Source organism: Arachis hypogaea, chromosome 8 (genome assembly GCF_003086295.3).
Source record: "Arachis hypogaea cultivar Tifrunner chromosome 8, arahy.Tifrunner.gnm2.J5K5, whole genome shotgun sequence".
NCBI lineage: Eukaryota > Viridiplantae > Streptophyta > Magnoliopsida > Fabales > Fabaceae > Arachis > Arachis hypogaea.
In genome coordinates, this window is record NC_092043.1 from 8,655,664 (window position 1) to 8,718,781 (window position 63,118).

General features: G+C 31.3%; 8 protein-coding genes and 2 non-coding genes across 13 annotated transcripts; 5 read left to right on the plus strand and 5 right to left on the minus strand.

Annotated features, from left to right (window-relative positions):
• Positions 1 to 19,114: 19,114 nt before the first annotated feature.
• LOC112705955 (ubiquitin-conjugating enzyme E2 10) lies at positions 19,115 to 22,260 on the minus strand. Its single transcript, XM_025756999.3, has 5 exons — positions 21,730 to 22,260; positions 21,531 to 21,609; positions 20,447 to 20,574; positions 19,945 to 20,049; positions 19,115 to 19,529 (listed from the first exon to the last, which is right to left on the minus strand). Exons 2-5 carry the CDS (start codon positions 21,598 to 21,600, stop codon positions 19,386 to 19,388), a joined length of 447 nt encoding a protein of 148 aa, XP_025612784.1. The 5' UTR covers positions 21,601 to 21,609; positions 21,730 to 22,260; the 3' UTR covers positions 19,115 to 19,385.
• A 1,007-nt stretch (positions 22,261 to 23,267) lies between these two features.
• Positions 23,268 to 25,757, plus strand: LOC112705956 (uncharacterized). 2 transcript variants are annotated; one of them, XR_011864518.1, is made up of 5 exons: positions 23,268 to 23,644; positions 23,725 to 24,043; positions 24,932 to 24,990; positions 25,143 to 25,230; positions 25,373 to 25,757. XR_011864518.1 is itself a non-coding variant. In XM_025757000.3 (4 exons), exons 1-4 carry the CDS (start codon positions 23,485 to 23,487, stop codon positions 25,172 to 25,174), a joined length of 570 nt encoding a protein of 189 aa, XP_025612785.1. In that variant the 5' UTR covers positions 23,268 to 23,484; the 3' UTR covers positions 25,175 to 25,371. The 2 variants fall into 2 exon arrangements, 1 of the variants encoding a protein (XP_025612785.1); XM_025757000.3 differs by lacking the exon at positions 25,373 to 25,757 and having other exon boundaries at positions 25,143 to 25,371.
• A 200-nt stretch (positions 25,758 to 25,957) lies between these two features.
• Positions 25,958 to 29,540, minus strand: LOC112705957 (probable inactive receptor kinase At4g23740). 2 transcript variants are annotated; one of them, XM_025757002.3, is made up of 3 exons: positions 29,182 to 29,540; positions 27,442 to 28,731; positions 25,958 to 27,018 (listed from the first exon to the last, which is right to left on the minus strand). In XM_025757002.3, the coding sequence occupies exons 2-3, from the start codon at positions 28,673 to 28,675 to the stop codon at positions 26,351 to 26,353; spliced, it is 1,902 nt and encodes a 633-aa protein (XP_025612787.1). In that variant the 5' UTR covers positions 28,676 to 28,731; positions 29,182 to 29,540; the 3' UTR covers positions 25,958 to 26,350. The 2 variants fall into 2 exon arrangements, with proteins under 2 accessions (XP_025612787.1, XP_025612788.1); XM_025757003.3 differs by having other exon boundaries at positions 29,297 to 29,531.
• A 2,359-nt stretch (positions 29,541 to 31,899) lies between these two features.
• Positions 31,900 to 36,042, plus strand: LOC112705958 (uncharacterized). Of its 2 annotated transcripts, XM_025757005.3 has the most exons (4): positions 31,900 to 32,287; positions 32,765 to 32,800; positions 33,233 to 34,876; positions 35,470 to 36,042. In XM_025757005.3, coding segments are annotated over exons 2-4 (2,052 nt in total). In that variant the 5' UTR covers positions 31,900 to 32,287; positions 32,765 to 32,799; the 3' UTR covers positions 35,877 to 36,042. The 2 variants fall into 2 exon arrangements, with proteins under 2 accessions (XP_025612790.1, XP_025612789.1); XM_025757004.3 differs by lacking the exon at positions 31,900 to 32,287 and having other exon boundaries at positions 32,295 to 32,800.
• Positions 36,043 to 36,890: 848 nt separating this feature from the next.
• LOC112705959 (uncharacterized) lies at positions 36,891 to 39,641 on the plus strand. The gene is made up of 5 exons (XM_025757006.2): positions 36,891 to 37,294; positions 37,522 to 37,571; positions 37,983 to 38,156; positions 38,284 to 38,385; positions 38,917 to 39,641. Exons 1-5 carry the CDS (start codon positions 37,147 to 37,149, stop codon positions 39,049 to 39,051), a joined length of 609 nt encoding a protein of 202 aa, XP_025612791.1. The 5' UTR covers positions 36,891 to 37,146; the 3' UTR covers positions 39,052 to 39,641.
• A 461-nt stretch (positions 39,642 to 40,102) lies between these two features.
• On the minus strand, positions 40,103 to 43,457 carry LOC112705960 (hydroxyproline O-galactosyltransferase HPGT1). The gene is made up of 12 exons (XM_025757007.2): positions 43,025 to 43,457; positions 42,895 to 42,958; positions 42,761 to 42,810; positions 42,463 to 42,656; positions 42,257 to 42,320; positions 42,097 to 42,169; positions 41,823 to 41,946; positions 41,435 to 41,522; positions 41,287 to 41,337; positions 40,953 to 41,024; positions 40,755 to 40,867; positions 40,103 to 40,529 (listed from the first exon to the last, which is right to left on the minus strand). Exons 1-12 carry the CDS (start codon positions 43,129 to 43,131, stop codon positions 40,507 to 40,509), a joined length of 1,023 nt encoding a protein of 340 aa, XP_025612792.1. The 5' UTR covers positions 43,132 to 43,457; the 3' UTR covers positions 40,103 to 40,506.
• On the plus strand, positions 43,366 to 43,438 carry TRNAF-GAA (transfer RNA phenylalanine (anticodon GAA)). Its single transcript has one exon. It is a non-coding gene; the product is annotated as a tRNA-Phe (tRNA).
• A 2,627-nt stretch (positions 43,458 to 46,084) lies between the features above and the next one.
• TRNAF-GAA (transfer RNA phenylalanine (anticodon GAA)) lies at positions 46,085 to 46,157 on the plus strand. Its single transcript has one exon. It is a non-coding gene; the product is annotated as a tRNA-Phe (tRNA).
• A 7,676-nt stretch (positions 46,158 to 53,833) lies between these two features.
• Positions 53,834 to 54,990, minus strand: LOC112705961 (protein MKS1). The gene has a single exon (XM_025757008.2). It carries the CDS (start codon positions 54,766 to 54,768, stop codon positions 53,944 to 53,946), a length of 825 nt encoding a protein of 274 aa, XP_025612793.1. The 5' UTR covers positions 54,769 to 54,990; the 3' UTR covers positions 53,834 to 53,943.
• A 6,312-nt stretch (positions 54,991 to 61,302) lies between these two features.
• LOC114924340 (uncharacterized) lies at positions 61,303 to 61,794 on the minus strand. The gene has a single exon (XM_029288700.1). The coding sequence runs from the start codon at positions 61,792 to 61,794 to the stop codon at positions 61,303 to 61,305; it is 492 nt and encodes a 163-aa protein (XP_029144533.1).
• Between the last annotated feature and the right edge of the window lie 1,324 nt (positions 61,795 to 63,118).

The following is a 63,118-nucleotide window of genomic DNA, read 5'->3' on the forward strand; positions in this document are numbered from 1 at the left end:
ATTTATTTAAAATAATAAAATATAAAAATATTATAAATATTTTATATATAGATATATTATTTTAATATATTTAGTTTAACTCCAATTAAATATTTAATCTTAAAACTTTTAATTTCATAATGACTAATTGGACTTCCAAAACTTTGGTTGAGAGAGTATGTAAGTTGTAGAAATATTTTATTGGATATACATGGAGAAGCAATTACAAATTAAAATTTGTAAGAAATAATATTTAACATGAAAAATTAAGGAAGAAAAGAGGGAAACAAGAGATATTTGTTGTAGTCCTGTGATTTAATAATAAGAATCTCTCTTATTAGCGTAATAAATCCCAAAACATAAACTAATGAAACCGTAAGATCTATTCTTAAAAGAAGGGCCAATTGCCACAGAATTTGAAGCTTTAATTAGTGTCATGTCGGTCTTAATATTTGTGTCTATGTTTGATATTTAAACAAAACAAACAACGTATAGAGCTCGAAATTCCATGGAAGAAAACGTTTAATATGGGTGGCAAGCTTGCAGAGAGTAATGAGGTTTAAATTAATTTAATAAATAAAATATCAACACAAAACGGTGACTACTAGTCACACCAAATTTTTATTCTTCTTCTCTAGGAAACGCTTCCATAATAATAAGCTTCTCTTTGAAGCAAGAAATGTTGGTTTTGTGTGTGTCATAATTTTGAACCATATATAAAAGACATTTTCAGAAAAAGATAGAAAAGAAAAAAAAAATTAAAAAGGAAGAAAGAAAGAGCAAAGTGATTGCTTTCACTATCTTTTAATTTCTTTATTTTTATTTGAATTTATCTATCTTATATTTTAGCCACATGTTAAAATTACAATTTGAATTTCTTTAATTAAAAATACAAAGAATTTAAAATTTTAATATATTTATTTTATATTTATTAAATAAAAAAATTAAAACCTTTTACTAATAGTAATTTTTTATTTTTTTATTTTTTTATTTTTTTCTCCTCAGTATATTTTTTCACCTTCTTTCCTTAGTAAGTCAGCAAGTTAAGCTTCTATCACGTGACTCTTCATGCTTCTTAAATAGTTAATTAGGAAGGTCACAAAATTAAATAATTTTTTCTTTCCTTTTTCTAAATAAAATATTACTTAGAAAATTCAGAAACTTTTTTACTTTCCTTTAAATGAGAGAATTTTTCTTTTATCTACTTAAAAAAGATGCTGCCTGTATGACATAGTGCAAATATTTCCCAAAATTGAAACCAATAAGGAAAAGCATTAAAGGGAAAGAGGTGAATTAAGATAGTTTTTGTTTTAAAGATGAAGAATCAGAATTTGCCTTTCAAAACCTTTTCTTTTTTAATTTATTTTTTAGGGTTAGGTTAAATTCTCTTTTTCTTTTCTATCTAAAGTGTGTGTATATATACAAGCCTTTTTAGCCATGAACATGCATGGGTCAATTTTATTTGCTTAAAGTCTTCTTTTGTTCTTTTTTTCTTCTGAGTGAAATGCTTATATTCTTGAGAAAGTTCATGAATTATTCGTACAAAAAAAAAAAAAAAAAACATAGATCTTGCTAGAATGCTAGGCATGGCCTTTTGATTCTTCCTCTTTTTCTTTTCTGTTTTTTTTTTCCCCACTCAAAAAGACCTAAAATTATCAGCATTTATTTGTATAATATCTTCGATTTCAACTTATGGTTGAAGTAGCATAAATAAAATCCAATCAAGTAGTACATGGAACAATGAAAAGTAAAATAAGTAATGAGATTTATTACTTTTGGAAAGGTTTCTCATAGTGGTCACTTTAATCTTTTTGCACACACATGCAGATTGTGTATCAAATTAAATCCCACACATGTACTACATACACATGTAACAAGATAATAATCTTAGAATTGATTTTCTACTTAATAGAAAAAAGGTTTGCAGAAGATACTAATATTTATCATGAGATAGGATGTGGAATTGCTTGGTAGAAAAGCTAGAGTATATTTGCATACCCATTTATATTTATACGATCAACGAATACTATTATTTTAAACCAGTATTTAGTCGATAATAATTATATATATATTTACAAGATATTCACACATAAAATACATAATTTACTTATTTATATTTATTAAAATTTAGACTCATAAATTAATACAATTTATACTCATATTTATCAAAATTTATCACATAAATTAATAAAATTTATTTATTAAAAAAAATTAATATCTGTGTTAGTCAGTTTTTTATCAAAATTATAAAAATTTACTGACCTCAAAGACTTTCTGCATTTATATTATAGAAGAATTAATAAATTAAAAAAAATAAATATACTTTCTCAGGTGCAGATAAAAATTAGCTTTCAAATTACTTGTTATATATTTATACATGTTAATTCATATACTTTTTAATTAATAATTAAATTATTGTAATGAATAATCAAATTTGTATTAGAAAAATAATAAAATTTATTTATAGTAATATAATAAATTTTTTCTATAAGATGCTGAATATATATTTTAATACAGTGACTAATTGGTCATATCATATAATTAAATATCAATCATATGTTATGCATATATAAAAAATAGGCATTAAATTAGATATTTATATAAAATATTAAAATTTATATATATATATATATATAATTAATTAGATATTAAAATTTTAATATTAAAATATTGAAATTTATATAGATATTAATTAGATTTTTTTTTCCGATAAAAATATATAGCTAGCTAGTCTGGTTCCTTATACTGTTTGAATTCTTTAATTAATTGAATAGAGACAGTGAGGATGAAGATTCACTTGAATTATATTGAAGCAAGATCACGTGCCCCTCTGTGTGGAATTTGATTTCTTTAAATAACGATATCTTGTTAGCATGACTCTAAATTTACAAATTTAAAGAAAGAGAAGTGTGGGGGACGTGCATGAATGTGTCAATAAGAGAAAATATATATCAATCTTTCATCGGTTTCACTTAATCCCACACCAAAACTTCTATCATCTTCTATAAACTAAGAAATTAATTGATATTCTCAGTACCAAAAACTCAATCCATTTTTATTGTTTTCGGCATAGTTAGACTTATCTCTTAGCTAATGTTTGCTTCACGGGTGAAATTACACCAAAATTCTCCCGAGATTATTATACTATGCAATATATATTTTAATTTTCTACTATTAGCCCAACATCTTAATTAAGTAGTTTTATTAGTTTTTCAACTAAGACAGCGACGGTTCAGCCAGCTTGATTATTTTCGATTTAGAAAATTGGTGAATATCAAAATGAGTTCATATTTATTATTTCGAAAGCTAATAATAATACGGGTTTCTAACCAAAAAAAAACAACACAATAAAGAAAGATTAATGTGATTCACCAAAATATATCTTATTGTGAAGTGGTAAAGGACGAAAAAATTGAGTGTGGAAAAGAGGACTGAGAAAGGTGAATGGGTGAGGCGGTTGCATTGGAGGTAGATGTTTTAAATTTTTGTATTAATATGTTTTATATTTATTATTAAAGTATATCATACTGAAAGTTTTTAGTACGGGTTGTGATATGGATCGGAGACTTGCGAGTTGAGGCGATGGTATTTGCAAAACACTTCATATTTAAGTTAGAATGAATATGAGAAGTATAAAGTGTGTAGAATGAATAACGTATTTGATGGGCTTCTGACTCGGTTCTCTTTGTATAACTGGTGATAGTTATCTTAACTTATGTGACTAAAATAAAAAAAGTATTTGAATTCAAATGTTTGTTAGAAATTGTAGGGCCGATTTGGACTGTTATCATCTTATCTTATTTAGCTAAGATAAGGGAGGTATTTGAATTCAAATGTTGGGTGGCCCAATCTTAAAATTACTGAATTCAGTGACCGTTTTGAGGAAGGATCCAACCATCGAATCCATAAAACACACACATATATATTACATTTTTTTTTATAGAAAAAATACCACTACCCTCTCTTGTGAGATACTAAAATGACACTCCACTCTCTTCTATTTATAAAATGTATATTCTCATTTCTTATAATTTTTAAAAATCTCCTCTTTAATCCATTTTAAATATTTTGTGTTAATTAATATTAACTTTATCCATTTTTCAAGAAAAAATAAATTATTTTTTATAAAAATATCCTTTAGCAAAAATTTTATTTTTTATCATTAAATTTTACTTACCAAAATACTCTTTAATAAATTATTTTTTTATTAATTAAATTGTATTTTTAAAAAAATTTAATAATTAAATTTATTTTTTCTAACATACCCTTCAATAATTTTTTAATTATTAAATTATAATTTTACCAAAATTTTTGTCAATAATTTTTTTATATTTTACTATTAATTTTTTGATATCAATATATATTATTTTAACATTAAATAAAAAATATTAGTAAGATTATTTTTTAATATAAATATATATTAATTATTATACATATTAACAATAGTAAGATTTTTTTATTTAATATTAAAATAATATGTATTGATATCAAAAATTAATAATAAAATATAAAAATAATTATTAACAAAAATTTTAGTAAAATCACAATTTAATAATTAAAAAATTATTGAAGGATATCTTAAAAAAATAATTTAATTATTAATTTTAAAAAAAATAATTTATTAAAGAATATTTTGTTAAGCAAAATGTGATGATAAAAAATAAAATTTTTGTTAAAGGATAATTTTTGTAAAAAATAATTTATTTTTTCTTAAAAAATGGATAAAGTTAACATTAGTTAACACAAAAAAATTTAAAATAAATTAAAAATAAGATTTTTTAAAAATTATGAGAAAGAGAAATATATATTTTATAAATAAAAGAGAATGGAGTATTATTATTTTAACATTTTACAAGGATGGAGAGTGATATTTTCTCTTTTTTATATGTAGTAAAATTTAATGAGAGAATTCATTTATAATCCCTATTACTTTCAAGGTGTATTAGCTTATAGTATATGTGTATTGAAAAGTCGTAATACTTTAATAAATGGTACGGTGAATTATCACTAACACACTTTGATTCTTTGAATATTTTTATTCTGTCAATTAGCACTTCGTTGCTAATTGGTTAAGAATTGGAATCCCAATCTACTCTCTGAAAAATAGGCAGAGTGCGAGGATTTGGTAGCAACCCAAAAATTTCTGCCTCAAAATGTGGGAGGAAGGAACATGCTTTTGCAATTCACACCACAAAATTATATTAGGCCAATCACTCAATAATGGAGATGCTACTTATTGGGTTTGGTTATTGACACGGATTACTATTTGATAAACTTGTTATATATATATATATATATATATATATATATATATATATATATATATATATATATATATATATATATATATATATATATATATATATATAAGACAAATATTTATATATGTGTCATTTTCCTAATATATTTATTAGGAATTTATTAAGGTGATATCTTATTTTTCATTTTTTACAAGATTTATATATGTTTTATTTTATAATGATAAAATTGTTACAACAACAAAATATTTTTTCACTAGATAATATAAAATTGGATACAAAAATCAAATGACATAATTTCATTAATTTCAAATAAATAGAAGTTTATAAATAAACAATTATATTATGAATACACCAAAAATTAACTATCAAATTAATTATTTATATAGAATACATATTAAAATATAAAATATATATTGAAAATAAATTACAAATGCATATATTTATATACCATTATATAATGAATGATTTTTTGTGCGCGGATAATATTTTTTATAAACAAATATGTTCTAATGTGTTATTTAAACTGTACACAATTAGTGAAGGTTAGGCCCTGACCGAAGGTGATGGCACCAAATTAAACTCCTGATGGGCCAATTGGAGATATATACAAGAGATTTTGATGCCAAAATTAACAGAAATTATAGGTGGATGAAGTTAACTTGGAATATTTATATATGTTTTCTCGTGGATAACTGTTTAAGAGTAGGTAGTTTTGTTGTTAGTCATGTAGCGATTATCACCCTTTATTTCATAGGGTTGTTACTTCTTAGTAAGAGGTTAAGATCCATAAGACTTGCGAGATACTTGAGAATGAAAAATTTTGTGTGACCCCCAAACTAAATAACAGCCGTTGGGTTGGGGAATTGAGCCGGTGCCTATCAAGATAAATATGATCCTAGTTTATTCTTGGGTTAGATCAGATTGATGTAACATTGTGCCTAAATTGAACCTCTTTTTGTTATTAAAAGTATAAATATAAAAAGACATTTTCATAGACACAAAATAATTTTTCTAAAAAAAATAAATAAAATTGTATAAAAGTGCGAATAGAAGCACTGTGAGAAGTTCTCCATAGAAAGCTTTATTGTTTAAGGTATGCGAGGAGGGTTCGTGAGGGGGTGCTTCTCACCCACATGGTTCGAGAGAAGAGGAGTAGAGTAAATTACTGACGAAAGAAAGGAGAACTATCGGAGGAGAAGTGTTTTTGGGAAGCAGAGTTCAATGTCCAAGAATAAAAAGATTGGATGATTGAGCAACAAGCAGAGGGTGAAGTACAGGGAGAACTCGTCGTGAAAGGTTGCTTAGTGACAGCTTCCGCAGCCCCAACTAGCGGCACCTGTTCTTTTGCGGATATAGTGAAGAAGGGAAGAGGATAGAGAAGGGAACTGAGCCCACTATGGAGGGAGAGCCCAACCTTAACGAAATAGAACAGGATAGTGAAAAAGAAGATGATGAGGTGATAATAAAAAAAATGCCTAATGGCCTGTATAATTTTGTGATAGGGGAGCGCATCAAGAGAGAGACTAGAGAAGAATGGTGGAATTCATTAATTGTAAAACTCCTGGGGCGTAGAATCTCTCTAAATGTTATTAGAAGGAGACTGGAGGTTATTTTGGGTAAGCGTGGCAGTTTGAAAGTCATTGACTTAGGTAACGAATTTTTCTTCGTTCGTTTCTTTAACTCTGAAGACTTGGATCATGCGCTAATGGAGAGTCCTTGAAAATGTTTTATATCATTATTTGGCTATTCCGTTATGGAGACCAGATTTTGACCCAACATCAGTCATAATCGATAACATTGCTGCTTGGATTTGTCTCTTGGGATTAGCTATTGTATACTTTCAGTATTTAATTTTGAAAAAAAATTAAAAATATAATTGACAGAATTATTAAGGTGGATAACAACATTGTTGATGTGGTGAGAGGAAAGTTTGCGCGAATTTGCATTGAAGTAGATTTAAACAAGCCTTTGGTGTCGCATTACATGATCAATAGGAAAAAGCATGCAATTGAATATATGGATCTGCACCAAGTTTGTTTTTTAATTTTATGCAGAAAAGTGGGCTATGAAAAGGCCAACTGTACAAAAAAAAAAAATCTAAAGCAGCAGTTACCAAGGAGGCAGCTATTACTGAAGTAGGCAAATCCTTGGAGTCAAAGAAAGGGGATGAGAGAAATTGTAAAAATTCAGAAAAGAATAAGGACAAAAAGACAACAGAAAAAAATGCAGAATCATATGGGTCATAGATGATCATACAAAAGACTACACGTGGTAGAAAAAACGTAATATATCAGGAGATAATGGAAATGTTGGTAGAAAAGGTACTGGAAAGGATACTATAGGCACAATTACAGGTAATTCTTCCAGATTCTCAATTTTGCAAAATGAGGAAGCAAATGCAATGAAGGTATAACATCATGATATGCCTGAAACAAATTACATTAATGAGAATCAAAAGAGAAAACACAGCTGCGAAAAAAGAAAAATCTGTCCTTACTAAAGAAAAAAACAACCACACAGCAAAAGATCCAAATTATTGAAAAGCTCCTAGCCAAAGCCATCCCAAAAAGATATCACAATTATGGAACTTGACCCACATCCAGCCAAATAGGGCACTACAAAAAAAGTTCAATTTTTTTCACCCTGTTTTCTTAATATAACCAAGACCACCACTGACCCACACGTTCCCCCATATAAAGCTATCACTAAGCCACCACACTTTTAGAAAAATTGGATAGAACCTAATTCACCAAGTTTAGAGGCCAAAACCCAGAAGACCATATCCTCATCTGGACCGACAGAAAAAGTGATCCAAATTCAGTAGATAGAGAGGTAAAGGAGAATGATATGAATGTTATGCAGGGTGTGGTTCATGAAGTGGACCAAGATGTTTTCTAAATTTCATATACTGTGGAGAAAATGGTTTACCAAGTGTTAGGCTTCTTCGGCCTGTTTTTTTTTTTTTATTTGTCTTTTGGACCATGAATATCTTTGTTTGGAATATAAGAAAAATTGGAAATATGAAAACGGTTTACACCCTAAAGGAGTTTAAGAGAAAACACAAACCTAACATTATTGTTCTTCTAGAACCCAAATGCGGTGGGTAGCGAGTGATGGAGATACTATTGTCTCGTGGAAGCAATTGGCTTTAGTGGTGGTATATGGGTCTTATGGGACGATGCATCTTTGGTGGTAAATACTCTTATTAAACAACACCAATTCATTCATCTTGAAACAAAGTTTGGTGGCCATGATGCCTAGTTCTTTATTGCAATTTATGCGTCTCTTCAGGAAAGCACTTGAAGGAAGCTTTGGAGATATTAGTAACATTGCCAATACTATAAATGGACTCTAAATGCTAGCGGGTAACTTCAATAAAATAGCTAATCTTTTAAAAACAAGAGGCGGGAATAGTAAAAACCAACAAGCTTGCAGAAAGTTCCAGAATTGGATAAATGAATGCAACCTTCTTGATTTGGGGTATATGGGTGCAAAATACACTTGGATAGATCTGGTATGGAGAGGGTGCTGAAGGTACTAGATAGAGCTATTGCTAATATAGATTGACGAATGAAATATCATAATGCTAGAGTTGAGGTCCTGACTCGATGTAGCTCCGACCATCACCCTATTTTCATTAATATGGAGCCAGACAAAGTTGATATTGGAGAAAAACCTGTTAGTTATGAAGTGATGTAAAAAACTCATCCTGATTTTTGCAACATTGTTAAGGAGACTTGGATGCAGAATTCTTTCTCTTTTTTGCCTAATAATCTAATAATTTAGTTGGGTATCTGAAAAATTAGAATAAACATGTATTTAGAGATGTGTTCAAAAGGAAAGACTGTGTCATCAGAGACTGAATAGATACAAAAATTTTTAAACTACGGTCAAAACTTTTTTTTTTTACGCTTGAAAATGAATTATCTGAGAAACTAGAATCAATCTTAGAGTAAAAAGAATTGTTGTGGCTCCAAAAACCAAGGGAGTTGTGGATTACAGATGGTGACAGGAACACTTGTTTCTAACATGCAAAATCATTGTAAGAAGAAAAAAATTACATTATCAAGTTGAGAAATAGTGATGGAGAATGGTGTAGTGATATAGAGATCTTGAAAATTTTTACCAGCGATTTTCTTATAAATATTTACAAAGAAGAGCTTAATAAAAGGGCCACTCTCAACACCATGCTAACTTACCCCCCTCTGGCAGAGACACACAGAAAAGGAATGGAAGCAAACATTACTCATCAAGAAAGTTTTTTTTTTATATTGGCTTATTCAAAGCACCGGGAAAAGATGGCTTCTCTGCACATTTCTTCAAGGAACACTGGCATGTGTTGCAAGACTCTTTCTGTGCCTATATTAATCACTTATGGTAGCATCTAAAAGCTATATGTGAAGTGAACTAAATGTTGCTTGTCCTGATCCTTAAAGTCCCCCAACCGGAGTTCATCTCACAATTTCGTTCGATAGATCTATGAAATATAGCCTATAAGTGTGTATCTAAAATCATTGTATCTAGAATTAAACCTTCCCTAACAGGCAGATTAGCTCTAAACCAATTAATTTTTATACCAGGACGCACGATACAGTATAATATCATTATAGCAAAGGAGATGACTCATAACATGCAGAAGATAAAAGGCGTGAGGTCATTCATGGAAATAAAAATCGACTTTGCTGAAACTTATGATTGTATAAACTAGAATTTTATCCATATCTGTCTTATAGAGTTTGGTATACCTCAACACTTGATAAGTATCATTATGGCAGGAGTAAAGTCGGTTTTATATAAGGTGCTTTGAGATGGATGTAAGCTTGAACATTTTATGCTTTAGCATGGCATTAGACAAGGAAGCCCGATTTACCCTATTTTTTTGTCATTGCCATGGATAAGTTATCCCAAATTATAGAGAAAAAAGTGCAAAAAAATTTTTGGAATCCTATGAAAGCAAGGAGACTAATCTCACAACTTTTTTTTCCGACAATCTTCTACTTTTTGTAGAGGCGACCAGGGAACAAATGGAGATGATTAAGAATGTCTTAGAAGTTTTCAGAATGGCGTTAGAATTTAGGGTGAATGAGATAAAGACTTTCATCCTTTTCTCTAGAAATGTAGACTAGCGTACCAGAGAGGCACTCAAGGCCATGAGTGGTTTTATTGAAATGGAAAGCTTGGGGAGATATCTGGATGCTATGCTTACAAATGCCCGAAAAGGTAAGGATAAATCAAGAACATTATTGATCGAGTTGCTGAAAAACTTACAGGGTGGAAGGGAAGCTGCCTATCTTTTGCAGGGAGGGTTACTCTTGCTCAATTAGTCATTAGCCCATCTCTAAATTTTGATATGATGGATATGAGGTTACCTAGGGAAGTATGTGGCGAAATAGAAAAACTCCAAAAAAAATTTATATGAAGTGGGGACATTGAGAAGAGAAGCATGCATGTTGTAAGCTGGGACATCCTTTGTAAACCGAAGTGTATGAGGAGCTTAGGCTTTAAAAGATTGGATATCATGAATGATGCTTTCCTCTTGAAAATTTTGTGGAGACTAAACGCTGAATAAGAGGCGTTATGGTTAAGGACTCTCATTGGCTTATATGGGAGAAATAAAAATATTCTACATGAGTTGAAGGTTTGTTATGCAGACTTTTCCTTATGAAAAGATTTGGCAAAGACTAAAGACATCTTTAGACAACATGTATCCTTTTCAGTAGGGAATAGAGAATCAATTCTTCTTTGGAAAAATAACTGAATTCAAAATGAGAAATCATTGCTAACGAACACAGAAATATCAATTTCTGACAATATGTTAGATATGCGGGTTAGAAAAGTTACGGCTAATAGTCAGTGAAACCTTAATTTACTGCAACAATTCTGTAATGAAGAAATCCTCTATATAATCAGGACAATACCACCAGCGGATGTAGAGTTGGGGGTGATTTCTTGAGTTGGAATCATTCTACAAATGACAATTTCTCGAAGTCAAGCACGTACAGGATGCTCACAAACTATGGAGAGAAAACTGATGAGGTTTGAAAAATCATTTGGGGATGAAAAGGACCGCAGAGAATCAAATGTTTTACCTGGATGGTCCTCCATCAACGAATCATGACAACAAAAAGAAAAGCATGTCTTTTTAGCGTAAATGCTACTTGCCATAGATGTCCAACCATGGAAGAGAACGTGATACACCTGCTATGAGACTATACCCTGGTTTCACAGTTATGAACAACTATGATTTATCCCCAAAATATAAATAATTTTTTAGAGCTCCATTTAATGCTTAGATTAGGTGGAATCTCACTATGGATTTGAGCGCTGCCAAAGATGGTAATTGGAAATCATACTTTTTAGTAACTTAATGGTGGTTGTGGAAATGGATAAATGGAGAAATTTTCACATCACTTCAGCGAAAGTCTTTTAGGCTAGTGGCCTTTATTGCAACACAGGTTCAAAATATCCTTATAGCTTTTGTTACTGAGAAGTAAGGTAGCCATAAAAAAACTGGAAGGCCGCGTCACTTGGCACCCACCCACGGAAAGGTGGACGAAGGTGAATACTGATGGCGCTGTGAAAGGGAATCCTGGAACTGCTGGATGTGGTGGGCTACTTTGGAATCCACAAGAAAGATGAATTGCTAGCTTCACAGTCAATATTGGCTACTGTAGTGTATTCCGAGCAGAATTATGAGGTGTATATTATGGACTAAGAACACAACTTGGGATATGGGGTTGAGAAGAGTTATTCTCATAACAGATTTAAAGGCTGTGGTTGAAGTGTTTAAGATGAAGACTTCCAATGCAAAGCATCTGGATATTATGGTGAGAAAAATTGTAGAACTACTGTAAAAAGATTGAAAAATTACTATACGACATATATACAAAGAAGGGAATAGAACTGCATATCTTTTGGCAAATGAAATCTTCAGGATTGAGTTGAAATACTACTTCGTTGATCAACTAAGTAGTAATTTTAAGATAATTTTTTTTATGACTATAGAAGGACTACCTTATTCCATTTAGTTTCTTCTTTATATTTGTCCGTTTTTATACTTTATGATCCGTTCAAATATCAATTTTTTTTCTAAATCTTTAGGTTTTATAACGCAATATTATTTTAGACTAACAAAAAAAAATGTAAATTTAAAAAGTTTAAAATCATCTATTACTTTTAATTTAAGTTCTCTAAAAACGTAATCTTAACTCCTTTTTATTATTCATAAATCAAACTCAACTCGTTTCTGAAATTATAATGTGCCTTTAACATAATACCAACAAGATTATTGTGTTATTGACCTATTGTTATATTAGTTATTAGATTAGATACATTGCTACTTGATTAATTCAAAAGGGAAACAAAAAGAAAAAGAAGGCAGCAAAGAACCAAACAAAGAAAGAAATAAAAGACAAAGTGAAGTGAAAACAAAAAAAAAAAAAACAGAATAATAAGGGGATTTGGTAGAGGAAAAAGCTGAAATCCAAAAATATGTCCTGCAAAAGCATAACCCACTCGTGCTTTCCTTCGCGGTTTATGGTTATCTGTTTAGGTAATTTATTAATTAATTAATTTCCATATATTCAGTTGCTGCTAATTACCTTTATTCCAGAAATTAATATAATGTAAGACACAAAAATATCCCCCGTTTTCTGTACGTATATACAGCAGCACATGTGATTTTTCCTTTACATGTCTCAACATCATAGTTGGTTCCCACTTCAAAACTTGCTCTTAATTTTAATTTTTCATTTTAGTTTTGATCACTATTAATTCGTTTGAAACTCTTTAGTGCGCTGCATGAGAACCCAATTTCATTCATTCCTGATTTTCATTGTTTTGATCAATGATTTCAAATGATTAACTTATATAAAATCTACATTGTCTCATTTTTAATGTTAACTGTAACGGCGTCCTGATATTAATAATTTGGGATATACCAATGAAGGTACACTGTATTATCCTGCTATATGAATTCAATGTACAAAAGGAAAAACAAGAAGTACATTCATGTATTTATAATTTTGAGTTTTTCTTTTTATAAAAAGTATAGTGGTAGATCAACAATTAGTAGTAGAAGTCCCCACTACTTTATATAAGTTCACCTAGAATAGTTATTAAAGAATAAAAAGAATTGAACCAAAGTTTAATAATATATTAAAACTTTATTTGATTTATAATCTTATTTATTATATCAAAATGATTAAAATGATAGTCAAATTAAACAAATAATTCATTCAAATTAAGAACTTATATATTATACTTTTGTATTAATTATTCTTGATACTATATATTAACTAATAACTTAGGAATAGTAGTTTAAATTAAATGCAAGTTAAATAATAGAATGGCATAACCATGAAGGACATGTCCAGCTAAGGCATAATAGTGTATTTGACTAATTAGTGTGTCATATAATTATTTCTCCAAAAAATATAAATAGATAAAAAGAGATATATAAATAATTATATTTAAATTTTTTAAATAATTTTTTTTAGATTTATTTGATTTTTGTATAATTTTTTATTTGTTTTATGTTATTTTTTTTGTTTAATAAAAATTAAATTTTAAATTTTTTGAATATAAAATTTTAATATCATGTCATGATATATTTTATAAAAAAATTAAATTAATAAAAAATAATATAAATAATTATATTTTTAATAAAGTGGTGATTAATGAGTTCAAAATGACATGTAAAATTCCACTAGTTGGAGATAAATTAAACGGTGCCGTTGTAGTTTTGTCTTCAGAAGAGACAAGGGCACCACAAGTACATAGAACTGAGATTAGGTACTTGTGTTCTATAATTCAACCGCATTTTAAGGGTCCATGCTATATATTGCTCTACTCCTATATATATAAAGCCACTCGTGGGCACGAACCATATGCAAAGTTCATTTATAATTATCAGTGCTGTTTAAGAAGAAATTCATTTTATTACCTTTTCTTTGTTTTAAAAAAGGTATATTATTATACAAGTGGAGGTTTGACAGGGCCGCTTGTGAGTATTAAAATGGAAGATTAAGTACTACGACAGAACTCATTAAATAAAACAGTAAGTATATATATATATATATATATACACAAATTATTGATTTGGTCAGCACAAATTATGTTATGTTATGCACTTAGGAGTGGTTATGGAGCGAATTTTTGTCCTATTCAATTTTGTTTTATTTTATAATAATTTGTATAAAATTTATTCTATTTTGATTTATGTGTAATAAAAAATTAAATTATAATTCGTTTCTATAGATATCTGTTTTGTTCTTGATCAATTTTTATAATTATTAAAATCTAACAAATAAAATTAAATTTTAAAATTTATATAACTATTATCACATATATAATAAAAATAAAAATAAAAATAAAAATTTAATATAATATTATTAATTATTTTACTAATTATTTTATATGTAATACATATATTAATTATTTTTAATATATACATAGTATGGTTGAATAAAAAATTATGACATTGTCATCATATACATAGAGATAAAATTCTTTCTTCAAGAATTAGAAAAAATATCTAGTATCAAAATTAATTAAGTATTTGTTGGAAAATATTTTGGATTTAATTAATATATATTTAAAAATACATGTTAAAATTATTATGAGAAAAATATTTGAAATAGTTTATTTTAAAGGTAAATAACCTCTCTAAACCAAAGCAACTTTAAAATTATTTGAATTTTCCAAACCTAAAAACGTTATGTAGTTGTTTCTATTTATATTTCTATGTAAATCAATTTCAATGAATTTGAATTAGGGGTTTTAGTAGTAAATTAAATCTATAATATTCGAATTACTTGATGATCATATCTATTACTAAATTGAATGAAAACGATTTAATAATCAATTCGATTTACAATGGGTTGACATATATTTGAATTTTTTCCATAATAAATCGAATTAAACGGTATCGAGTTAGAACCAATAATAAATCGAATTCAATAGTTTCGATTTACTAGCATCTATTGTCTTTAGTAAATCGAATCAAATAAGGTCGATTTATCTATGTGTGCCTATAAATATAATTTGAATTTATTTCATTCGAATTCGAAACCAACATTCCCACCCTACCAAACTCCACCACCCCTTCCCAAATCTTGGAGAAAAACTCGCAAAAAATTTAAATTTGTACATATGGAAGACAATCCGAATCGTTTGTATCGATTAGATGGAGTTGCGCATATTACACGTGCCGTTCATGAAGAGGTTAGTAAATAAAAATTTTTATTTTGAACATAATTTAATCATGCTAGTAATGTTAGCATGCTTCTTGTAGTAGTTGTTTAAAGTCGTTAGTTAGAAATTAAAAAATTAATTTTTACAATATAATCGCTCGGTAGAAATAGTAATCTGTTAGTTAGTTAGATTTGAAAACTTGAAATGATACCTAAAAAGGTTAGTTAGGATTATATCCTAAGGAGGATAAAACGAAACATTTTTTATTCGATTTAGTAGTGTGCATATAAATCGATACTCATTTATTCGATTTAGTACTCTTTGGCCTAATTCAAATTCATTAAATTCGATTTACGTTTGAATCCAAAATAATGTAATTTGAATGCTTTAGATTCGATTTACTACTAATAAACCTAATTCAAATTCAATGAATTCAATTTACATAAAATTATTGAACGAAACATCTAGGTAACGTTTTTGTATTTAGGAGATTCAGATAATTTTAAAGTTATTTTAGTTTATAGAGATGAATTACCTTTATTTAACAAGTAATAATACATATATTAAAGAGTTAAAATTTATTTTAATAAAAATTAATTAATAGTTTTTACATATATTTTTAGAACAATTATAACCAAACCTAATATTATTTGGTAGAAAAATATTTGTTGGAGAATTGGAGTTATGGAAGATGAGTTTAATGCAGCATACAACCCATATGGGTTTGATGGCAATTGCTGCTGATATGGCAGGAGTCATTTATTGTCGCCGATTAAGTTGACTTTGACCAGATTCTTGCCATTCTATTTTATAGTAAATTGCACTACACTATACTATAGATCACTTTAGGGTAGTCGTAGCCTTTGAAAGTAGCAGCATAACAGTTCCGTGATTTCATAAAAAATAGAATTTCATTCTAATTCATTGAGAATATTGCATATATATTTTATATTTTTTTATCAAAGTTTTATTCAATTTTTAACATTTATTATATTTGAACCAATTGATTAATCAAGGAAAATCCGATGTCTTTGAAAAAAAGACTACAAATTTTTGGCATGAAGAAACTACTCCATATCTTTCTTGACTATTTAATTTCTGATACACTCGGCATGAAGTAACATATATAATATTTTTTTATGATATAATTAATACCCCTGTGAGGGAATTTGATGCATGATACTCTTAAGAACTGATCTCAACATTAATTAAAAGAACTAAAAACGAAGAAGCATTTAAGATTACACCAAACGTTCTTGGCAGAAGATGGTGCAGAATCCTTACGATAAAATTTGGCTGCTGCAATTATATTGCAGTTGCAGGGAACTCTCAGTTATCATCTTACTCATCTAAATTCTCACCTGCCACTTCCTATTCATAAATCATAAATAAAAGCATCTAATCTTCTGTTGTGTCCTTTTTTATACCCAAAATTTCTGACAAATGGATGGAGATTCTCGTTATCAATGCAATTCTAGCAAACATTTGAAGTTAGTTGGGCATTCATGATGGGCTTAAGATTGCTTCGATTTTCTTGGGTCCGAATTGGGCCGTTGGTATTGTTGGGTTATTGTCTTTATCGGCCTTAGTCGGTTTAGTATACATTATATTAAATGGGCTGCGAAGCCCTATAATTCGTTATTGTTGGAGTCAGATACTTTCAGACCATCAAAGATGTCGTTGTTAAAAAATAAAATTTAATTAGAGAAATTAAAGAATTGATAGAAAGACCATGGGAAATAAAAATTCAGCATGCTTATAGAGAATCGAATCGATGTGCTGATATCTTAGCTAAGCAAAGTCTTGATGAACGGCAAGATTTTCAATTCCAAGATCTCCCGCCTGAATGCATACGGTCCACCTTAGCTGAGGATGTGAAAGGATTTAGTATAACCCGATAAGTAGAGATAGTACAAGAAAGTACTTAGACTTTCTTTGCTGATTTGATTTTTTGGTTTTTGTTATTTTTATCTTGGTTTTGGTTTTTTTTGGGCTTAAGCCCCTTTAGTTTACCAAAAAAAAATTTTAATTTTAATGTACTGACAGTATAAAGTAATTTGATATGTGCATCTAATTACTTATATTTAAAGGATCCAAATCCTAATTATCTAACGTCACATCAATAAAATAATTATATTTTATATGTGCATTTAATTACCTCTAATTACCTGTATTTAGAGAATCCAAATTCTAATTATCTAACGTCACATCAATAAAATAATTATATTTTGGCATTCAGCGTGAATGATCATCTAAAAAAAGGATGTGAACTGTGTAAAACATTTTACAATCCATCAAAACTACATTTTCCAATGATGGTTATGCAGGAGATATTCCGGTGCTCTAGGACTCAGCTCTTTGGTTGTTGTCATTACTCATTAGTCATTAGAGATTTGTTTTTTTTTTTTTTGGGCGGGAGGGGGGGGGGGTTAAGATTGGTTTTGTCGCTATTTTGGGTTGTTGTTCAGTGGTGGATCTTGAACTCTAGTGATATTGGTACACTCTAAAAGGGTTCAAATTCACGTATATGAAACTCTTATTCTGAAAATTAATGTTCTTAATCGTCATTGCCAGGTTCGGATGTTACAGATATATCGAGAGGCTAACAGAATGGCAGATGGTCTTGGGATATTCTCATGCTTTGGAACTTAATGTTTTTCTTAGTGCTCCTTGTGGGATTAATTCTTTGATTAGTGGCGATTCAAGAGAAATGTCTTTTCCCTGTCTTATAATGTTCTCTTGTTTGTGCGGACTGTAGTATCTTTTACTCCCAAGAAAGAAGTTAGTCATTCTGTGATATTTTCGAGAATTTTTAATAACGCCAACGATTCAATGAGAATGTCAATTGCATACATGTTACAGTTATTGAAAGAAATCAATAAATAATATTGCTTTCAGATATTTGATAAATGTTAGTTACAGAAGGCAGTGAAATGAAATAGAAATAAACGAACTATTATTAAATTCGGGTCCGTTCAAAATAAGAACAGTAAATCTGGATGGAAACCATCTGAGTGTTATACCGGAAGTAAAACCTATTTCTGTTTAATGGTGTGAACTAAAATGTTTGCTAAAGACGAGTTTCTAACCGAAAATATCAAAGGCTTAAGTAATAAAACTGAACCATAAAGCATATATTTAACATAAACCAACCAAAAAATAAAAAATGTCGAAATAAATAATTTACTACCCGAATCTCTGAAGTCTGAACAGCCCAATAAACGTTCAAGCAGTTGAACCACCTATACCTTGAATGACGAATTATTGGTGGTAAAAAGGGGAAAATAAAGTAAAACAACAGAAATTCCAACAAGCAGTAAGTAGCCGAGCCAGGCTTGAGATTCAAGGACTATGCGGGGGACATGTAGCAGCATTTTGAACTAAGTAAAGACCATGAGACCTGAAGAGTCGAGATGAGGACATAATGGACACTTGACAGTATGCCACTGTTGCCCTGTTAATGTGTGTACTACGTTGGCATACAAAGAAAGAACAAGATCTTTCCTTAAATACACAACAGCAGACAACGTTAGGATAACTTTAATTCTTCGAAAGGTATTTCATAATGATTTTTTAATTTTAAATTTATGTTGTAACAAAAACTTTGAAATTTTAGTTATGAAATTATTGTAATTGTATTTTGAACTTGATGAATAATAATCTTTCAATTCACAAGTTGATTGATGAGCCGTAGAGAGAATAATTAAATATATGGGATGCCAGTGTCAACAAATATGAAGATGAGAGCACACATTGAATTGGGCCACGTTTCACTGTTCTAAAATTAACATTTACGATACAAACAGCAGAATAAACGTTTTCCCCTCGTTCTTAAGTAGAGAGACCTTAATTTGGTTACGATTAAAGACAACAAATATTCATACAAAGGCCGTTTAGGCCTTTAAACACTGCAAGTAAAAAGGCTCTCCCTCACAACATACCATGGGGAACTTAGCCCATGGCATATTTCTGGGTCCAGCTTCTGGCAGTTGACTCGTACTTGTTCCTGTCTGTCTTGTACATGTGGGCGATTTCAGGGACCAAAGGATCATCAGGGTTTGGGTCAGTCAACAGGGAGCAAATTGAAAGCAACACCTAAGGGCATAGGTATAGAAAGTAAACAATCTTTAGTAGCAGTTTAACATCTTCAATAAAGGAGCTATAGAATGGCTATACTTAAATAGAATATACATGACGCAATTGTATCAGCCATACTGTTATCTACTTCATAATCTCAAACATCATGCAAATCGGCAATTATATTCATAGGAGAAAGACAATTAAGATTTCAGTATTAATTCACCAGTTAAAGAGTTTACATCATCTTGTCATGTTCTTGTTAGGACATTAAAAAGAAAAAAACTATGATAAGTGATAGCATCTAGTAAAACACCAATTTTTTTAACAACGAAGTAACACATCATTAGATAGTAGTCCCAAAAGGCCTTGGTTCTTCTGAAATAGAATTTAGAGGGCTGCTTTCATCATGTAAAATTATTAAGAAACATACCTTGGAAATGGTCAGAGCAGGGCTCCACTGCTCCTTCAATATATCAAGACAAATGCTTCCGTTGCTATTAATATTTGGGTGAAATACCTTTGTCCTGAATGCAACCTGTACAATATACACAATCCATGAGCATGGATATCATGATTGAAATATATATAATATATACTAGATAAGAGTATTGATCTAAAGAACCTAAATAACCTACAGAACAAACTATAAGATTTAATCATTAATGGTTTTTAAATGCCAAATTGATTTATGATATTGAACTTATCCAACTGACTCCGCCTAAAAACGAAGAGGATCATGTGCTGTTCTATACCACATAGAAAATGTAAAGACAAGTATATTTCCCCCTTACGGCCAAAGTTATTCCTCGAGAAACTTGAGATCAACAATTAACATTTTGATTGTCAGTAAATAAGTGTTTAAGAATAAACATAGAATTGAAAACATTGAAGAAATTTTACATAATTAATTAGAACTTGATTTAATTACAAACCTTTGGTGGCTTAAAGGGATAATCCGGAGGGAAATGAATAGTGACTAGGAAAACACCTCCAGCATATGGACTGTCTGGAGGACCCATGATTGTTGCTTGCCAGTGAAACATATCCTCAGCAACAGGACCTGACACATGAGGAAATCGTGGATAAGTACACATTAATTACAAATGCCAGAAACACAAGAACTAGATTTCCTAATCCTAACATTAAGAGTACAAGATTGTATCTACCGCGCTATCAACTAGTAAACTCATCTATGATAACCAACAACAAACTTTCAACAATTCAAACCAGCTACATCATAATAATTCAAAGATTATAATAGTGCAAATAAGTTTATCTATTGGGCAACATTATTCATAGTCACCCTTCTACCAAAAAATAAAAGACATGGACATTAGGACACAGAAAAGGCTTGATTTCAAGACACTTGAATAAAAAAAATAGCTTCAAAGATTCAGATAAGAGAAAGAAAAAAAAGAAGCAAATACTCAAAAATACCAGCAATCATATAGTTTGTTAAATTTGATAAGTGATGAACCACACGCAGAAAAACAAGGCTGCAGAAATTGCAACATTAATCAGTCCCCAAGCGAACCAATTCCAAATTTCTTCATACATAGGGTAGTCACTAAAGCAAACACGTGAGCCAATACCGTTTCCATTTCTACTACTTATCAAACGGTATATTAGACAAAAAAATACACGTCAACACATGATTATATCCTATTTCGCTAAAACATAAAAGTGCTTTGACCGCAACTATGCTTTCCTCAACAATCCACGCCCACGTAGAATCCTCAATGACGAAATTACAAACACGCCCGTCGTAATAACACCTAGAGACTTTAAATATATGGAAAAAATAGCATAATCCATTCATTCACCTTTAGCATCACAGAGTCAATCGTTTTAAAGACATCAACGGCTATAGTTTCCATAACGAATATATAAACATCATCGCACACAAACACGAATATAAAATTCAAACATAAACAAATCAAAACAAAACAAAAACGAGGTATGAAAATTTAAAAAAACAAAAGAATAATTAAAAATGAAGATAAAGAGCTAGAGTACCGGCGCTGCAAGAGGTAGGAGGATCCTTCTGCAGATCCTTGAGCTCCTTCAAGATCCGCTTGGAAGCCATGGCCAAAACCTAACAAAAAACACAGAATCAGCTCAGATCTGAACAGATCACACCAGATCGGGTCAGATTGAAAGCGCAGAACGCAGAAAAAACACAGATCGAAAGCAACAGTTGGTGATATCCTCTTACCGATAAAGCAAGCACAGATCCTCCTTGCGCCTTGTTTGGATTTTTGAGGAACGAACACCAACAACAACGAGAGAGGGAAAGAAGGAGAGAGAAAGTGAAATAGGAGAAAAAAAAATTGAAAGGGAAGAAAACAAAGAGGAGAAAGAAGCGTATGTGTATTTTGGAAGAAGGAAATGACTTTTTATAAATGTCTGGTGCGGCTTGGGAATCGATCCGCAACCTTTAACCCCGTCTCCGCTTTTTCTTTTTTTGATAATTATTGTTATTATTATATTATTTATTATTCGTTATCATAAACAATATTGTTATTTTTTAATTAATTTTAAAAAAATCTACTGCTAAATGCTGTAATGTATAATTATTTATTTTATTGAAATTGGGAGAGGGGTGTGTGGGACCTGGTTGGCGTTTTATGTACGAAATCCAATCCTTTTTTTCGCTGAGAGGTCAAAAAGTGGCACCCAAAATGAGCGGTCTTGAGCTTCGCCTCAGCTTCCCCTAACGCGGATTGGTTCATTGATTGGATCCCTCTGCCTCGCACGACGTCGTTTGGGTTTTATACTACATTGTGCGTTGCGTGCGACCATTACTTGTTAAAATTCCAAATGGTTCCTGAACCAATTTCGTTAATGAAATTTATATGTTTTAGGTCGAGGATTCACTAATTGGTACAATTGGAATTTCAAAAAAAAAATTTAGTGCTCCAAATTAATTTAGTGTACTTATTTTTATCTTTTTTATTTCCTACGTTCGGGTGCCTTTTTAATTTACCAGTTCCCGCCCTTGGTTTCTTCGCCTTATGACGTTGCAGCTGGTCTTTTCACCGCTTTGATTGTTCATTTGTTCCCGCTCTACGCTACTAAGGAGAACATAACGCAACCTTCTCTCTTTACTTGGCCATCTTTCATATCATGCATGTCTGTATCAACTATCAACTATCAAGTTGCTTTCCTTTTTCACTAGTTGAACCACTTGAATGTTTTGCTTTTGTTTAAGGTGTATGCTATGGTGTCTATATACATTTGTCTAATTTATTAAAAAGAGATAAAAATTAATATTTAAATTAAAAAATATAAAAATAAACAATTTTTTAATATTTAAAATTTACTATAAAAAACAATTTCGGCAATTTCGACACCAAAATTCAAGACATGGGAGAATTGGCTTTTGTTAATTGTTACTTGTTAGATTTTTTTTAAAGAGTTTAATTTTTTATGAATGCATATTAGTTGTTTTGCATTGTAATTAAATTAAGCTAAATATTTGTTTTTGTAAAATTCTTGAGTTAATGGTAATTGAGTAAAAAAATTATTCTTATGTGATAATATAATTAAATGTTGAAGTAAAGTTTACCGTGCAAAGAAAATAAATTAGCCACTGGATCACAAAATATTTTGCGTTAAATTGCATTTAAGTACACTAAATTTTAAAAGCATTGGAATGTTTATATGAATCAAATGAAGTAACTTCAAATATATTAAAGATATGATTTTTAATATATTAGCAAAATTCTAGAAGCAGTAATGATTTTAGTTTTTGGGACGTGAAAGTGAGAAAATGAGATGAAATTCAAAGCATGCAATGATCAGCCGCCCAAAAGCGCGGGGTGGCTACGTAGGAGCCAGCTGGACAACTCAGCCAGCCAGGGCACAGTTTCTTCCACGTGGGGTCCACCTCCACCCGCATCGCATTCATCTCTGATCACTCTCCACTTTCGACGCCACCACTCCCCCGACCCTCACACGCAACTTCACGATGCAGGACCTTCCCGAAAACGACGACATTCAAGATCAAGTTTCCGATCCGCTTCAACTTCAACCCGAACCGGACCCTCCAAAACCCACCAAGCTCTCAGAAGGAGACCACATCCACGTCGGTGCTCACCCTTTCATGATGGACGTCTTGCGCAAACAAGGTTCCTCTTCGTAATTTCCAATCTCACGGATTCGTTTCCCTAATCTACAAATCCTCAATGTAATTTCATATTTTTGGCAGGGGATCAAGCGGTTCTGTTTGCCGATAAGGTTTTGAAGGTCACAGGATCGGGGAAGATGAAGAGCCGCATTCTTATAGCAACCGATTTCGCGATCTACATTTTCGATCTGGAGACCAATTCGCTGAAGCGGAGGATAGCGCTTGCGGCGGTTGATAAGATATGTATGAGTGAACTGATCGACCACTTCTTCGTCGTTGTAATCCCGACGGAGTATGATTTGCTGCTTGTTAGCACTCGCAAGAGCGAAATAATCACTGCCTTTGTTGAAGCCACCATAAAAGCTTCTGATTATGAACTCGAAGTTGTTTCTTCCAATAAGTAAATTTCGAATTCGCTTTTTTGTTTTTATTATTGCTTTGCGTATGGTGAATTTTATGTAACGTGTTTCTAACCGTGATACTGGAAAATGTTTCCAATGTTGTGTAACGTATTGATGCCTTTCTTGTTTGGATTGCAACTTTGGGAGTGATTCTATTTTAGTCTCTAAGGACATTTAGAAGTTCAAGCAATTCTACATTTGGGAATTTTATGATCTGATAAAGATGAAATGATCTTTTGTTTTCGCAATTTTTTATATTTGTTTGTCATGGGTTACTTTGTTGAGCTGCATTGGCTTTTGATATGCTACTGATTGAAGTTTTACTTTACCTTGCACCACGTATAAGTATAACAAAGAGAAGGCCAGCAGGGCAATGTACTATTCCAACTGTTTCGTTGTTCTTCATCTTGGAATTATAAGATTTGGATGGTTGTCTTGATGCTTACTGAAAAAGGAAAACTCTTTCTGGTTGTAAATGAGAATGAGTTCTACTATTCTAGTAGTTTAGTTTTGTATTTAACAGTCATCCCCGATTCATATATCCTAACTCCTCTGGCATTTCATTTTGTTTTTCATTTGGTTCATGCATTTCGCACAAATATATATCCAGAATGTCCATCCCATTATCCAAATTATGTTGCCCTAAACTCGTCCAGTTTTGCCTTCACGTGCATTCTCAGTACCTGGACTTAAGAAGTTGTTAGGGACGTATTAACTGAAACCATCTTACGAAATTTTACTAACAGCAAGTTCAAAATGGGTCTACTAATTTTCATTGAGTGTTCTGTGCTGTCTGAATTTCTGTTTTATTGTTGTAAAATCTGGTGACCATTATTATATTTAGCTTTTGTGAAACTTTCTGGTTTTAAATTGTAATTTCTTTGTAGGTTTGAGTATAATGCAGCAGCTGACTTGGTGAAGGAACTCGAATTTGAAGAAGTTGAAGGTATGTAGCAAAAGAAAATCTAATTCATTTTTTCGTTTTTTGTTTGGGGAGGGGAAGGGGGTGAACAATGATGTTGATTGCGGAGTTCTTCTATGTCTCTCCTTTTTATTTATTTATTTATTTTTTCCTTCTTTTTTTCTTTGAAATTTCAGGGGGTGTGAAAACAAGAATTATGAGGAAGTGAATTGTGGTTTGCATTTTCCTTAGGATGTCTGTAAACTTAGTAGGGCATACTTACAGGTAATTAGCTTTTCCTTTCAAATGTTAATTCAACCACTCTTCTGATAGAAAAAGAATCTATATTCTGTAAGTTTTTACCTTGAAACCAGATTCAGCTGGATGTATGAAATATTGAAATGTGATTATATCAATTTTTTTACAGCTAAAAATGCAAGCATTAGCTGCTCGCCCCGCTATATCTGTTCTGCTTTTTTCTTTTACATAGACGTTGGCATTTTGGTAGTCTAGTACTACCCACTATGTTGATGTTAAATTCACCTCAGTTTTTCATATCCCCACCCCATAGCAGAGTTTTAGTTTTCATTGGCCTGATATCATCTGTGAAGTTGCAATTTGAAAACGCGGTTGATATATGCTGAAGTGAAATCTGAAGTGACTGGAAACAAAGCCTTTACAAATAGTATACACGGGGATAAAAGTAAAACTAATATTATTCGTTGTAGGATCCACTATTGAGAGATGTACCTATTCATGTTACTTTGAAAAATTCAGAATATATAACTAATAGCATAATTTTTGATACAGAATGAGCAGGCGCCTGAGTACCTTACTATTTAGTCAAAATAATAATAATAATAATAATAATAATAATAATAATAATAATAATAATAATAATAATAATAATAATAATAATAATAATAATAATAAAACAAATAAAATAAAATAAAATTGTCAAGACTTATAATCAGTCCTTATGGGTGATGGTCCAAATCAGAGAACAAGGTGATTCCTCAGCCCCAAGTAAAATGGGATAAATGATAAATATTCTTTCACGTTCTCTTATTTGCATGATTTAGAGTTTTTATCACCATATCTTCGCCACTGTAAAGCTTCCATTACGTTATTACTATTAACAATTTAACACACGAAAAGAAAAATTCCCTGGCTACACGATACAATATAGAATATAATAGCCACTACCAGCTAAATCCGATAGCTTAAATCAGCACTAAATAATTATCTTACTAAATTCATAGACCCGCTTGATCAAATTCCACTTCCCCGAGTTAAGAATCAAGTTGAAACTGAAACGTTGATTGAATTACATTGTAGAAGTAAACAATTAACTATTGACCAATACCTAAAAAAGAGAGAGGAGAGGGGGGGTGGATGGAGAATCTCACTGTGGGACCGATGTAGAAGCCACCATCATGTCAACTGCATAAGTTGTTGGAGTAGAAACTTCTGATCTAGATCCAGTGGAAGGTGGATTTCCAGTGTTTACACGACGAATTTCCTCCATCATTCTCACCACCTCTGTCATTTTCGGTCTCTGATCCGGTATTCTTGAGGCACAAGCCATCCCTATTTGCAGCATCTCCACCATTTCTTCCTCTATATTTGGATACCTCAGAAGCTCCACATCAAACACCTCTGCAGTCCATTCTTCTCTGACCACAGAATTCACCCATCTAACCAAATGCATAACTTCCTCGCCTCCGGCAGCAGGTACTGGTGACTTCCCTGTCAGAAGCTCGAGTACTAGGACCCCGAAAGCATAGACATCAGATGCATGTGTTGATTTTCGGGTGTCAGTTACTTCTGGGGCACGGTATCCAGCAGCACGTGTTGCAGGTGCAGGCAATGGACTCATCAGGGTTGCCAAACCAGTGTCCGATACACAACCGTATCCTTGTGAGTTGAGGAAGATGTTTGAGGCTTTTATGTTTCCATGAACTAGTTTCCCTCCGTGTTGAGCATGGATGTGAGCAATGGCTCTTGCTGCGCCTATTGCGATTCTTAGACGGCTCTCCCAGTCTAAAGGGATTCTTCCTTCCCCTCTTTTTCCTGCATAATGTAGATGGAATATCATACTTGAGATTAGCCACTTCTCTAGGATCCAACTTTGCTATAGTGATAAAAAATATCATACTTGCCATTGAGTTACAGCAGTAATAAAATTACAATTAATTTGAGGATAAAATGTTCAGTTTTTCTTAATTACCTCAGACTTAGCTTAACAGAACAAGGCTCATGAAGTTGCACTAAACACCTAGTTTGTTAAGACAAAGGCATGGTTAAAAAGAAGAGAATTCCTGTTAAAAGACACTCCCTCCATCTCCTATTATCTGTCACTGAAGAAGACAGATAAAAAAGAATAGAGGGAATAGCTGAAAAGCAACAAACATAACCTGTTGGGAAGAATTATAGAAACTCATATCATTTAACTACAAGTTTTCAGATAAAGAGAGGATGAAAGGTTCAGCATACCATGCAACAATGCAGAAACGCTGCCTTGTTGATAGAAATCATATACTATGAGTTTCTCCTCCTTTGAGTAGTAATATGCCCTTAATGCATCCACATTGTCATGCTTAATTCTCCCCACAATTTCCATTTGCTGTTCAAATTCTCTTTTTCCAGCTGTAACCTCTTTCAACCTCTTCACCACCACTGTGGTATTCTCATCTAGAGAAGCCTTATATGTCATGCCGAATGTCCCCTTTCCTAGAATCTCAGCAGAAGCTCTCAGTAGATCCTCTAAGTCAAATGCAAGACTGCAACCTTCAAAGAACACAATCTTGTTCTTGTCCTGAGACTCTTGGCTATCAGAAGATTGCTTCTTCAGAGGAACTTCTTTTTTCTTGGACTCAACGGGTAGCTCATTTTCGTTGTTTTTCCCATACATGCACGCAATCATGAAGGCTGCAACCACAGCAAATCCAAGCACACAAGCACCAATTATGATAGCCAACAGCGTTTGCTCGCTGATCCTGATGTGTTTCTTCTTAGCTGGTTGATCATTGGGCGGTTGCAGGGGAATTGCAGGGGAAAGGGCATTTCCATAGGTAAGATTATTGTTACCAGCAAAGTCTCTAATTGGAAATCTAAGAAGGGATTTAGGAACAACACCACTAAGATTATTGTTTGCCAAATCAAGCTCTTTGAGACTAGGAATGTTGAGATCTGGTATTTCACCAGAAAGTGAATTGTTGGCAAGGATTAATGATTCAAGATGAGTCATATTCGAAATTGAAAAAGGTATGGTACCATTGAAAAAGTTGTTAGATAAATTCAATATTGTAAGACTATTCCAAACTGAGAAATTCAATGGCAGAGGGCCAGAAATCTTGTTGGATTGGAGATAGAGGCTTGTTAAGTTCTTCAGCTCAGAGAAATCATTAGGGAAAGGACCAGTTATACCATTTGAATGAAGACTCAGAATCTGAAGCGCTGAAAGTTGACCAAGAGTGTTGTTTGGGATTTGACCACTTAATCCGGCCGCTGGCAACCGGAGCGCGATAACTCTGGACCGGCCGGCGTTGCATGTTACTCCTCTCCAGCTTGTGCATACAGAAGAGTTCTCATTCCAGTTGAGATTATAAGGGTGGTTCATGTTGTGAAGGAAATCAAGCAAGGCTTGTTTATCTTCCACTGGCTCAGCTCCAACAATGAACAAAATTGATGCTGAGAAAATGAACAAGAGGCATAACTTCTTGTCCATTTTCTTGGTTTGAAGATCAACAGTTCTTTACAAGTTCCTCAAAATGTTGGCAAAATCTACATGAAAAATGAAATGATAACAATAGAGTATTAGAGAATTCAAGAGCTGCAATTGATATCTATCCAAATGTGAATCACAGACAAAGAAGTATGATGCTTATTTGAGTGTAAGCTACGCATTTCAAATATATGATCTTTTTCCTTTTTTTTTTTGCTATTTTATAAGTGTGTGACTTAAGAGGCTAATTAACACTATATATTATTATTAAGTTTCTTGTTAGTCAAATTAAGCTGCTCATGTTTGACATGGAATTAACATCACTAAAAGTTTTCTCTTTTCTTTCTGTTCCCCTACCCTTTGGGACTCCCTAATGACTGCAGCAAAATAGATGAAAAAAAAAAACAACTTTGGAACAAAATAAATGTTTGATTAAACCGTTGACCAAGATTGTGACATAAATATGTAAGATAAAAAAATTAAAAAAAAAGGGAAAAAAGAATACTTACAACTCATCTCTAGATCCCAAAATTCATCAATAACAAGAAAAAGTGATGAATAAGATTTGTGGGGGTGGGGGGTTATCAAGAAAACCATACTACATGATTATATACTGGTCCATACGGTTTCAGAAGCAGTTAAAGATTTGTGGAAATCCAAGGCAATTGTATCATAGCAATGATGGTTGGTGTATTGGTAGTGATGGAAGATGAGCTGTATAAGCCTTGGAAGAACAGCAGCAGATCACATGCACAATCGAAGTAAGAGAAACTCAATTCAGTAATCATTAAGAAACCAGCACACAAATGATTATTATTTTATGCCGCATAAATAGGAGGGTGCATATGGAGGACCCATTACTCTAATTAAACAAATATAGAACCTTATATATAGCTATATATGTGTTTTTTTTTCTATAATAGAGAGAAAATAGATTTTTTTTGTCTCTCGCTATTTGTGTGAAAGACAAAGTAATTCTTTATAATTTAAAAATATCTAATCCATTTATAATTATTTAAATAATTGGTCTAAATAATTTTTGTAAACAGTAACTTATTAATATGTCGGGGATTACTTAGACTAATTGATTGGAAATCGAATATGAATTTTCAAATTGTGAATAATTACTTTATTTTCAAATAAATGATCAGTATCAAAAAGAGTATTTTTTCTATAATAAATATTCTATAAGTAATGTTTCTTTTTTGTTTTCTAATTTCTTAAGCCTAATTTACACGTTATGTGACCATTGAGATGTTTAATTTATTAAATTCTAGGGAAAAAAATTTCAGTCAAAGAATCATCGTTCAATGGGAGGAAACATTTTTAATTAGTAATACTAATCAAAATGGTAGGTCAGACTGGTTAGTTTGCTATAGTATTCTTCTTCGGTTTGTTTTACCAAACTACCAGTAATTAGTGTGCTTATAGTATATAAATTGAAAATATAATTGCGTTGACACTGGATGATATTGTTAATCCACCAAAAGAGAGGGATTATTTTAAATTTGTTGATGTTACGCACAGCAAGTTGCTGCCGCCTACAAAGCTCAAGTAAAGCCACTAAATCACGAAAACTGGATCATACAACATGAAATAATAATAATAATAATAATAATAATAATAATAGTAATAATAATATTATTATTATTATTATTATTATTTCTATCACATAAATTGATCCTTTCATCGCACTCAATTAAAATTTTAATATGTATTGAATAAATAAGTTGCTAACAAATATTATTATAAGATAATTAAATTAAAAAATATTTCGATAAAATAAATTAGTCTCCTTTTAAAATAACAGCAAAACGATCAATCTACCTACCTAACGAAATTAATTCTCAATAACTTCTAAAAGAAAAGTTCGTTAAAGAACAAAGTGTTAATCTAAAATTTTTTAGGACTAATTTAAATATTTTAATTAATAAAAAATTGTTTGTGAATAATTTTGGAACTCTCGTAATAATGCAGACAAATTCTTCAACCTTAATAATTGGTTGGGAGAGTTAGGAGAAAAATCGAGACATATATTCAGCTATTAATTCCCAACCATTAAGGGTTATTAAACAATAAACATCTTCAAAATAATTAAATACAAATAGATGATACTCTAAAGCAATTTAATACAAAAGGATATCGAGTGTATGTTAAAGTCAATTTATCATGCCTAAATTGGTCAATGAGAGCTTCATTAGTTCATGAGAATGTGATTTGAGAGCAGTTAAAAGTTAAAATGAAAAATTTACTTTACTACTAGCACGAATATATTATTATTGTTATTTTTATGACAATAATTTATATTCGACTATGCTTTTGTCCCACCAAATTGCATAAGCTCAAGTAATAAAATACAACTAATTAAAATATATTATCACTGTAACCACAAGAATGAATAGTGCTCTGATCTTTTCTATTCTTAAATAAAGGGTGTGGGCAGGGGTGGATGTTAGTTCTTGGTGATAGAAAAGTGTGCTCCTTAAAAGTCAAATAACTTTGCATGAATTGTTCCCTTGTTATCATATACTTACGAATATTAATATGTTTTAAATAATATATAATATCTAAATATAAAAAATAATAGTAATCGATAAAGGATTATTCTGGTGGAACTTTAGGCCTTGACAAATGCACGGGACTCAAAACAAGCCAAAAGAATAATGTGTAAAAATTTAAATATATATTCAATTTTTAAAAACATAAAAAATTAAAAAAATTAAAACCTTTTTTTTATTTAGTATTAAAAGAACAATTAAAAAGATCTAAAATTTTCAATTGTTTTTCTAACTACTTCTTATGAGAAGCTATCTAAAAATAATGTGATGTAAGATGCAACATATACCTTAATGACAACATTGAGTTGCATGTCTCATGCTCCCATTTGACTAAGACACCGGGAATGAGTTGGGTTTAGATTTGTCATAAGGGTTTTAATTTTTGCAACCTGTAAGAAGCATTTTCTTTTTATTTTTTGAATTTTATGTTGCATCATACTCACTTGTTCATTTTAACTAAATCAATTTGTATTATTTTTATACATATTTAATAAATAAAAAAATAAATCAACAGGCACGCCACGCCACTACCTATAGTCTTTAGTCGCTATGTTTTATAGCAATAATTACTATATTTTCGTGTATTATCACATTAATGACACGATTAGATATACTACTAGTTGGTAATTACAAACGACCATTTAAGATTTAAGGATGTCAACTAAATTTAAGACTTCTTGTAATGAATTCTCAGAATGTAATAACAGCCCTTCGTGGTTGGTGACATGAGAATCGTAACTCCACGTGGCTCCTTATGATTGGCTAGACCGAAAAGGCGCGCGAGATATCGGCAGAAAGAAACCCAACTGGGAGATCAGAGATGCATATCACGCAAACTAAAAATTGAAGAAATCGAAAAACGAGAAAATACAAGAGAAGATAAGAAGATGAGATACAGAGAGAGAGTGCGCATTTACTTACAGGCACAGCACATCATACTTACATTACATAAACCCTAGCTCGAAAATATCGCGATAAATCGGAAACAAATTATTGAAATCTGCGACCTCCGATTATCTCTCCGTCGAGAAAGACCAATCTCTTTCTCTCTCACTTCGTAAGCTCCTAATTTATCGCTAATCTCATATTCTTTTCCTGAACCATGTCATCAGCATCTCTTTTCCCTTTTAATTTGCTTTAAATGTTGAATTATTCTCTGTGTCTTTTCCACCTTAAATTTTATCTTCGCAAGTGTTAAAATTCGAGATTGGATTATTAAATTTTATAAGATTTAGTACATTTTTATAGGAAGAGTCAATGAAGATTTTTAATTAAGTTTGATTTGATTATTAATTACATTACATTGTTCCATCTGGTAACATGTTTGATTTAATGCTTTAAGATGGAAAGGAAGATTTACAATATGTTATGGAGCTCTATTGTGTATCTTTTGAGGAAGTTCACTAATGCACTGAGTTCATAATTCAATTTTGTTGTTGCTTTCCTTATTGAATGCTCATGATCCATTATATGTGCTGTGTTTCTAATGAGATTCTTCTTTTGTTTTGTATTGTTTGGTCATCTTTTCATGCAGGGTTTTCATACATCCAGAAGAGCTACTGCATCCTAAGTAAGCTCAGTTTCTGATTTTCATTCTATCTATTTGTTGAAATGTAATGGATGCTGATAGTATCATTAGTGAAGCTAGGATTATAGGAACATGGTTATCAAACTCTCGAGTTAATTGGTAAACTCGTAACAAGTTTACAAGTTTAGATCCCCCCCCCCCCCCTCCCCCCTATGTCTACCTTATGAGTTTACATTCTGAATTCTACAATTCTGGTTAACCTAAGCTCCAATAATTTATATTTCAATTTATATTTTGTACTTTTGAAAAATTTTGACAACCCTACTCTTAGTTTCTTTGATGTTTGATGTAAATGAAGTACTTTTTTTTTTTTATATTGTATAAATGAAGTACTTTAAGCAGAAAGGAAGAAAGAACATTTCGGCATATATACTGTATTGAATCTTTTTTTCCCCTCTTAAAATTACCTTGTAGTGGTTCGAGAAAAAGATGTCTGTTGGGAATATGCAGATAAATTAGATGGAAACAAAGTCAGGTGCAAATTCTGCCAGAGAGTTCTTAATGGTGGTATTAGTAGGTTGAAGCATCATTTGTCTAGATTTCCAAGTAAAGGGGTAAATCCATGTAGCAAGGTCAGAGATGATGTTACAGATAGAGTAAGGGCTATAATAGCAACAAAGGAAGAAGTCAAAGAAACTTCAAGTGTGAAGAAGCAGAAACTAGCGCTAGCAGTAGCAGAGGTTAAGTCTCCCAGTACTATGTCCGCAAATAAAGCTCTTACATCTATGGATGCACCATCCTCTGCTGTGAAGATTTTCCCTACTAGCAATCCTTTGACGCCATCCTCTGCAAACAACCAAGAAAATGCAGAGAGAAGCATTGCCCTGTTCTTTTTTGAGAATAAGCTAGACTTCAGCGTTGCGCGATCTTCATCCTATCAATTGATGATTGATGCAATTGCGAAGTGTGGTCCTGGATTTACAGGTCCATCAGCTGAAGTCCTGAAAACAACATGGTTGGAACGGATAAAATCAGAAGTGGGCTTACAGTCGAAAGATGTTGAGAAAGAGTGGGCGACCACAGGTTGTACCATTATTGCAGATACATGGACTGATTATAAGTCCAAGGCCATGATTAATTTCTTAGTCTCATCACCATCCAGGACATTTTTCCACAAAACTGTGGATGCCTCTGCATATTTCAAGAATACAAAATGGCTTGCCGATCTTTTTGATTCTGTAATTCAAGAGTTTGGCTCAGACAATGTTGTGCAGATCATCATGGATAGTAGTTTTAACTACACTGGCATTGCTAATCATATTGTGCAGAACTATGGAACTATATTTGTATCTCCTTGTGCTTCTCAGTGTTTGAATCTAATATTGGAGGACTTCTCCAAGGTAGATTGGGTTACTAGATGTATTTTACAAGCACAAACCATATCAAAGTTAATATACAACAATGCCTCATTGCTTGATCTTATGAAGAAGTTCAGTGGAGGCCAGGAACTTATTAGGACTGGGATCACGAAATCTGTATCAACTTTCCTGTCTTTACAGTCTATGTTGAAGCTAAGAACAAGATTGAAGCTTATGTTCCACAGCCCTGAATATGCCTCAAACACTTCATATGCAAACAAGCCACAGACTCACTCTTGTATTACAATTGCTGAAGATGGTGATTTCTGGAGGACAGTTGAAGAGTGTGTGGCTATCTCTGAACCTTTTTTGAAAGTTTTGAGGGAAGTATCGGAAGGGAAACCAACTGTAGGTTCAATATATGAATTAATGACCAGGGCAAAGGAATCAATTAGAACATATTACATAATGGATGAGAACAAATGCAAGACATTCTTAGATATAGTAGACAAAAAGTGGCGTGACCAACTGCATTCTCCTCTACATGCAGCTGCAGCCTTTTTGAACCCCAGTATCCAATACAATCCTGAAATAAAGTTCCTTTCCTCGATAAAAGAAGACTTCTATAAGGTTCTGGAGAAATTACTTCCCGTGCCAGATATGAGGCGTGATATCACCAATCAAATCTATACTTTTACAAAGGCTCATGGGATGTTTGGTTGTAGCCTAGCAAAGGAGGCAAGAAGCACAGTTGCTCCATGTAAGTTCTGCCCACTGAACCATTTTGTTTCAAAGGGAGCCAATTTTGTTTCTTTTATTTTTTTTCTCCTTCTATCTGTTCTTTTTTAAGCTGCATAATTTTCCCACCTGCAAATTTGATAGAGAGGAGGGTATAAGGGCTGATTAAGGATTAAACTTTGGATAAAGAAAATCATGTGTTTTAGGGGTTAAATTTGCCCCAAATTTCCTCCAATTCTAGCAGGTTTTCATCTTTTCATTTGGGAATACTAGCCTTGTTAAGTTTTGAAAAAAAAAATGCAGTTTTTCACTTTTTTGTGTTCATTGACAGTGAAAAGTTCTATGATTTGTCTAGGATTAATTGCCTGAAGTTTGCCTGGTGTGTATATCTACAAAGCTACTAAGCCTAACTTGAAACAAAATATGGATTTTTCATACATGCCTAGTTTTATTGAGTGCTAGACCCTGTAAATTGTTGGCTCTCAGGGTCTTAACTACTGTGATTTATATGCTGAAGCAGCATCAATGCTGTGTTTCCCAGTCTGATGCTTTACCTTTGGCGATGGATAAATCATGATTTCTTTTATCTGCAAATTCTTTGCTTATTCATTGTAGGGCTTTGGTGGGAACAATATGGCGACTCTGCCCCCGGGTTGCAACGGGTTGCCATTAGAATACTAAGCCAAGTCTGTAGTACCTTCTCTTTTCAGAGGCAGTGGAGCACGTTCCGGAAGATTCACTCGGAGAAGAGGAACAAGATTGATAGAGAAACATTGAATGACCTTGTTTACATAAACTACAATCTCAAGTTGGCAAGGCAGATGAAAGCAAAGTCTTCAGAAGTTGATCTGCTTCAAGTTGATGATATTGACATGACTTCTGAGTGGGTGGAGGAGAATGAAACTGCAAGTCCAACTCAGTGGTTGGATCGTTTCGGTTCAGCCTTGGATGGCAGTGATCTTAATACAAGACAGTTTGGTTCTTCCATATTTGGAGCAAATGACCCCATATTTGGGCTGTAGCATATTTTGTAGCCATGTAGGAATTGCAATGTATATGTATATTTCAAGTGATATGAATGTGAAGACATGGCTAATAGTCAATTAGCTCGCCATTTCTCGCCATGTAGGATAAGTAATTAATGTATTGTTATTGTTATATTAAGATATACAAGTCAAACTTGCTTCACCTGTGTTTTGTGAGTTGCAAAATGTAGAAATTATCAAGCCTTAGGCTGACAGGGGCAACTCTTAGTAAAAATAGAATTTTAGTTTTGATGCGATTTTCATTTTAATTTATTTATACAGCCTTGTTGGCCAGTGCTTAATTATACCTAGTGATTAGAAATTGTGTAAGCAATCTAAAAAGTTAGAAGATATTTTTTTATAATTCAAAAGTCAAAAAAAAAAAAAAAAAGAAAAGAGACACTCTAATAAAGATGTTTAAAATGTCTTCTTTTAAAGATGTTTATTATTAACTAAAATTTAATATATATAATTGATTAAACTATATTATTTTTGTCAAAATTAGATCAAACAAATTGATTTGGTCGAAAAATTGGTAAACCAAACATTAAATCGATTTAAATTAATATTTGTTTTATAAAAAATGACTATAATAATTTTATTATAAAAAATTACTAAAATATTTTTAGTATATATTTTTTTTAATTTTAAAAATCTTAAATTCTAACCCTATAACGACACAAAAAAAAGAAAAGAGTTAGAATTTAAGATTTTTAATATATATATATATATATATATATATATATATATATATATATATATATATATAAGAGTGTTTTAGTCATTTTTTATAATATAAATATTATAATTATTTTTTATAAAAAAATATTAATTTAGATCAATTCAAAATATAGATTATCAATTTTTTAACCAAATCAATTTATCTGATCTAATTTTAATAAAAATAATATAATTTAATAAATTATATATATTAAATTTTAATTATTTTAAAAAATCTTAAAAAAAAACATCCTAAACATCTTTATTTAACTCAAAAAAAAATTATAGCTTCTCCTGTTTCCCAGTAAGGAGATAACTTATAGCTATTTTGAAATTATTGTTAATAACTTAAAGCAGAAGGCATTAAGGCAAGGTTTGGTGCATACGTGGCACTGGAAGGCACACGCTTCTCCTAATATCGTTGCATATTCTCTATTTCTCTCCTCTTCTTCCATGAAATTGTTCATAAACACGCCAAATTCTGCTTCCTAAAATTGATTGCTGTTCATATTGATATTGTTATTTGTTTCATTCGGCACAAGTCCCGATGTACCGTCCACCACCGTCGTCTTCGTCGACCTCCATGTACGGCCCGCAACCTCTGTACCCGAAGATCGGTCCGCACCCTCACGCCGCCGTCGGCCGCCCCTCGCCCTATCAGCAGAGTCCTGCTCCTCCTCCGTCCTCTTCTTCTGGTACGCCTCTTCTTTCATCTGATGGAGAGTTTTATTTATTTGCTTTCAGAGGTTGTGTTGGAACTGGTAAGCTAGATTTAGGGATTGGATTATATTAGATTGAATTAGTAATTGATATTGTTTGTTTCTCACTGCTGTTGTTAATTTCTGAAAAACTATAATTCGATTTGGCATCGGGAAATTGACGGCGTTGTGGCTTTTTTTTTTTTTTTTTGAATTTGTGGTAGGATTGGGCATCAAGGTTACTATCAAGCCAGAATATAGGATCACACCGCCGGTAAGATTTCATTCTTTCTTTTTCCTCCCCTGAATTTTGCATTCGTTGGGGTTCTAGATATTCTCTGAACTTTACTTACCGTAATATTTCATTTGTTACTCCTTGATATTATTCTGAAATTTGTAATGATGTGTATGCTCTTGTTGCATTGTTGAGACTTAGAATGCTACTTTCATTTGCTTCAATTTGCCTTGTTGAACTATCTCTGTAGAGCCACTTGATTCTACCATAGCTTTTGCTGTATATCTTGATCACTTGTTATTATTCAGTTGTTGAGTGTTTCTTTGTGAGGTTGTTCTTCTCTATTTACCTTGTCTGTGAAAGTACTCAAGGTTTGCCTACTCGACATGGGTGAGTTGTGTCTTTTTTGCTAGTTGAATACAATTCTGAGTGGTTTCGGAAAATTTGCAGCCTCATTTATCACCACATGTGGGAGATATTCCGCGTAGCAACTTCCAGTTTGACTTTGGATTGGAGAGAAAAATTATGGCTGAAGCACAGAAGGAAAACCCAAATTGGAGCAAATTTGGGACAGAAAATCTGCCTAAGGTTTCTGAATCAATATCGTCATCATCGTCACCAAGGGTATGTCATTGATTTAAGATATAGAAGTTTCAAAATATGCTATTTATTTAACCTGTGTGAGTTTCTTGTCTAGGATTCGTTACTGCCTCCAATTCACAGGGTGTGTAATGCAACATTTGTTTTACAGGTTTCTGTTGCAGATCCTGTTGTGAGCAAATATATTGCCATGGGTCTCAACCGAGAGGCCGTTCCCATAGCTGTTGCAAATTATGGGGATAATCCAACTAAGGTATATTCTCGATCCTGTTACCTTGTGCCCATAAATGTGCATGGTTCTCAGACAACATCTTTGTAATAGTTCTGTATGATTAATTTTTGTTTCTGCATAATAGTATATATCAAAAAACTCTCTCGTTGTGCTGACTCTCCAGGATGAATAATTTTTTGAATTCTTGATTATGGACATACCATGACTCACATGGTTCTTTTCTTCATACTAGGGTTTCTCCTCCAAATAATAACTGTTGAATTTGTTAGTCATCAAATTAAAACTTCACATATCACTTTTTCTATCTAAATTGTTTTGTTGCCTGCGTTATTGTATGTTTATGGTTTTCAAATAGCAATTTCATTGGATTTTATGTTGGTTCCATGTTCCTTCTCCAGGCATTTTACTGTATTTCTTCTTCAAAATGGTGATCGAAATCTTTCTTATTTATAACTATTGAACTATGTCAGCAGCCAGAAAATGCGCCAATCTTGATGCATACATTGTTTTGTTGACCTAATGTATTATTCATCATTCATTTGGGTTTTGTAGGTTCAGGAATTTGTCAATGCTTACACCCTTCTGCGTGAAATGGGATTTTCGTCCAACAGCGTTACTGAAGCTCTGATTATGCATGACAATGACACAGACAAGGCACTAGCACATTTCCTTAGTGGCTCATCATGAGACTGTGAAGTAGCTTTATCGTCCCTTTTGTATGATGATAGAACATCGGTCAAATATAGATAGCAATGACATGGGTGGGCAATCTGTTATTCTCGATATGCTGCTCCTAAAGAGTTCGAGTTTAGGATATGTGAATTTATCAGTTTGAAGGGATTTGTGTTTTTCTTTTTTACTTAGGGATGATAAATTAGAGCCGATTATTTCTTATTTCCTATTCAGTTATTCTGATCCACCCGGAAAGATTAAACCTCGCAGGCGAGAATCTCTGATTTCTTTTGGAAAAAATTTATTTTGGCCGAGACCAATGTTTTGGAATTTGGATTATTGAATCACTTCAAAACTTGGCGTTGATTATAGAACAATCGAGGTTCCCGTCTTATTGCCAAATCCCCAGAGATACGGACGGATTAGTCGAATTTTTCTGTACTTTAAGATACTACATTACTACTATTAGTATGTTACGACTTTGGAGCTTATAGCTTCACAGATTCGACAGAATTAAAGTTAACTCTTAACTTTATGGTCATTGGAAATCTTAAAGCTAGGGTTGACAATGGGTATGGTAGAATAAGATTTGTATTCCACTCTAATTTTATTTACGGGTTGAAATTTTTTTTAAAATTCTCTCCTACTCTACAATTACTCAATCTTAATCTTATTCACACCTTAAAGTTCTAAACCCTTTATCTGGCTATATCTGTACAAAAATAAAAAAATTTCAAGCAAATATAAAATTTAACCATTCCAAATTTAAAAAAACTAAGTTTAAATTAAAATTAAAAATAATAAAATTTTAAAAAAATCTAACATAAAATTACAAATAAATGATCAACTAATTTAATGGTTATTTCAAGTTTTTACAAGAGAAATATTGTGGGTTCAACACTCACTTTCTTAACCAAACGGATTGATCCAGATTGAATATCCGCGGGTAGAGTATAATTTGCCCTACTTAAAGCATACCTTACCAAGTCTTTTGTTTTATTTTATTTTCATTTTCGGGTTAATAACGTAAACTATCCGAAGCTAAAAAAAGAGCAAGTTTTTGGACTTGGTTACAACAAGCCTATATCTCATAAAGGAAAAACTGGAGTCAAATACCATGCCATTGTCATTTACAACACAAGAAAAAATGATCCGCTATCATGCTGTCACTCCTATAGAATACAGTAGTTAAATACTTTCGGAAGTAAACTATCTTTCTCTGTCCATAATGAATTCAGAACCAAAGAAACCGATAGGTGGGAATGTGCATTTTTTAGTCCACCGTTGCCACTAGTTAATGAATGTTTTTCTCAATAAACTCCAAATCTAGAAGCAACTTTGCAACAAACATGTCTACCATAATCACTCAACTCACGGTAGAGATAAAATATCTCTGAAAATCAAACCTTTAAACAATTGGTGGCTCTGTATTACATTGGTAATCTTCACACACAATGCACTGGAATCTCCTCAAACACCCGCACAGATAGCACCTGCATATAAAAAATCCATATCACTTTGAGGCTGAAATGACATTTGATACATATCAAAACTTTTTATATCAAGTAAATTCCATAATAATCACATAGATAACTGAAGTTGTCAAGTTGGGATATAAATGGCTTGGTCCACGGTATGGTGAAGACGTGAGCTTGTATTTTAATGAGCACATTACATGCACACAAGCTAAACAAAGACACAGGAATTGTGAGAGAAACCTGTTGACCAAGATGAGCAACAAAACTTTGATTCATCAACATGCTTCACATCAAGACCAATAAACCAGGATCCAGCACTAACATCGTCGTGGGCATAGGTGCGGAGAACAAATCTGTCAAGTCATAACAGAACAACATTTAGTTGCATACACAGTTGGATGGTAGCTAAGAATAAACACAGTAAAAACTGGTACCAACCTGTTTATTGATACAAATTTAGCCAAGGCTCGTGATATGACATACATCTCTCCTGATGCATGACGAAAATATCTGTTTGAACAGTAGATAAATCATCAACTTAAGTGGAGAAAACAGAAAGCATGAGGAAAGACATTTGTGAAACACCATACAAATGCACTGAGATTTGTGCACCAAATACTAGAAAGTTAAATATTTGACTATCTTGGCTGTCCTTGTTGAAAATAACCAATTGATGTCAGGCAAAAAAAACCAATTGATATAAGTTTGCATCGGAGAAAAATTCAATCTTATCCACTCACAGTCATACAAATTAACTGGTTGTTTGACTTACGATTTCTTGTCGCCAAATTTCCACCATTCTGGTTCATACCATCTATGTTTCCTGACATAATTCATAGAGACTTGTATGAGAACCATGATCATATTTTTTTTTTTACAAGCATGTGAAGTTTCAAATGTCATCCCCATTAGGGACTCACGGTTCAGAGAAAACTTCTCCTGATTTCATGCACCCCATGTAAACACGAGGTTTGTCCAAATGAGTTGCCAGTGTAGAACCCAAGGCATCTGTGAAAGAAAACAAATCATTGGCAAGGCATATAAATACATGTCCAATCACAAAATAGTATAGGAATAGAAAAGTTGATTGCATTCTGCAGAAAGGAACACAAGAAATATTATCATATGATTAGGGGATTAGTTAGGATACCATTTGTACAAGGGTCCCAATACTCCTATAATTAACTTTGAGTTTTGATCACAATTCGGAATTAATTTTGAAAGCTAATAACTTTTGCTGATAAGACACGTGAAAAATTCTCAAATTAGAAAAGAAGAGTCTTATAATCTAGTAAAAGAGAAACTAACCAATATTTACATAAACATCATCATTTACTTTAGCAAAAAACTCAGCATCCCATTTATCTGCAGCATAAGCAAAAAACAATTTAGCCTTATTTGGGAGCCCCTCGTTTGATTCCACATGATCATCCTGTCAACATAAGAGTTGAAGGCAGTGAGCTAAACCAGGTTATGCTCTGAAGCCTCATTTTCTACTCACAGTATGCCACAAAATACTTGCCAAATTCCAGTAAAGCAGAATGCTTAAAGAGAATAAAATCCTTAGACAACTTAAACTTACAAGAATTAGGAAGTCATTGGTCAGCCTATTCTCACGATCAATGTCCTTATCCTGATTGTTCCCACGATTTTCACTGCAAAGTTGTTTATAAGCCATAAGAATCACAATTGGATCCAACATGCCCCCTCATCCCAGAAAAATTAAAAGTAAGAATTTAAACCTTCTCCCAATAACAAATCGTGCAACAATGCCCTTTCCATCCTCCAGTTTCTTCAAAGCTGCACCTGCAAAGAAAGAACTCTTAATGTTAAAACCACCTCTAATCCACAATCTCAGTGAGCAAACCGTGCAATATTAATCATGGCAGAGTAGTTTACAATGTCAGTGACTTCTGATTAAGCAAGAGGAAGAACAAAACATAATTACCACTTCCCATCCAGGCATTGCGAATGGCGTCTCTATTCTTCTGGCGGCCAAATGTTGTGAGTATACCTATCATGACCAAAGGCCTTCCCTCAGAGTAAGTCCCATTGGTCTCAAGCAATCGCTTCGAAACAAAACCCTCTTGCCTAGCCGCAGCAAGTTCCATCTCAAGGGAATCGAGCTTCTTGTGCTGTTCCCTAAACAATCACACGATGAAACAAGTACTGAACAAGTTCCAAGCACGAAATGATCCTCAATAACAAATATCCAAACAAGAATTAAGAGATCAAGTTGAGTGAACCTGCAGGTTATGATCTTCAAGGTATCTTCTACTGATATCGCAGATTGTCCCTATAACAGTTAACAGAAGGAAACCCTAAGCATGATTAGACTAAAATGAACAAAAATCAGATTGTTAGGAACTTGAAGAATTACCTGGCCAGTGATCCTGTCGAGCTGTTTGATGAGATAAACCCTGTTCTGCGAGTCCTGCCATAACCTGAAGAGGAATGGTTGAGAAATGCAAAGAGGAAGAGGAAGAGGAAAGAGAAGAGAGAAGAAGTACCTTCCGGCGACGTAGAAGGAAGCGAACGTGGCGAACATTGAGATGAGAAGTGCAGGGATGCGGAACGATGGATAAGCCATCGATGATCCCCTGCTGCTGCTCTGCATTCAATTCAATCTCAGATCCAATCTCTCTCTCTCTCTCTCTGCAGTTAGTTGCAGAGAAAGGAGACGAAGTAAATGACTGTAAACACAAGTCAAGCAACCAACCCAAAAAACGCAGCTTTCGTCACCACTTCTCTTCTCCTTCCTCGTCCACCTCTACGAAATTCATTCGTTTGCGTAATTTTATTACCACTTTTTAATAATTGTATATTGTTTTAATAAAATAAAAAATATGTTGCGGGGATAGTTCAGTTGGGAGAGCGTCAGACTGAAGATCTGAAGGTCGCGTGTTCGATCCACGCTCACCGCATTTGTTTTTTAATTTCTCCAACTGATGGAGTGATATCGGCCACATATATATATATATATATATATATATATATATATATATATATATATAACAACAAAACTATAATTAGTATTACTTTTATTTATATTATATCATTTTAATTTCTCCAATAATTTTTATGTAAAACTGATGGGTGATATCGGCCACATATATATATATATAACAACAAAACTATAATTAGTCTTAATTTTATTTATATTATATAATTATATATTTCGTTTAGAACATTTTTTTGTATCATTTTAATTTCTCCAATAATTTTTATGTAAAACTGATGGGTGATATCGGCCACATATATATATATATAACAACAAAACTATAATTAGTCTTAATTTTATTTATATTATATAATTATATATTTCGTTTAGAACATTTTTTTGTATCTAATAAAACTATTTAATTTAGTGTCCAAATTTAACACGAACATATTTTATATATAAAAATATATTTTATATTTTGATCCTCCAAATTTATGTTTTATGAAAAAAAATTTAAATTTATTTCAAAAATATATTTTAAAATAATAATATTAAAATATACATTAAAATCAGCTATTAATATATTAATAGATAATATATATTATAATATAAAATACGTATAAAAAATAAGTTAAATAATACATGTAATTATATATAAATATATAGTAATTAATTTAATTTTAATGATTATTTTTGTGTATATATAATATTATTTTTTTAAATTAGACAAACAAAGTACTAATAAAATCCAAAAATACAATATTTTTATATATAGGAACGTTAAATACCCCATTTAATTTCTTTTTTTTTTTTTTGACAATGTGATTGTTGATCGAAAATATTTGATATCGAAGACATCATAGTCGAAGTACAATGAATTTTTTATTTTGAGGAACAGAGGTTAGATCGAGAAGGATTTTGTCAGAAAATGAAGGATAAAAGCCCGTCAATGTATTTTGTCGAGGAATAAGATCATTTAGAGTCGATTGTTAACAGTTATCCACGTTGTACAAAAAGAGTGGGAACGGTTATGCAAAAGATAGCGTACACGGGAGTTACTCTTGAATCTAATTGGTCAATGACTTCAATAAATAGATGAAAAATCGAAGAAGAAAAGGTTGGAAGTTTGCTTTAGAAAAATACTCAAACACACTCATATATCTTGCGACTTACTGAGTTTGTGTTTGAGTCATTTTTTTCTTTAGGGTTCCTTCCATATCTTTACTTTTCATTTACATTCCCTGTAACCTTTATTTTCTTTGCAAATTTATCTTTCAAGCACATTTACTTTTCTTATTTTACTTTAAAAGTTCAGCACTTTACTTTTTCGATTTCAAAGTTCTTCGATTCTATCGAAGACAATTTACAACTTTTATTTAAATTGAAGGCAATTCATTTTAAATTCAGTCGATTTATTTTCAGAGTTTACTTTGTTTATCTTTCAGATTTTCTTTTATTTTGCTCGATAGAAAGATCTTTTGATGCACTTTAAAAAATTGGTACCCACAGAGGAGTAGATTTCGTTCCCAGACCACTAGATATCGAACAACTTTGGATTGGCTAAAAATCGATAAAACAAATTGGCACGCGCGGTGGGACTATTTAAATATTAAGTATGTGAAAAGTATTTTTGAAATTATTTAGTGCATGCAACTTAGAAGTGACAAGAATATTTGAATGGCTGAAGAAGTTTCTAATGCTAATGTTGAATCATCTGCAACTGAAAATATTGCTGTAGTCACCCAAACACCGGTGGAGGTGATAACACATGCCAAAAGTAGTATAGTGGTGGAGAATGTGACTGTTACTAATCCTCCAATGGAAAACAGTGGATGAAATCAACGTTTACGGGTTGCTATAACGCAACCACCAGTAACTGCTGGTTGGCCTCCATATGACATTTGTTTAAGTTACACTCCACCTGGTTATGTTTTTTCAATATTTGGAAATTCATCGAGTTTTGGTGTTAACCCAGGGCATCCAGTGTATTCTGAGTTTTTTCAAGATTATTAGATGGATTCTACATCGAATGCTTCTAATTCAATGGCGACTTTTCGACAACAGGTCGATGAAAGTCATAATGATTTAGTTAATTTATTAACTCAACAGATGACTACAATTTTAAACCCTATGATGGCTAATCATGAATCAAAATTCGAGCGCCTTGCTAGGCGAGTGGAGAGAGTTGCTTGAATTGTTGATTATGATAAAGGAGATCAAAATCGGCAAATGAATCAAGGGATGGGAGGCCTAGAAATGTAGAAAATGATATGCAATTTAGGGGAGATAATCCTCGAATTGCTCATCAAAATCAAAATGCAGATGATGTATTGGCTCAAATGAGGATTAATCAGCGTGGTGAAAGATATCAAATAACCAAAATTGTTGAAGATGTTCTTAATAAGGTTAGATTCAATGTAAGTTTTATAAATCAATTATATTTTGTTTCTACTTGTTTGTTGCTATACAAGCAGCAGAAGTGCCTATAGAGGTAAAAAACGCAGCTTTCGTCACCACAATCTCTTATCTTCTCCTTCCTCATCTAGCTCTACCAATTTCATACGTCATTAGAATTTTTTGATCACTGTGTAATAATTGTATATCTTTTTAATAAGACAAAAAACATGTTGCGGGGATAGCTCAGTTGGGAGAGCGTCAGACTGAAGATCTGAAGGCCGCGTGTTCAATCCACGCTCACCGCATTAGACAATAATATTTTACTAAATAAAATTATTTATCTCGGTCATATATATATATATACCCTATCACACTAAACTGTTGGTTATCCAGCCAACCCGACAAGTCTGAATTGTACTTAGTTTGTCCCCCGACGTGCATCCCCAAAAGTCTATGCAAGTCTGAATTGTACTTAGTTTGTCCCCCGACGTGCATCCCCAAAAGTCTATGTATAGTTTTTCTCAAATAATCAATATTGCTTAATAGGGGTAACATTCCCGAGAATTTATATAGTGTCCGGTCACACTTACATCGTAGGGTCAACAGAGTATCGAATTTTCAACCTGGTACACGTGGTGGCAAGCCACGATACTTAATCCAAGGAATCTCGTATCTCAGATTATTCAAATTCATAAGCCATATAAATAATTCAATTATAATTCATCAACATCCACATCATTCTCAATCGCATCTCATTCATCATCATACATCAATCATATTCAATCCTTATCCTTCATTATTGCACCTCTCATTCCGTCCATCAATAGTTCCAATTCAAAACATAATTCATTCTTTTCTAAATGAATCAAACTTAAAACATGCTCATTTTCTTAATAACTCAATCAAACCATATAACCTTTGAATCTAAATCTTTTTAAATAATCATATAAACAAAATCTCTAATTTTTATAAAATTTCGGCAGCATCTCCTCTAAAATTCGGACTTTGCCACCCTTTTCAGGTCCAAACCTGCATTCTTTTCAATTCAACATACCCTTCCTCATCAGCATAACAATCACCACAATAAATCTACCTCAGATCAACAATTATACTCATACAATATTCAAATCCAACAACCAAAATTCAAATAAGAATCATAGTTCACAAATCCTAGGCTTTTAACACAAAATACCTCATTATCACAACAACATCCACAATAGTTATACCTTAAATCAATAATTCACCAAATCACCAGCTAATCCACAAGCACCAACCAAATATATTTGATAACAAATTACTAAACATTAACATACACCTGCATTCCGACTTATCCTATGGTCATCTAGCCTAAGTTTTCACAGAACATTATATATTAAATGAAAGAAACCCAAACCATACCTTAGCCAATTCCCAAGTATTATTCCAAGACAATTTTTCTAAAAGAACACAGCCCTCAAAACCTCAACTAACCCGCTTCCTCCAAGTTCCAGTATTCATAATTTCAAACTCCAATTATTTATTCACAACCTAATATACATTTATAACACATATATATCCAATTTAATACTCAAAGCTCAAATCCAATAAAATTAAAATAGAATTATCATATTCTCACCTTATCCAAGCTTCACATAAGCAAGAGTGAACGTTTTTCTCATGCTAATTGGATCCTAAAACATAAAAAATCAAAGGAATTCAACATTCCTTCTCAAAACTCGAAAATTGGGGGAAATGAAGGCTGAGTGTGAAATAACGAGTTACCTATAAAATTGTTCCGATAGAAACATAGAGCTTGACACGGTGAATGCGTGGCCACAAACGGTGTGGCGATTGGAGCTCAGACGAAAAAGTTACGGGAGTTGAAAATTTACCGTAAAGTTACGGGGTGTTTCGTTACTCTCCTCCCTAGAAAAGCTTTCACCTTCGTGTTGCTGAAAATGAGGGAGAAGGCACTGTTAGGTTCACTTAAAAGGGCTGGTCCAGTTGGACCGATAGCCTGGTTCGGGTTCGGTTCAATCGATTCGGCTCATTCGATCCAATTTTGGACCGTTTTCTTTAAAATTAGTGTCAAAATTCTCGTTTCGATGAGCTCTATCCTAATTTGATATAATATTCATATTTCTAATCATCCTTATTAAAAACTAATTTATTGACTAATTACTTACTAATTTAACCGGGATTTACACTCTACATCCAAATCATAACCCTAACTAAGTCCAACCAAGTATTTTAAATTCATGTGCACCTGTTTCTTCTTCTTCTGTTATCGTCATCATCACCAGCAACACCACCATCTCATCCTCCTTCCTTTTTTCTTCTCCTTCCTTTTTCTTCTTCTCCTCTGTCATCATTATTATCTTCTTCTTATACATATCGTTGTTATCATTATTGTTGTTATTGTTATTGTTAAATTTTTGTTATTTTGATGATATTGTCTGATCCAAAATTGATTTTAGATGTATTTTTGTTCACGATTCAATCTTGTTTGTGTGCTTATTTTCGAACTGAGTTTATGTGTCGCAATTATTATGTAATTTCGATTCTTTTTTGAGTTAATTATGTCACAATTGTTATATAATTTTGGTTCATTTCTAAGTTAATTGTATTACAATCCATTATGTAATTTTGGTTCATTTCTGAGTGAATTAAGATGCATTTGGACTCGTCCTGCACAATTCGGAATTCTTTCTCCTCTTCTTTCTCATATTCTGCTGCTACTTCTTTTTTTCATCTTTTTCTTCTTCATCTTCTCCTTCTTTTTTCATTTTCTTATAGTTTTTCTTGTTTCACACTCTTAAGAGGAATAAAACCAAGAAAAAGAGAAGAAAATATCAAACAAAAAAGAAGAAGAAATATATTAATGACGTTGTCTGATCCAAAATTAATTTTGGATGTGCTTTTGTTCATGAGTCAGTCTTGTTTATATGCTTATTTTTTAACCGAGTTTATGTGTCGCAATCATTATATAATTTCGATTCATTTTTGAGTTAATTGTGTCGCAATCCAATATGTAATTTCGGTTCGTTTTTGAGTTAATTGTGTCGTAATCATTATATAATTTCGGTTCATTTCTGAGTGAATTAAAGTGCATTTGGACTTGTTGTCCTGCACAATTCAAAATTCTTTCTCCTCTTCCTCTTCATCTTCTATTTCTTCTTCTTTTTCATCTTTTTCTTCTTCATCTTTTTCTTCTTATTTTATTTTTTCAAAATTCTTCTTGATTTACTACTCTTGAGAGGAATAAAATCAAGAAAAAAAGAAAATATCAAACAAAAAAGAAGAAGAAACATATTAATGGCATTGTCTAATCCAAAATTCATTTTAGATGTATTTTTGTTCATGATTCAGTCTTATTTGTGTGCTTGTTTTCGAATTGAGTTTATGTGTCGTAATCATTATGTAACTTTGGTTCATTTCTGAGTTAATTGTATCGTAATTGTTATGTAATTTCGGTTAATTTTTGAGTTAATTGTGTCGCAATATATTATGTAATTTCGGTTCATTTCTGAGTGAATTAAGGTGCATTTAGACTAATTGTCCTGCTCAATTCAAAACTCTTTCTCCTCACCTTCTAATGCAATAACAGTAGCAACAAAGAATGACGATGAGAAAAAAATACGCGAAAAATAAAAATGAGGGAGATGAGTAGGAGGAAAACAAAAAAAAAACGACGATGACAGTAACGTAAAGTCTCATAAGTGAACATAAATGACTTAGTTGAAAAAATAATCTGCACACGTATAATCACAGTCTTTTTAATAAGAATAGTTTTTGTTAATATTGAACCTATTTGATTAGAGTTAAATGATAAATTACTTAAATGTGCTGCATATCGGTAAAGAATATTGTTAATTAGGGTATACCCGTTTATTCATTAACACACTCTTCTATTGTAATCCATTGTTTTTAACATTCTATTATGATTATTCTATCCCTGGTTGACGGGAAATTATTTTAAAAAAAAGAGGCAAAAATAGTGATGATCAAGTTCAGGAAATGCAGTTCTAGAAGAGAAGAACATTTGGCAAAGGTCATCCCAATCCCATATTAGGTTTTCATATATTAAAGTGTACAAAGTTTTGGGGGCTCATCAATCAGCTGATTAAAACCAGCCAGCAACTTTTGTAGTTGATGCCAACCAAAATCCCACATGTGCTCTCAATATATATAGTATTAATTATTATAATATTTCTTCTTTCAAAGCCACTTATCACTATTATTATTATATAAAGAGCGTTAGGTAAATAATGACTATCTTGAACAACATAAATAGCCATTAATTAAATAAAAATATACTACATCTCTAAATTAATCATCTAAATTTTAATATTAAAATAACCAATCGTACACCTAGTAAAATAAACATCCAATATATCTATTGTTCACATTGTTTAATATTTTCATTGTCTACTTATATTTTTTATTATTATATTAATTATAATGCCAATTTCATTGATGGCTCATCTTTACGTACATGCTTTCTATTTTTATCTCTAACTGCTCCCATATATTTTGTTGCCAATTAATTATAAAATATTCACAAGTAAACAAATTTCGGTTGAGTTTTGTGTTAGTCTTTTGACTTTGCAGCTCCAAATCTACATCGGTGAAAGAAGGAAGGAGACATGCTTTTTTGTCGTTTGCAGCTTCGAGATGAAGTGTGTCACTTTGATTTCTAAATATTGGAGGAGTAATGTTATTTGTACTAATCTTATTTTAATTAAAAATGTTCAAATGTATTTTAATGAGTATTACTTGTCATAAAAAAATTATATTATTATTGACGACTAATAGTTATCAAAAAAGTATTTAAATATATTTTTAACTCTCATTTAATTGTCCAAAAAATTGTTAACAATGTTTTTATTGATATTTAATTATCATTGATTGTAAAAAATAAATATTAATAAAAGTATTGTCAATTTGACAATTAAATGACTATCAACAATATTTTTAAATAATTTTTTAATAATATTAAATATTTTTTTGTAATTAATGACAGTTAAAATTTTTTTTATTTTTTACGATATCCTCCAATCCAACAGGTTAAGAACTAATCTATTGTCAGTCAGAATTCAATTTAAGAACAGGCCAATGATTAAATCTACGGTAAAATTGAAGTTTCATTTAAGGATTTGTCATGATCTAATTGTTTGTTGTATACATAAAACGTGATTTAAATTCCCACATTTACTTAAGCAGACTAATATCATTAGATTAATCCAATTTGATTATGACGATTAAAATATCTTATTAAAACAACTATTTTTAGTGGTTATTAAAATTGTTTGATTTTTTGATATAGCAAGAATACCTTAATCTTTACCTCGTCTTAACTCTTAAGACATTCGGGAAAAAAAGGGTCAACCACCGGGTGTGAACGTGTGTACTTTTGGTTAGAATTAACCATTCTAAAGTTTGTTTGATTTCACTTCTTAGAGTAATTAAGACTAGGAAATTAAAAACAAAAAAGACTATGATGTTTTAAACTTTATAAAACCCTAAACCAACTACGTGCTGCACTTTGTTACTTGATACTATTTCAACATCATAAGCTTAGTATTTTATAAATATTATTTATATACTAAAATTAATTATTAAAAATTTAAAGTAAACTCTTATATATTTATATATAAATATATATTATTTAATTTATTTTTAATATATATTTTATATTAATAACTAATTTTAATATACAATTTAGCATGATCGAATTTATATACAACACTGGTAATAACTAGCTAGAACGGCTTGACTTCGAAATCAAAAGACCCAATAAATATCTAAGAAGAATTCTCAATTTAAAAAAAAAAAAGGGCAAAAATTTTAACTTCTTTCATATTTAATGTGGTGCATTATTAGAGGATTGGTTGATGATGAAAAAAGTTGCGTGGTCATGTCGTATATTATTAGGGAATCCTCCAGCTATAGAATTGAAGGCCAGTGTCTTTGGCAGGGACACCTCTAGCTATTGCCATTCAAAACGAGTCAAGGGACAATGTAATTAAAGAAATTGCCATTTTTAGAAAACATATATTAAATGAAAATCTAATAAATCCCAATTCTAATTATATTTTTTTTGTTTCTTATCATATTTTTTAACTCAAAAAATTAAAAATTAATTTATTGTGAATTAAAATTTTTATTTTAAAAATTAACATTGGATAATAAATTATTATACGAATAAAATAAAATTTAATTTCACATACTTATTTAAAAAGACGAGAAATCTATTCATATAATATTTTATCATATATAAATTATTTTTTATGCAATATTTTTTTAGGATTTTACGGTTGAAATTAATGATATACAAGAAATCACTCACGATGATAAGATCGATTATAAGAAAATCTAATATAAGGGGATGCTAATATATTAAATTGCAATGATTACTTTTGAACGTAAATGCATATGATTAGCAATCTTTCATACAAATATCATATTTAAAGACGATGGTTATCCATCGAAATGAATATTTTGTTTTGTTAATCTGTATATGTAAAACTATATCCAATGCATAGATGTCCCATTATTATGTTTTAGACAATTTATTAATTCCATTTCATATACATTTCAAGCAAAATTTTTGGTAAACCATTCAAGCTAAGTAACTTGTCTTTGTTACTAAAATGACTGATTATTTTAAAAATAATTAAAATATTCTAATATTACAATATTAAACAAGTATTGAATTTAAAATTTCTATTAAATCATAATAATTTTATCATTTAAATTATATTATATATTTAATTTATTTTTTAATTTTATATAAAATTTTGATTTTCTGTATTTTGACTTATATGCTTACATATTAAAGAAGCAAGTCAAATATTTTTCTTTTTTTTCTCTTTTTAAATTATTAAGTCAAATGGTGCTTGTTTTAAGCAATGTAATCAATTATGAAGAGGAACACCCCATCTTAGCTTCCACCCCACCAAAAAAAAAATAATAATAAAAAAAGTCAAAATTATTTTATTTTGTATTTTTAATTGCCGTTTATTATGGTTACAATAATTGAATAATATTTAAATATGACAAAATTGTAATTATTACACATATAAAATTATAGATATTAAATTAAACAAAATAATTTTAAATAATTATCTTTCTAACATCATCACAAAAAAGAAAAAAAACCTTGCTTATATATTCTTTGTTGCTGAGTTTTAATAGCTACTTGGCTATTGAATGTTATTTATATATGCAGCGCCAGTCTCCCTCACTTTTCAAACCCCTTAAATTGCATACCATATATTAATTTATGTACCTAACATTACGCCGGCCATGTATAATTTTGTGTATGTATATATATACGCTAAATATATATGTGCTGAAAATATGAGTTTTCATTTAAAGATTAAAAAAAAAAATACCACAACTAACTCAAAATCTTAAGGTGTCAAGTTAATGAATCTCTCTTATAAACTCCTCACTCTTTTTTTTATGTGAGAATAATTTTATGCACTCATCACACTTATAATATTAACAGATGATTTCAATGATTAAAAATTTGCATACTTGAATTAAGTATATGTGATTCCTATCCGAACATACTTAAGAAAAAACAATTGGGTTGAATATATATAAATAAATCTCTGAATAATGTAGTAGTGCCAATGTCTATATATATATCATCAGTAGGTAACAAAATTCAATAAGCAAGTATTAGAGTATGAGACAAAAACAAATGTTGTCAACGGTAGTGCAGGTTATAAGAAATTCGAACCTAGCTAAAAATATAAATGGCCCACAAAATTAAATGCTAAATGATAAAAATCCAACAAAGAAAGTACCCAAAGAATATCTATTTTTTTTTAAAAAAAATATTTCTTCTAAAGTCTAATTAACTACACCACCAACAAACTCAGCAAACGGCAATTAATAAATCTGCAGGCCCTATGATCTATATTTCTTTTATCCTCCTGTATCATCAATCACTGAAACAAAAATATTTCATAATAAAAAAAAATAGTTAAAATTTATTTGATCTCTTTTTAACATTTCTGTAATGAAAATTTGTGAAGAATGATAATGTGGCAATGGAATTAAATTGATGATAAATGGTATGTATGTAGTAAGATCTAACAATCAATCTAGGAAGTAGTTGAATAAATCTATAGTTGGAGTTTGTGGTGAAACAAAGTTTGAAGGACTAGGCATGACAAAAGCAGCACTGTTGTGAAGCATAGGGCTCAAATCATGAAAGAAGCTAACTATGTTTGCATCAGAAGAAGAGGATGGTGGTATGATCGGTGAGAAGAAGCTTGAAGGAATGGGAGAAAGCGAAGCCGGTCCCGGCGATAATATCCCTTGAAACATGTTTGTTCTCTCCGCCGCCGCCATCATCATCTCTAAACCTTCCACCACATCGTTATTTGATGTTATTTGGCCGCCGCTGCCATTGATTATTGCCTGGTTTTGATGCATCATCATTTTGTTCTTCCCCAATGGAGACGACCTAGCTCTCTCTGTGGCGGCGTAACGAGCCGCCGGAGACACTGTTTCGACGGGAACGACGTTGAAAGGGTCGTTGTTTGGCACTAGTGCCACGTTAGATGTCGGAAAGGCCGAGGAGGATGACGTGGAGAAAGAAGGATAAGTATTATTGAAGGACATGGACATGGACATGGACGAGGACGAAGATGAAGACGAAGAGCCAGTAAGGCGCTGAACCAGGCTCATGAAATCACCGGGTGTTGTGTGGATAATCTTGGGGGAGACGGTGTAGATTATAATGGGTTGGCGCGGAGGTGGTTGGTGGTGTGAGGGTGGTTGTTGTGGCGGCGGTGGCGCAAGCGGTGGTTTCTTGATCTTGTGAGAATCTTTGTTTATTCTCAAAGGAGTAGGTCTTGGTCCTTGAAGTTCTCTTCTTGGTGATCTTCCGGTTGGATTATTCATGTCTGGGAATTCCATGTTTTTGATGTTGTTGGAGATTAAGAGAGGAATTATAATTAACTTGATGATCAAGGAGAATGAGCTAGTAGGTAGGGTGGAGACAAGTGTATGAGCATATATAATAATAATAGTTAGTATTTTCTAAAATTTATGAAGGGTTTATATTATATATATAAAGTAGCTAAGAAAGTAGATAGATCCGGTCAATGATGAATTAGGGGATTAATTATTTAATGAGAGGGAAAGATAATTTAACTTGGCTTGTTCTAAGGTAAATAATTTATAGAAAAGAGAGTATTTTTATAGGGACGATGGCCGGTTTCGTGATGTTATGGTTGTCTGAACGCGTCTGTATAAGGTTGGAAAGGGTCATATGTTTATGTTTATGTATGTAAGTGACATGTCATAAATGCATATGTATGTGATGATGGTGTAGGGTGGAATAAGCTAATTAAGTAATAAACAAGCTTATTAGTGATGAGAACAATGTAAAGTTTTGTGATGCTAGTGGATAAAGTGTCTGTGTTGACAAGTTTGACACTTTTTATTAGGATAACAACATTCAAGATATGTATATGTGGCTAATATTATATTAGAGTACACCCTCATTGAATGTGTGTTTTATATAAATGTTGGTGTGTTTTATACATTCACTTAATTATATTAGAAGATAAAAAATAAAATCAAGCAAAATAGTTTAAATTTATCTTATTCTACCCCCCCCCCCCAACTCAATTTTTAACCTTTCATTCACAACCTCTATTCTTCTCCTTCCACCACCATACACACTCACTTTCTCTTTGCATCAATAACAAATCAATTCAACACCTTCAAACTTCAACTCTCTCTTTATTTTTGCTCTTTTAATATTAAATATATGGAATCATAAACTAAAGAGTTCTAATTTTCGCCATAGGGTTATTTAATTATCATTTTAATTTGATCAAATAAATAATCATCTTAGTCTAAATGAAATATTATTATTTTTTACTATTAGTATCAATAATAATAATAATAGAAAATGCTAAATATCAATTAAAAATAATAAGTTATTTTATGATAAATTTTAGGGTAATTTACGTATTTAAATAAAATGTATGAATTCTTTACCCAGATATGGAAAACAGATAGTTGTTACGTATTTGTGCAAATTTTGTTATTATGTAAACCGTGAGAGCCAACCATGGTTTTTTATTTGTACATAAACCGTAGCTGGTATGGACGGTTTACGTGTTGGATGAAAATGAGCATAAACCGTGGGAACATACCACGGTTTATGATTGCATGTAAATCTTCATAAAACCTTGCTACCAGCAACGGTTTATGAAGGATTGGGAATTGACATAAACCCTTGTAACTTACAACGGTTTATGAGGAGTAAACATCTATATATATGTGGGTGAGATTCAAACTGCATGAGAGAGATCATTATCATAATGGCAAGTGAGGAGGAGAGTGTTCTTGTCCTATTGCTAAATTTTAATTTTCTACTTTAAATAAAAAAATTAAATTTTATAATTTAAGAAAGTAAAAATTAAAAAAATAAAAATTAACAATAATATTTAATAAACAAAAAAATAAAAAACTTTTAAAATTTTAAAATTAATTTATTCTTAATTTGTGAATAAGTCCAGCAACAAAAAAAGTCAACAGTCCGGGTATATTATTATCCGGTGAATAAAAAATAAAAAATATTTTTAAAAAAATTAAAAATTTTAAAAGATTAATTTTTATTTTTTTAATTTTTATTAAATAGTATAGTCTTTTCATACTCATTTAAAAGTTACAGGCCAGGTTTAGGCCTCTCACTCCTAACTTTACAAAAAAAAAATGGATGAAGGAAGGAGTGGGTTTGGGGATGAGATTGGTAGGGTCAAGGGTTGAGTGAGTCGTAGATAGATATGGGAGTGAAGTCCAGTTGAATTTCTTCATCTTCCATTCCCTTTGTGGATTGTGTCTAAATGAAGTCTTAGTTTAAGTCTTAGTCATCTTTGTCTTGTATAAGGGTATAGTCATGAACCTTCTATTGCTAACTGCTGCCTAGTACATATACACTTGACCATTCAATCATGAAGAAATTATCATCATCTGACTTTTCTTCACACCGAATAATAATAATAATAACTTGTAAACAGTATACTCTTGTACTAGTAATGCACTTTTATGTTTTATTTATTCATCAAAATTGAAATATATTGCTTACTTATAATTCAGATTTTATTATAAAATCAATGTTATAATTCTATTCTCGTACGTACTTTAACTTTTTATAGCTCATTTGAAATTGACCAACGGTTATATTTCCGTAATATTTATAAAAAAGGTAACATTTTTAGGAAAAAAAAGTATATTTTTTAACCCAATCTTAATTTTACACAAAATTACATCCAATATTGACTTTAATATTGGAATGCCTCTTGCAAGTATTAACAGTTTTTATTATTCTTTAATCAAGGTATAATTCATCCAACTAGAAGAATTCGAGATAAGAGGAATACTAGGTGGCTAATAGATTTTATGATTTGTAACTATCAATTAATTATTATCAGACTTTTTTATGATTAAATGCTAGTCAAATTTTAATAAAAATATTGTCCCCTAAACTTTCTCTTCGAAATAATTTTAAGGTGGACAAGTTGTATAAAAAAAATTAACTAACGAACAAGAACGTAACAAAATATTTTATCTTCTCAATCAAATTTAGCTTCTTTTTTTCCCTACCAAGTTAAATATTTGTATAGATTGGCTTTTAAAAGAAAAATTCCTTTTTCCTACCAATTTTTAAGGGGTTTAAAATTTTTACAATAAAAGTAACAGAAAATTTAATAAACTAAAGTATTTGATATAATTATCTATCCCAGCATAAAATAAGTTCTTTTAAAAAGATTTAATGAAAAAAATTATGGTTTTCAAATCCAATCCAAATGCACGCTTAAAATATTTATAAAAGCAAAATTTTTATTTACAAAACATTGTTGACGAATTAATTATTGGAGGTTTAGAAAAAATTGTAATTGTAATTTTTGTTTTCTCTAAAATTACAAATCAATTTGTTCTAGGAGGAATTTTGTAGATTTAATTACTCTGTTGATCGATCTCTATAATTTTACTAAATTTTTAATTAGGTCTCTATATTTTTTTTATTGAATCTTTATATCATAGTAGATTTTGTAATTAAGTCCCTATCATGACAATACAAAAACGATGAAATTAACATAATATTCCGTTAAACAAACTGAATATGCCTAACATACACTTTATTGCATATTCTGTATAATTTAACAAAATATTCTGTTAATTTTAATGTTTTTGTCATGATAGAGACTTACTTACAAAATCTGATATAATATAGAAACTTAATTAAAATGAAAAAAAATATATAAGGATCTAATTAAAAATTCAATAAAATTATAAGACCAACTGAATAATTAAACCATTTTTTATATATATTTTATTAAATTTTTAACATATATGTTAATAAATTAAAGAAGTTATTACAAATAACATCTTGATTATATATGTATTCTGCAATTTCGGTTCCCTAAAATAAATGAAACATGCTAAATAAGTATAATAGTGTGTGTTTAATGTACCTCTAGCACTCTAAACTTTGAAGGCAGGGAAAAATAAACATATAAGGTAAAATATATTTTTTGTCTTTGAAATTTGTTAAAAATTTTAAAAATATTTATAAATTTTATTTTATTTTAATTTTGTTCTAAAAATTTTCGATTTGTATCAAATAATATATCTTTGGTGGCTATTTTTTCAAAAAACTTAGAATTAATTTAGCAGCAATTTTACAAGAATAACCTTCAATACAAATAAATTAGACATAATTATTATATATTATTACTGAATTGGTTTTAAAATTTTTAAAAATTTAGCTCTCAGGAATATATTTGATTCAAATCGAAAATCTCAAAGACAAAATTAAAACAAAAATAAATTTAAAAATATTTTTAAAATTTTTGACAAATTTAAAAAAGTATACTTTATTTAATTAATAAATAAATAAAGATAAAAAATAAAAATTTGTTAAAAACTTTTAAAATACCTATAAATTTTATTTTATTTCAATTTTGATCTATAAATTTTCGATTTACGTCAAATAATATATCCTTAATGACTAATTTTTCAAAAAACTTAGAATTAATTTAGCAGCAATTTTACAAGAACAATTTTCAATATAAACAAATCAGACATAATTGTTATATATTATTACTGGATTAATCTTAAACTTTTTAAAAATTTAGTTGTGAGAAATATATTTAATTTAAATAAAATTTTAAAGACAAAATTAAAACAAAATAAAATTTAAAAATATTTTAAAATTTTTTAACAAATTTTAAGAAAAAAAAAAAAACTTTATTCAATAAATAAATAAATAGTGGCCCAATATATAGGTCAGCCACAATAACAGAAGAAACCCAAAATTAATTTGACCCCAATTGACCGGACTCAAATTAAAATGATCCTGATACAATTAAGTGAGTCAAAGCAGCCCATTTTGACAGGTTTTTACCCCTCATCCCACAAATTATTAAAAGTCATTTAGACATTATTAGAGGTTAATCACAACTTTACTACTATAGTTGTGTGCGTGTTGTTGCTTTCAATCGTTGTTTTAGAGAAATTGTCACCTTGTATTGTATGTATTCCTTTATGACGGCACTGCAATAAAGCAATTAAGTAGCTACCGTGCTTTGACTCTATCTTCCTGCATTTATAACATACTCTTATTTTTATTATAACAATGCTGTTAAGAACTTAAGACTAGACTTGGTGTATTTCTATTCTTCTTCATGAATAATATACATATACCCTTCATTGGTTTCTCTTTCTTTCTTTCTTTCCTTCCTTTTTTTTAAGAGCTTAACACAACAAAATAGAGCATATATAAGAAGTAAAAACTAAAAGAAATTAGTTTTTCTTTAATACCAAATATATTTTTTTTCACTTGATTAAATTGAAATGAAAATATTAAGACTGGAGATCGACACACATTATATTTTAGTATAAAAAAATAAAGAGTTAATAACGTTGGTTTAAATGTAAAAAAAAAAAAAAGAAGTATTGTCATTTAACATTTCTCCTTTAGTATCAACTATCTAACTTAAGAGAACTCGAGAGCATTAGCTCATTATAATTATCATTAAGATTTGAGATTCTAGAAGCTAAATGATTCATTTACAATAGTTAGATACATATTATAATCATTAAATGTCTCTATCTATAAGTTTATATTTTTAAAATAAATTAATATTAAAATTTTTATGATTATTAAAAATATAATTATTATATTATTTTTTTATTAACTTAAATTTTTAGTACGGGTGATTTTATTATGCAAATAATAAAAAAAAGTTAACTAATCTTTGTTTATAGAAAGAAATTTAGCCTAAGTAAAAAAAAAAAAGAAAAGAAAACAATTTATGCGGAATCATACTTGTATATTAGATATATAACTCTCCATGTATTTTTAATTTATCCATTAAATTATATAAATTACTCCTGCTGCATGTCTTGTACAAATTAAAATCGTGGTTAAAACAAATAATCAATTAGTCAATATATGTTGCAGGTACGAATTAGTTTAATTTTGATTAATTAGTGAGGGATTCATATATATATATAGGTGGTACTATAACCAGAACAAATTGAAGACATGGTCATGTGAGAAATAATGTTGAAATGGCCTCTCTCACGTGCGTCAATACCTAATTAATATAAGAGTAACATTTTTATGTTTCACAAATTCGTATTTTAGAAAAAAGAACGTTCCGTGTATACGTAGAGCATTTTGGTCACTATTCCTGTTATTATTTAAATAAATATCACATTTCATAGGAATTTTTTATTTAAATTAAAAAAAATAATATTTACCAATTTAAATAAACGTATAAGTATTTACCCAATTATTTTTGGAATCATATCTCAAATACATTAGAAAAAACAGAAAATCAAACGTATCTCAGATGTAGTGACCTTGATTTGATACGGGACACGTTGGTCATATCCCGAATGCACTTGAGATATGAACAAAAGAGCATCTCAGATACACTGCATCAGAGATATGCTCATATTCTGACATGGAACACTGCATCCGAGATACGTGCAAGGAAGTAAAACAGGGACACTGCATCCGAGATATGGTCAAGATCTGATGTTATAAATATATTGTATGTTTTTTTGATGAAAATATTGTAATGTTATAGATGAAAAATGGTCTCATAACAATTGAAGGTAATTAGTTATATAGAAATTATTCTTCATTATATATTAAACATATTTAATAACAATCAGTACATCAAAGTGACAATATTGGAACAAAAAGACCTAAACCCTAAACTGCACGCGTCGTCATGGATCCAAGTGGGGCGCATTGGGACACCCACGTCTGATGTGGCCCTCTCCGCGGCAGAGCCCACATCTCTTCTCCGCACGCTTAATAGCATCCATCTCATTCTGGATCCGAGTGGATACCGACCTACCCGATGCCTTCCTCCTCATGGCTGGGTTGGGCTTCAGGCGTGCACCGTACCATGGAGGTCACATCTTTTCGTCTAGTATCGATGGAAACTCCCTATCGTATACCTTGAATACAGAGGCCATCGTGTACACGGGGTCCACAAAATGACCCCACTCAATACTCGCAGCTGCACATGCCGCCAAGGTGTGTCGACATGGGTAATGCAATGACTGGAACAGGCCACAATCGCATGTACGCTCGGAAAGACAAATCCGATATGATGTCTGTGACCAACCATCTACTGGCTCCATCTCTTCCACGCTAAAAACGGATGCCCTATGATCACAATGGGTGACTCGCAACATCAGCAAGTTCTCTCTGTTCTTATCTATAGCTGTCAACAGCCGCTGCGAGTGGATCTGTCCACCCTGTAGTTGAGCATGTGTTTCGCGTCCTCTACGCATGAACAACTGTTGCAACCGCTCATGTGTTGCCCAAACAATCGCTGCCACCGGAAGATTCCTCGTTCCCTTAAGCACGACATTTATACACTCCGATAAGTTCGTAGTCATGTGACCATACCAACGACCTTCATCACAATGGCCAAAGGCGGAGGTAGCAGAAACCTACCAACGCTGCCACTGGGAGTCTCCGGTACAAACTCATCATCTGACACTGTATCACTCGACGACTCAGACCCGACAACATAGGTGGAATCGCCCTCATTGTCGGAATCATCGGCACTGTCATGAGGCTGGGTATAGTAGATTGGTGTCACCTCGAGCGGCACGACTTTAGGACCCGGAGGAGACAGCCCATCCCCGGCAACTACATCTCAGACTACATCATACAACTCCATCACATGTTGGGGTATCAGTCGCGCATGTACGTCGAACATGACCTCACATGCTAATCTCCGTCTATTCAGAATAACTGGTTCGTAAATCCACTGTTCGGAAGCGCATATAGAAATCTATATGCAATTCTCCTAACCTCCTTTGTTCCTACTCCTCCCAAAATACGCAGCATGATCGTCTTTAGCGCATCCAGGATATCAACCCAGTAAGTGCCCATCATCACAGTATTGTTAGACTCAAATATCACTCTTTCATCGCATGTCTGACTATCCCATTCGGATAAACCACCACAAAAAAATATTGATTGTTTCCATCAGAGCAAAATTGAAAGAAAACAAAGAAAATAATAGTTTGTGAATTGCGTGAGGAGAGGCATTGGGATGGTCTCTATAAATAGATTTATTGTACAATATATCTTGGGTGTTGAGACCCTAATTATAATCTTGACTATATCTCGGATGTAGTGCCTTTGTTTTGTTTTCTTACACGTATCTCGGACGCAGTGTCCGATGTCAGAATATAAACATATCTCGGATGCAGTGTATTCGAGATGCTCTCTTGTTCATATCTCGGGTGCACCCGAGATATGACCAACGAGTCCTGTTATATATAATGAGATCACTGCATCCGAGATACGTTTGATTTTTTATTTTCCCCACGCGTCTGATATATGACTCTAAATATATTTCAGTAAATACTTATATATTTATTTAAATTGATAAATATTATTTTTTTTAATTTAAATAAAAAATCCCATTTCATATACTACATGCAATGTTCGACGACATTATTGAAAATTATAATGTTAGTAACGACCAAACTCGCGGAAATGGTAACTTTAATTTATATGCTCATCTTTTAGGTTTGACATTTTAACCAAACCTCACCAGCTCTTCTAGTATAATAATATAACTTACTACCTTATTGGTTATTGAACATTTCAATGAATTTACTCACCAATAAAAATACGAAAAGAACATGTCAACGTATTGAACAAATCAACATACATACATATATATATATACAGAAATAAAAATAA

Bases quoted from the DNA above. Each gene is read 5' to 3' on its own strand.
- LOC112705955 (XM_025756999.3), bottom strand. From the start codon at position 21,600: ATGGCTTCCAAGCGGATCTTGAAGGAGCTCAAGGATCTGCAGAAGGAT. The intron at 20,575-21,530 runs GTACTCTAGCTC...CTCATGTGTCAG, and splicing joins TCCTACCTCTTGCAGCGCCG to GTCCTGTTGCTGAGGATATG. The intron at 20,050-20,446 runs GTTTGTAATTAA...TATATTGTACAG, and splicing joins ATCCCTTTAAGCCACCAAAG to GTTGCATTCAGGACAAAGGT.
- LOC112705956 (XM_025757000.3), top strand. From the start codon at position 23,485: ATGCAGGACCTTCCCGAAAACGACGACATTCAAGATCAAGTTTCCGAT. The intron at 24,044-24,931 runs GTAAATTTCGAA...ATTTCTTTGTAG, and splicing joins GAAGTTGTTTCTTCCAATAA to GTTTGAGTATAATGCAGCAG. The intron at 24,991-25,142 runs GTATGTAGCAAA...TTGAAATTTCAG, and splicing joins CGAATTTGAAGAAGTTGAAG to GGGGTGTGAAAACAAGAATT.
- LOC112705957 (XM_025757002.3), bottom strand. From the start codon at position 28,675: ATGGACAAGAAGTTATGCCTCTTGTTCATTTTCTCAGCATCAATTTTG. The intron at 27,019-27,441 runs GTATGCTGAACC...TACATTATGCAG, and splicing joins CGTTTCTGCATTGTTGCATG to GAAAAAGAGGGGAAGGAAGA.
- LOC112705958 (XM_025757004.3), top strand. From the start codon at position 32,683: ATGCTCATGATCCATTATATGTGCTGTGTTTCTAATGAGATTCTTCTT. The intron at 32,801-33,232 runs GTAAGCTCAGTT...ATTACCTTGTAG, and splicing joins GAAGAGCTACTGCATCCTAA to TGGTTCGAGAAAAAGATGTC. The intron at 34,877-35,469 runs GTAAGTTCTGCC...TATTCATTGTAG, and splicing joins AAGAAGCACAGTTGCTCCAT to GGCTTTGGTGGGAACAATAT.
- LOC112705959 (XM_025757006.2), top strand. From the start codon at position 37,147: ATGTACCGTCCACCACCGTCGTCTTCGTCGACCTCCATGTACGGCCCG. The intron at 37,295-37,521 runs GTACGCCTCTTC...AATTTGTGGTAG, and splicing joins TCCTCCGTCCTCTTCTTCTG to GATTGGGCATCAAGGTTACT. The intron at 38,386-38,916 runs GTATATTCTCGA...TGGGTTTTGTAG, and splicing joins ATGGGGATAATCCAACTAAG to GTTCAGGAATTTGTCAATGC.
- LOC112705960 (XM_025757007.2), bottom strand. From the start codon at position 43,131: ATGCAGAGCAGCAGCAGGGGATCATCGATGGCTTATCCATCGTTCCGC. The intron at 42,959-43,024 runs GTACTTCTTCTC...ATTCCTCTTCAG, and splicing joins TCCTTCTACGTCGCCGGAAG to GTTATGGCAGGACTCGCAGA. The intron at 40,530-40,754 runs GTTTCTCTCACA...TTTTATATGCAG, and splicing joins TTGCTCATCTTGGTCAACAG to GTGCTATCTGTGCGGGTGTT.
- LOC112705961 (XM_025757008.2), bottom strand. From the start codon at position 54,768: ATGGAATTCCCAGACATGAATAATCCAACCGGAAGATCACCAAGAAGA.
- LOC114924340 (XM_029288700.1), bottom strand. From the start codon at position 61,794: ATGACTACGAACTTATCGGAGTGTATAAATGTCGTGCTTAAGGGAACG.